Consider the following 72,089-nt stretch of genomic DNA (forward strand, 5'->3'; position numbering starts at 1 on the left):
AGGTGGTTCCTCAAACAGAATACAAGGCAAAGATTTTCTTATGGGTTAGTGTTTGTAGTTTAGATTGTTAATTGGAACCCTAGAAGTTCTATGGGTTTCAATAGATCATGGCTCTTGGGAAAGATCAAGAACCTAAGTGGGGTTTAGAGTTAGAAATGTTTTTAGTTAGTTTTAATGTGTCTTTGCAATGTATTGTACAATGGTACATAGCGTGGCTTTCATTGAAGATCCCTTCTTAGGATGTAAATCAAGCAGCTAATGTGAGTATTTAACTCACTGAGAAAAGATACTAAGTTTTAGCGGTTTTTATGATATTATAAAATACTATATTTGTGATAATTTGAGCCGATAATATTTTGTGATAGTATTTATTGTGAGAATGCTTTTAATATCTTGAATTATGTTTAGATATAAACTTGATGATGTTCTATGAGTTTTAAAGTATGATATGGAAATTGAGAATCGTGATAAGATTTATGTTTTCATGATGTATTTGAAAAGAGATTGAGAAGCATACGATGTTATATGATGCATATGTATATGTTAACATGTATAATTGCCACATCGATAGCACCAATTCGTCCCCAATCTGCATTTCTCAAAATGTATTTTGGCACACCTATGGAACAAACACCTCTACTTCCTTCCAAACCACGACTCTTGAGGCATCATCTTCCTCAAGGTTGGGGAGTACTTCTGGCAAAATTCTTCCTCGAATTGGGTCCACGTAATAGCCTCATCACTTCCTAATTCTAGCGTACCACCATCATCTCGCTTCCCCAAAAAACTTGGAGGTTGTGTACCTGATTCTTTGCTCCTCAATGCAATTCATAGCTTGTAGTAGCTCCTCCAAGTTCATAAGCCAATTCTTCGCTCCTTTGGGGTTCAGTTTCCCTTTAAACACTAGGAAGGGATGCTCATCAAAATCCTTAAATGAGCAACCTTTCCTTACACTTGGATTCCCTTCTCCTCAAACATTGACCAAAGCCTTCACCAAAAGTCTTGCCACCTTCTCCAATGCCTAGGTGGCATCCAATACATTCCTTGTTCTTTCATCGGGATGGGAGGGTCCTTTCCCATAAATCGTTGCCACATCGTCTCTTCTTGTTTGCGTCGACATCTCTACAGTTACCACAATCATTAGTTCTTGATTCAGAATACCACGTCGATCCTTTCTTAAGATGTTGAACCCAATTGTGAACCTTACTATACTTAGCTTCTACCCTAATACCAACTTATCATATATCTTAGCATAGATTTATACCTAATACTTGTATCGAACTATCTCAGTTCAGATTATTCCCAATCCCTATAGTGACATCAACATAGTGATCTCAATCCTGACTTTAATACATCCTATCCTAAGATCCTCAAAATCCTTCTTGTCAAGACTCTACACTCCTTTTACAATTTTTCCATCTTATGATCTGGTAGATCATCTTCTAACACCTAAGAGCATCCTCTATGGGCTCTTTAAACTTTCTCTAAATTTTGGTGAAATAATCTACTTTTTTTATTTTAACTATCACTTTTTAAAAGTGAAAAATTAAATGGACTTCTAATTTTAACAAGTGTGTGTGAACAGTGTGCAACAAAAAATTAAATGCGGAAATTAAAGGAGACAAATATTTTGTTAACGAAGTGGAAACTTAATTAAGAGAAAAACCACTCCGGGACAGCCAAACCCAGGATATCCACTATTCAAAAGACAAGATTAGATACAAAGTAGTAACACTCATATACCCCTGATGCAGTGGTCGTACCTTGCTTTTTAACGTGTAACCCAACACGAACGCCTCCCAATTAGGTCTCCTACCTGAGGGGTTTTCAATGGAATCCTTTACCTTAGGGCCAACCCCTAAGATAGACTTCACAGCTGATCAAATCACACACTGGCAAAAGCTAGAGAGCTAGCAGATCTTCAATATTTCCCTAAACACCCTCTTTAAGCTGTAAAGAATTCACCACCAAATTCTGTATCGAATGCATGCCTTGAGCCTCTTATTTATAGGCTTTAGAAGACCTAAAACATGTCAAAAATGGAGTCTCTAGCATGCGCGTTCGGACGGGAGCCTTGGTCGTCTGGACGGGCAACTTTTTCCTTGTTCGAAATGCAATTCTAGAATTTTCGCAAGGCTGTCCGGACGCTTGATGTTTCCATCCTGACGGGGTCCTTCCGGACGATTATATTGGCCGTCCGGACCATTAATTTATAGTAATTTTCGTTAGCTTTCCAACAACGCTGATTTCGTCCCAATCCGATATTTGAGTAAAAAGTTATGATCAAAATACCAGAGGGTGTTCGGACGGCTTGACCGAGCGTCCAGACGGTTAACTGCAACCGCCTTTCCGAAATAGCACTCAAAGCTTCCATAACAAGGCCGCATCCGGACGGTGTTTCCCTAGCGTCCGAACGGTTGCACTTCGGCTGCATGTAATTACCATAATAAGGCTTTGGAGCGTCCGGACCCTGAAGGCCGATGTCCGGACGGTTGAACTAGTGCAAGCAATTTCCATATATGAAGCTTGATCGTCCGGACCATGAAGACTGACGTCCAGATGGTTGAACTTTGTATGCACGTCTTGCCTTATAGAGAACATCATCCGGACAGGATCACACATCGTCTGGATGGTAGCAACCGTCTTCTCATAACTGTGTCTTGAGGCAGAAACCCTAATGCTTGACAAACACTGAATGGCGTCCGGAAGGTATTGCCACGTCGTCGGGACGGATGCACTTGAATGCTGGATTCTTCTCGAACTCTGAAGAGCGTCAGGATGATTTGCCATTAAGTCCAGACTGATGCAATATCTGTATCACGCATGCTTCTCCACTGATGTAAAAAAATTACCTTTTATCCTCTTCTAAGAATTCCTACCCTTATAAATTGGAGAGGGGAAAGAAGTAGGAGAGTATTCTGCATGAATATGCTTCTTCATTGGGAATATCTCATAGCGGGAAGGCCCAGAGATCATAAAGGATGGGATGGGAATGGAGGCATTCCACAATCTTGAACTTTTCGAAGCTTCTAGACACTGATGGGCGTCCGGACGGAACACCACGTCGTTCGGACGGATGTTGCTGACTGATGAGCGTCTGGACAGTTGACAGGGAACCAAAATAAACTTCCTTGAAAACTTCACAGAATCTTCTTGAAGAACATAGCTGAAGAGTAGACTCTGGATAAAGCAGCATCCTTGTGAAAGTAGCAACATTACATAGAAGTGATTTTGTCCAACAGAATGCAGCCAACACAAAAACTAACAAACTCCTCATTAGTCCATTCTGGGACAAAAATCACTTGACCGGTTAAAAATACAATCCCGGTCCAAATCAACAATTACTCCCATTTTTGTCACAAAGGGACAAAGGGTAAAATAGAGTAATGAAAAAAAAATACTCCCCCTAAATGTCTCTGAACGACAAGGGTAAATAGAGTAATAATATCCACAGACAAAAACGTTCTAAAATCCAAAACAATGGGAAAATAGAGAAGAGTCTGCAAGTGACCCAAACGAGAGGAATATAAATCCTCCAAGTACCAAATCCTGCTGATCCATTAAAATCAAGTAACTGAGAGAAATCCATATAAAAAACTGGATTTGTACTACTTCGGCTTCTAGCTCAGGAAGCCGGGAACCATGGACTGAACAACTTTTAATCTCTTGATTTTGTAAAGCCTGAAACTGGTTATCCGCAGATTGACATCCTCTAAGCAACTGGTCTGCAAGATAAATGAGGAGATTCACCACTGAACCTCTAACTGATGCAGATCTGAGGGAGATGCTACGGAATGCTATGCATGAGCTAGGGGAAAAAGCTCATCTCAAATCCCAAGACCTTTGGAAATTGAACATCCAACTTCAACAACAGTCAGTTTTCCAAATGATCCATCTGTCAGATATTGTGCTGGGAGCTGCTGGACGACATATTCCTGAAAAAAGTTTAAACAGAAATATTTCCAAAAATAACACCACAAAGAAATATTAGATCCTGTTAGTCTAAAAAAGAAAGTGGTATTATGACAGCTGTCAATTGGATTCCCAAGAATTACAAAAGCAAAGATCGCAATCCAAATGATCCAGATATATCAATATCAACCCAACACACATATAGAATAGGATTTTCATGCACACTATCTCAAGAAAATATCCCAACAAATATTTCAATATTCTAAAAGCACAAAAACTTAAAAGAATAATGGAAGACACAATGAAGATCATGGGATGAGAAGAAATGAGCAAAGAATGCCAAAATCTCGGGAGAAATCCATGAGAAAAACACACAACATGCCATGATAAAAATGTAAAGATGTGTGTATGGCAGAGAAAGAGAAGCAAGTCTTAAACCTATAAAGATCCTGTCCAGATGTGTCACTTAACCATCCAGACGGCTACTGCTAGAACAGCGTATGGCAAGACTACGCTCGTCCGGACATAAGAATAGGTCCGTCCGGACACTTCACACTGAAAATCTGAAGCTGGAGAAAAATTTGCAGAAAAACATATTTTTCTAATGTTAGCTTCAGAACACGCATGTATAATCAAATGATAAAACAGTCAAATAGCATTACAAAAATATGAAAAGATATAAATGAGAGTTAAGTATTCAATAAGCACAAATTTCCTTGCAGATAGAAATTTTAAATAGATTACTCAACTCATGCAATGCGTGTGTGTGTGAAGACTTTCTCAATAAGGTATGAAATTCACTGATATGACAAAAAGCAACCAAATTTTCCAAACAAGATAGAAAATCAATGAAAGATCAGCCAAAAGTCAAACTTTATCTTACTAGGGCTTAGCCACCATCATCTAATACACTCCCCCTAAGATGCAGTACCTAATTGTTTTACGTGTACCATGACAAGGTAAAATTTTACTTGCACCATGACAAGGTAAAATTTTAGTTGCACCATGAAGGACAAGACTTATTTTAGCACAGAAGCAGTGAATGTAAGCATATAGCACAGAAAACTGAAGAGTTTCTGCTTGATTTTAGTGGTGCTGCAATCTAGAGAGAATGCCAGAATTTTTAGGTTCTAGGTTCAACTAGCATCTGGTCAATTTGGCCATCTTATCAAAAACCTCTCCCTTTATCCAGAATTTCTGGAAACAAAAAGTCAGAGAAGGAAAGATGTACCTTAGGGGAGTCTTGGATAGTGCACATTTTCATCGCATGAGGAAAGTAACTATCTATCATTAAAATGCAACTGGAAAACTTAGCAGATATCATGCATAAACTCTCAATCATATATAAGCATATTTAATCAATGCACAATAAACTGAGATATCAGGCAAAAACACATGCAATATTTGAAAAGCTATCAAAAGAAACAATAAAAATTCTGCATCTTCTCCCCAATTTTTTTTTTTTTTTTTTGTTGAAAACCAATAAAAAAAAAAAAAAAACAACAACAACAACAAAGACATGCTTATAGAAAAGGAAATAGCATATAATCCCAGCATGTAAGGTAAAACCAAACCTATCCACATGGAGAGAGGTTTAGAAATACCAAGACAGAAAAGCAGCCTTCCGACGTGCTTTAACTGTCATCCCCAAAAAATACCTGCAGATGTTTCTCAAGACAACAAGAGAAAATATGGGAATAGAAAAAATGGTTCCTCAAACAGAATGCAAGGCATGAATAAGATATGGCATGATAAACAATGCAATGCAAACATACCTGACATGCACTAGGATTTAGGAACCAAAATCCTAGGCATGGGAGACTTCACCTTTGCTAGGTGAGCCCACTCCCCCTTAAAGGGTGAATGGTCTCATCCTTCCTTACCCATACCTTCTCTACCTATGAGGCAGGGGTGTGAGTCATGTCCCAATTGATCAGTCTAACTAGGACGTTCTTCATCATGTTGACAAGCCCTTTATTGGTCTGATTCTTCTTGGGCTTGTGAGGCTTCACTTTGAAGCATTCGGCTTTGAAGTGACCATACTTACCACAGTGATGGCATGAGGGAGAATCCCTTTGAGGATAATGCCGTTGTTGCCGAAAAACATGATGGGGCATGGAAGGTTTAGAGCTAGACTTACCTATCTTTTGCTTTGTTTTCCTGATCCGAGGCTGCTAATGTCGGATCTGAGGGCAGTGTGGCCTGATGTGTCCAGAGACACCACATGATAGCAGGTAGGCTGACTTCGTTTGCTGAAATGCTTCTTGATGGGCTCTGCAAATTTAAGATTAGCATTCTCACAAACAACAAAGTCCTTACCTCTTTGAGATATATGCCTCCTATAGGGCGATACATATTTATCTGAAGAAGTTTTCTTAATAACCCCCTTTTTGGAATCCTCCTGCTTCTTCCAAGGTCTGTGGGATTTTGACAGATAACACTTTGGTCTAATATGACCAACCTTCCCACAATAATAACAAATAGGAACAAACTTACCTTGTGTTCCCGAATCCTTGGAGTTAGGCTTCACACAGTTATTTAAGGAAGAATTTTTGGAATAAGCTGCATCTACTATCACAGGCTTAATATCAAAAGAATCTAATTAAGAATCAGAAGCATGTGAAGTAGAAGTACTTAAATCATCAACAGTTAAATCAGGCTTGTTAGAAACATCTGAGTGAATACAAAGCATGCTCTTCAAATTATTACTAAAGAATTTTTCCAATTTATTCTTAAGTGCATCAATAATATTAAGCAGCAAGGTATTCTCAGATTTCAAAGAGTCAATCAAAGCATGTGATTCAGATAACTAAACAATCAAAGACTCTTTTTCTTGCTTCACCTTTTTAAGCTCTTTATGAGAAACTTTAGAATGTTTAGCATTCTTCAATTTATTAAAACTTTAAAGAGCTTAATATCATAATTTTCTTCAGATAACTGAGAGAAATCCATCATAAAAGGTGTAATTAAAAAATAGAAGTCACAAGAGATGAGGATTACACTCAGGAAATAAATCCCTAACAGAGTGTACCTGCTCTGATACCAATTGAAAAATTAAATGGACTTCTAATTTTAACAAGTGTGTGTGAACAATGTGCAACAAAATATTAAATGCACAAATTAAAGTAGACAAATATTTTGTTGACGAAGTGGAAACTCAATTAAGAGAAAAACCACTATGGGGCAGCCAAACCCAGGATATCCACTATTCAGAAGACAAGACTAGATACAAAGTAGTAACACTCATATACCTCTGATGCAGTGGTCGTACCTTGCTCTCTAACGTGTAACCCAACACAAACGCCTCCCAACTAGGTCTCCTACCTGAAGGGGTCTTCAATGGAATCCTTTACCTTAGGGCCAACCCCTAAGATAGACTTCACAGCTGATCAAATCACACACTGGCAAAAGCTAGAGAGCTAGCAGATCTTCAATATCTCCCTAAACACCCTCTCTAAGCTGTAAAGAATTCACCACCGAATTCTGTGTCGAATGCATGCCTCGAGCCTCTTATTTATAGGCTTTAGAAGACCTAAAACATGTCAAAAATGGAGTCTCTGGCACGCGCGTCCGGACGGGAGCCTTGGCCGTCCAGACGGGCAACTTTTTCCTTGTTCGAAAAGCAATTCTAGAATTTTCACAGGGTCGTTCGGACGCTTGATGTTTCCGTCCGGACAGGGTCCGTCTGGATAAGTATATTGGCCATTCAGACCATTAATTTACAACAATTTTTGTTAGCTTTCCAACATCGCTGATTTCGTCCCAATCCGATATTTGAGTAAAAAGGTATGATCAAAATATCGGAAGGTGTACAGACGGCTTGACCGAGCATCCGGACGGTCAACTGCAACCGCCTTTCCGAAATAGCACAAAAAGCTTCCATAACAAGGCCGCGTCTGGACGGTGTATCCCTAGCGTCCAGACGGTTGCACTTCGGCTGCACGTAATTACCATAATAAGGCTTTGAAGCGTCCGGACCCTGAAGGCTGATGTCCGGACGGTTGAAGTGGTGCACACAATTTCCATATATGAAGCTAGATCTTCCGGACCATGAAGACTGACGTCCGAACGGTAGAACTTTGTATGCACGTCTTGCCTTATAGAGAACATCGTCCGGATGGGATCACACATCGTCCAGATGGTAGTAGTCGTCTTCCCATAACTGTGTCTTGAGGCAGAAACCCTAATACTGAATGGCGTCCGGACGGTATTGCCACGTCGTCCCGACGGATGCACTTGAATGCTGGATTCTTCTCGAACTCTGAAGAGCATCCAGACGATTTGCCATTACGTCCGAACGGATGCAATCTTGAACTGTTCAAAGCTTCTAGACACTGATGGGCGTCCGGACGGAACACCACGTCGTCCGGACGGATGTTGCTGACTGATGAGCATCCGGATGGAATACCACGTCGTCCGGACGGCTGACAGGGAACCGAAATAAACTTCCTTCAAAACTTCATAGAATCTTCTTGAAGAACATAGCTGAAGAGTAGACTCTGGATAAAGCAGCATTCCTGTGAAAGTAGCAACATTACATAGAAGTGATTTTGTCCAACAGAATGCAGCCAACACAAAAACTAACAAAAAGGTTCATACATCATTCTCTAAATATTTCTCAATTTTAAACAAATATTATTTTTTATTGATTTTGAGAGCAACCACTTGAACAACTTTAACTACCATGAAAAGTTGCTCCAAAGACCCATTTGTTTGAAGACCCATTTTCTGTAGACCCATTTTTTAAGCAGTAAAATACTTTGTAACTGTAGACCCATTAATGGTGAACTTAATGAATTAATGATGACGTTCCAGACGTTGATGAACTTAGTGGTGAACTATAAGTTGTTTGCAGACATTGTAGAGTTAGCTCAACAACTATGTATGCTGAGCTTAGCTAGAGTTATCGCATGGCTCAAGATTTCTTTAATGCCCATAAGTTGAGTTACCGCATGGCTCAATATTTCCTTAATGCCCATAATTTTTCTATAGCAACTTAACTACTCAGTCTACTCCCAACCGTCAAACTTAATTATGAAGGTAGCCGTTGATCCTAAACTTAAGGTGACTAGGTGCAACAATGTTGTTGTATTAATGATTATGAAGGTGACCGGTGCAACAAACAGATATTAAACTTAAAGAATTCAACTACTCCCAACATAAAATTAAATAACTCTTATTTTTAAACTAAAAGAACAAAGGTAGCCTCCCCTGCTCCTTTGTTAAACTACTCGTAGTGTTGGCTTTGATTGCCAGCTGAAAAATAGAGATGACTTCTAATTTACCAAGTGTGTGCAATAGTGTGTAACAAAATATCACAATGCAGAATTTAAAGAGACAGATATTTTGTTGACGAAGTGAAAAATCAATTAAGAGAAAAACCACTCCGGGGCATCCAAACCCAGGATATCCACTATTCAGAAGACAAAGCTAGTACATAGACAGTAACACTCACATACTCGATGCAGCAATCTTATCTAGCACTTTGACGTGTGACCCAACACGAATGCTTCCCAACCAAGTCACCTACTTGAAGGAGTCTTCAATGGAATTCTTTACCTTAGGGTCAACCCCTAAGATAAACTTCAGTTCAGCACAGTAACAACACTTGGCAACGGCTTCAGAGAGGACGCTTTAGCACAATAGCTCTTACAATGAACTCTCTAAGCTTCTACGGAATTCAATACCGAATTCTTACAATTCACATGCCTAGGGGCCTCTATTTATAGGCTACAGGAGGTCTAAGTCGCATCAAATAGGATTTTCCCTAGGCACGTCCAGACGATAGATAAGGGCGTCCGGACGGACAACTATGCGATCGACTTTCCAAATTCGCTGAAATTCTTTCCTGAATTGAGCTGCGTCCGGACAATGTTGCCCTAGCGTCCGGACGGTTACACTTTAGCTGCACGCAATTTCCATATCAAGGCTTGGTGCGTCCGGACCAAAACAACTATCATCCAGACGATTGATCTGATGCACGCAATTTCCATATATGAACCTTGAGTGTCTGGACCATGAAGACTGTCGTCCGGACGGTTGAGCTTTGAATGCACGAATTGCCTTATGAATGAGAGCGTCCGAACAAGAACACACATCGTCCGAACGGTTGCAGTTGTCTTCCTATATCTGTGTTTTGGAAAGAAATCCAATAGCTAGTAAAACACTGAACGGCTACGGACGTGTTGTTGAGACGTCTGAATGGATGCAACTTGGAACAGTTCGAAGCTTCTTAACATAGGAAGGTCTGGACGGAAAGTTCTCATCGTCCGGACCGATGATGCTTGGACAGTCGAGCGTCCGGGCGGAATATCACGTCATCTAGACGGATGCAAGGGATCCGATCTTGCTGACTTGGAATCTGTGCAGAATCTTCTAGAAGCATAGCTCTAAATATGAAGACTTTGAAAATATTGAACCCCTGATAAAAAGCATCATTACATGAAAGTGATTTTGTCCAACAGAATACAGCCAATTACAAACCAACACCAACACATTTCATTTGTCTTCAACTTATATCTTGTTTGTTACAGAATTCTTAAAAATTCCATGAACAACTCAAGTTCACCTTCAATTATTTCATAAGCAGAAACTCACATTCCCTTTCAATTTTGGTTTTCTTGTTATGGATTGTTCTTTTTTTTACAAAATGCTTCTAATGGAGTCAGACTCTAAGGAAGATTTGGAGATAATTGCAAATCTTGCTATGGAAGAAGAAATATCAACATCACATGGTCGTTCTAAAAAACGTTTCACATTCATCCGGTGTGCTCGCTTGCAAGCTGCAGAAGATCTTTTTCGTGAATATTTTGTTGAACCACCATAATATCCTCACAAATTTTTTCGAAGGAGATTTCGAATGAGTCGTCATCTTTTTTGCCGTATTCAATATGCGATTGAAGCCCACGATCCGTATTTTGTCCAAAGAAAATATGCTTCCAAAAGGCTCGGTTTTACTTCCCTTCAGAAGATTATTGTCGCACTTAGGATGCTTGCATATGGTGTTACAACTGACTTTATGGATGAATACTTGAAGATTGGAGAAACCACTGTAACAGAGAGTCTTAAAAGGTTTGTTCAAGCGGTAATTTCAATTTTTTCTGAAGAATACTTAAGGTCACCCAACAATGAAGACATCTCTAGATTGCTAGCGGAAGGCAAAAAAATGGATTTCCAGGCATGTTGGGGAGTATTGATTGCATGCACTGGAAATGGAACAACTGCCCAGCTTCGTGGCAAGGTATATATTCTGGTCATTTTCACGAATCAACTATTATTTTGGAAGCAGTGGCTTCATATGATCTTTCGATATGGCATGCTTTTTATTGGTTTACTTGGGTCTCATAGTAATATAAACGTGTTGGAAATGTCATTTATATTTTCTGACCTTGCTCAAAGGCGTACTCCTCCTGTTAACTACACCGTTAATGGTCATAACTATAATATGGGATACTACCTCGCTAATGGTATATATCCACAGTGAGCAATATTTGTGAAACAATTTCATCTCCACAAGGAAATAAGAGAAAACACTTTGCAAAAGCCTATGAGTCGGTAAGGAAAGATGTGGAGAGGGCGTTTGGAGTACTTCAAGCACGATTTGCTATAGTACGTAGACTTGCACTATTTTGGAAACTTGAAATGCTCAAAGACGTTATGATGGCATGTGTAATTCTACATAACATGATCGTCGAAGATAAATAGACTAATAATGGAGAAGAAGACCTTGAATATGAACAACTCAATGAACCACTTGAAACAGTGACACTCGGGGCTACAGATGACTTTAGTGAGTTCCTTCGACACCATCATTCCATTAAAGACAAGGAAACTCATTCTCAACTCCAGTTGGACCTCGTTGAGCACTTATGGCAACTACATAGTGAGGCATGGGAACTACCGATTAGTATGAATATTTTATACTAATTAATATTAGCATGTGATGTGTTTTTTTTTTTTTTTTTGGTATTATATGGTGTAATGACTAAATATGTTATAATGTTATTATGGCTGTTAATGTTTAAATGACAAACCCAAATGGCAAACAAAATTGCATGATTCTGACACATTCATACATAAGAATTATAACACATATTCATCGAAGGGCGATGCCTTCAAATAACTACTTAATAATTAAGGAATAAAATGAAAAATTGTTCCCATCCTTACTGCAAGACGGAACCTAAAATCAGCAAAAAACAAAATAGTTCAACAATTAGAGATTTATCAAAAACATGTCCAGATTAGTCATGGACATTCATCTTAAAGCATAATCCTAGTCATGGGCCACCGAAACCTTCAAGGATTGTGAATTTGACCTTCAAGGATTACCTGGGTCTCATAATGATATAAACGTGTTGGAAATGTCATTTATATTTTCTGACCTTGCTCAAAGGCGCACTCCTCCTGTTAACTAAACCGTTAATGGTCATATTCTTGGTCATCTTCTTCCAAGTGACTTATATCCATCAACATAAATTCTTTTATCTCTCTCTCTTCTTCCAACCGAAGCGATTTTTCTCTAAGGCACACTTTCTCATCTCTAAGGTGCACTTCTTATTGCTTAAGAAGAAGCTTATCTTTGTCTTGCTCACGTGTTTCCTCAAACATCTTTATTTTCTTCTTCTTGTCTTCATTCATGTCACTTATTATCACAATAACACTTGGTTCGCATTTTCTTTGCTCTTTCGTTTCTCCTTTTTGGCTTTCCGGCCTATTGGTCGCTCTATCTCTTCAAAAGCTTTGTGAGAGGCTTCCTCGTCACCTATATTTATCACATCGGGTTTTTTCTTCAGTTTTTTTACGTTGTCTATATGAGCCGTCTATTTTGGATGAAACCTCAAAATAAGCCAAGAATGTTCAAAGTGAAATGGTGATTTTTGAACATCTAAATACATTAGTCTTGCCTGTCCAATCTGAAATTCATTAGCAAATACAACATAATTAGAATCTTTTCAATAGGCACACCAAACACAATAATGTGTCAGTATATGTGTCTTAAGTGCACAATCTTTCTACCACTTAACACACCCAAGAGCATAATTAGAACGTACCTTGTCTTGTTCAGTCAAGCCACGTTGTGACCTCTTTTCAATTTGGGCTCAGAAGCCACAAAACTTGCTTACTGCAAGTTGAATGATTGACCACCGATTCATTAGAGAGGTTTGATTACGATTGGCTCCATATATCTTGTGTTTGTGAAAGTAGTCACAAATTCTTTTCCAATAAATCTTATGTTTTTGCTAATTTCCTTGAACAACATCCATGGAAACATAAAACCACACCTCCACAAGCAAATTGTCATCGATGATGGTGAAGTTGCTATCCCGGCACGATTTTTTAATAGTAGGTTCAACCTCATGTTAGGGTGAAGCCTCTTGGTGTTCACTAATTTTGTTGGTGCATTCAAAACCAAGATCATCTTCAGTTATAAGATTGGTGTAGTAACCGGATTGAGGAATGTGTGAATCCATCACTAATTAGCCCCCATAATCCAAACCATACACCAAAATTTAGTTAAAACATTAAACAATAAAACAACAGAACCACAATACATATGTGTATGTATTACATATGTGTAATACATTAAGAAGATGATCAATGGGTCGTGCAGTACATATATGTGCAGTACAATTCATTTTTCTTTCAAGATAAACAAAGAATATAGACACACATATACACATATTGTTATAAACTCTACTTGTTCTGTTTCTCAACATCACACTGAAATGTAATAACTTTCTTAGAAAGTTTGAGTTAAAAGAGCATGGAGTTGGAGGGACATAATTTTTCTTAAATTTAGAAGAATGAATTATGTTATGCAAAACATAACAGAATAGAAAATTGATAAATTGAGCAATCTATATATCATATCATGCATACCTGAATAATGAAATTCACAGAATATGTTTACTACATTAAATTGTTGGTAGACAACTAAAAAAAAAACAAAAAACAAATTTAGAATGTCTAACAAAAACAAAAAACTAATGAGAAAACCAAAGCAGGTTTAATCCCCATCAAACAATAACTATAACTAATTCCATAACAATTTTGATTGAATTTCAAATAAAATTTTCTTAATTAACTATAAATTGATCACAAATTCTGGAGTAAATTGCAAATAGAGCAACAAGACAACATACTCAAATCAAAAAGAAAAAAGGAAAAAAAATATTTGGAAACTGAGATTTAAAACCCAACGAATTCCAAAAAAAAAAAAAAAAAAATACCTGATCTTGTTGGAGGTTCAAATCCAAAAGAGAAAGAAGCCCCAACAATTAATTCAATTACGATGTTTTGTATCTTCAACCCAATCACGCAAATCCAACAGACAATTGACAGACTCTTAATTATTCAAACTTAAATTGATAAAGTGAGCAAATTTAAGCTAAAACTAGAACAACAACATAAACCCAAATCATAGATTAAAAAACCCAATGCAGTAGTTCATCATTTATTCACATCTATGGCAATACAAGAAGTATTAAGTTCCTAGTTGCAAACAATCATCATACCTAGATGAAAAGTATTAGATCTTTGAAGCTAAAATCAATACCCATATGAAAAATGAAAAATTGTAATTGACTTCTAGAATAAATACAAGTGTATGTGTGCACAAAGTGTTAACAAAAATTAACAACGTGGAAAATAAATAACATATGATTTTTGTTAACGAAGTGGAAACTCAAGATGAGAAAAACCACCCCGAGGCAGTCAAACCCAGGATATTCACTATTCAGAAGACAGGACTAGTTACAAGATAGTAGCACTCACATACCCCTGATGCAGTGGTCGTACCTTGCACTCTATCGTGTAGCCTAACACGAATGCCTCCCAACCAGGTCTCCTACCTGAAGGGGTCTTCAATGGAATCCTTTATCTTAGGGCCGACCCCTAAGATAGACTTCAGTTTAAGCGCAGCAACAACGCACATAGCAACGGATTCAGAGAGAACAAATCAGCTCAATAACCTCACAAAATAACTCTCTAAGCTCTAGTGGAATTCAATACCGAATTCTTGCAGTTCTCAATGCCTAGGGGCCTCTATTTATAGGCTAATTGTTCAAACGGGCGACTGCTTTGATAAATACGGGCGCCGTCCGGACGGTGGTCATAGGCCGTCCGGACGAACAACTGTGCGACCGAAATTCCAAAAATTTCGCTGAAGATCTTTCCTATTTGAGGGCTGCGTCCGGACGGTGAGGCACTGTCGTCTGGACGGTCGCACGTCCGCTGCAAGTAATTTCCATATAAAGGCTTCGCGCGTCTGGACCAGGGGGATGGTCATCCGGACGGCTGATCTGATGCACGTAATTTTTATATCTAATGCACGCGCGTCTGGACCATGCTGACTGGCGTCCGGACGATTGGATTTGAATTGCAATATTTGCCTTATGGATGAGCGCGTCCGGACGGTTGATTCAATCTTCCCTTATTTGAACTTGGAAAGAAAATCTGAAGCTTGTTCGAACACTGAGAGTGGTCCGGACGGGCTGCCGAAACGTCCGAACAGATGCAAGCTGGAGCAGTTCGAAGCTTCTCGATACAGAGGAAGGTCTGGACGGAAATCCACGTCGTTCGACCGGATGATGCTTTAGACTAATGTGCGTCCGAACGGTATGACACGTTGTCCGGACGGCTGGAGCTTTCGACAGCTGGGCGTCCGGACGGGATGACACGTCATCCGGACAGCTGGCAAGGAACCGAATTCTTTAACTTGCAAATAGTGCATAATCTTTTGAAACACTTCTGAATAGCGGAATCCCTGTTAAAAATCATCTTTACATATAAGTGATTTTGTCCAATCAGAATGTAGCCAATCACAAACTAACAAAAAAAACTAAATCTTTGTAAAAAAAATTGAGATGGGCCACAAGAAATCGTCACTCAAACGTCTTCAAGTGCAAGAGAGGGAGAGAGAGAGAGAGAGAATCACCCAGACGTCTATGGACTCTCTCACAGTGTTGTGTAGAGAGTGAGAGAGAAGGAGAGACAGAGGGAGAGACAGAGAGAGAGTAGTACCATGAAGAACTTAGCTTTGAGGAGAGAGAGTGAGAGAGAGGGAAATTACCGTTAAGAACTCATCGTGACAATGATGAAGAAATGGCACAAAGAAATTGGGCCACAGAGAGATGACGCGGAAGACGGAAGGCGCGAAGGAAAAGTGAGATGGGCAGGAAGTGAGAGGGAAATAATATTTTACTGAATAGCGTGAGAAAAGTGGGGGTTAAATTTGGTGAGAGTTTATGACAAAAATTGGTTTGGAGAAATTATAGAGAGTCCAATGCATGGTGTTTTTTAAGACCTTTCTCCAAAAGTTGGTGAAATTTTTAAAGTGGAGAGTCCATTGAGGATGCTCTAACAAATCAGTTCCTATAGTTTTCAGAGCATAAGGCTTTGGTACCATCTGTAACACTCCGAAAAATTATGATTTCTATCATCAATAATAATTACAACTAGCTTGACTCAGGCGAGTAGTGGTTGTACAAGCTCAACTCATTTACGTTGCACTAAAGCTCGAGCTCGTGACAACTATTAAAATCCTGGCTCGACTCGGCTTGCTAAGGGGAAAACCTTGTGCTAGCTCGAGCTCCAACTCACTCATTAGCCAAGCTGAGTGCCTTATCGGGTACTCGACTAGGCTCAGAAAAGCTCGAGTAGAAACTTTTCTTAAAAAAAAATTAATTAAAAAAGAAAAAACCAGCCAAGCCTTGCACCGCTAAGAACAATGCCCGCCCAACAACAATACCACCATCTTGAATCCAATATCTAAAGGTAGTCCAACTATAAAACAACACATTTTTCATAGGTGGAAAAGATAACAGCGTAAGTCCACGATTTAGTGAGTAATAATATACATGGTGTACATGTTATCATGTTGTGAACTCAGTTATTAATAAATCACATGCAGCAACACAATATTACAGTTTATCATCGATGCAGTATAGGTATGATATATGCTGTAATAATAGTTTTAGTTTCTAATTGGCTGCATTCTGTTAGACAAAATCACTTCTATGTAGTGTTGCTTTTTAATTAGGGATGCTGTTGTTATTCAGAATCTACATTTCCAGTTATGTGCTTCAAGTAGATTCTGTGTGGAATTCAAGACAGTGAAGTCAGATCCCTTGCATCCGTTCGGACGTCCCTATCAACCATCTGGACGCTCATCAGTCAAGCAACATCCATTCGGACGACGTGGTTATTTCGTCCGGACTCCCATCAGTGTCCAGAAGCTTCAAACTGTTCAAGGTTGCATCTGTTCGGACATCTTAGCAACACGTCTAGACGCCATTCAGTGTTCGACAAGTAAAAGGATTTCCTTCGTAGATACAGATATGGGAAGACAGCTACAACTGTCTGGGCGCTATCCTTGATAAGGTAAGACGTGGAACAGATTTGAAATCGTTCGGACGTCAGGGCAACACCGTTCAGACACCAGTTCTTATTTTGGAAATTGTGTTCAGCAGAAGTGCAACCATCTAGACGCTAGGGCAACACTGTCTGGATGCGGCTCTATTCAGGAAAGAATATCAGCAATTTTGAAAAGCCGGTTGCACAGTTGGTCGTCTGAACACTCTTAGTTACCGTTCGGACGCTGCCTAGAGAAAATATTCCAGACTCAATTTAGGTCTTCTGCAGCCTATAAATAGAGGCATCTAGGCATGCAATTTGTAAGAATTTGGTATTGAATTCCTTAAACATTAGAGAGTATAATTTAGGAGTTATTGTGCTGATCAGTTTGCTCTCAAGCAATTGCTGAAGTATTGTTGATGTGCTCGTGTTAAAGTTTATCTTAGGGAGGAGCCCTAAGGTAAATGATTCCATTGAAGACTCTTTCAAGTAGGTGATTTGGTTGAGAGGCGTTCGCTTTGGGCTACTCGTTAGAGTTCAAGGTACGACCACTGCACCTGGGGTATGTGAGTGCTACTGCTTTGTAACTAGCTTTGTCTTCTGAATAGTAGAAATCTTGGGTGAAAATTGAAATTGACTTCTAAATAAAAGACAAGTGTGTGCGCAAAGTGTCAACAGAAATAAGCACAGCGGAAAGTAAAAGACACAAAGATTTTTGTTGACGAAGTGGAAACTCAATCAAGAGAAAAACTACTCCGGGGCAGCCAAACCCAGGAATTCCATTATTTAGAAGACATAGCTAGATACAAGATAGTAACACTCACATATACCCGATGCAGTGGTGGTACCTTGCTCTCTGACATGTAACCCAACACGAATGCTTCCCAACCAGGTCTCCTACCTAAAGGGGTTTTCAATGGAATCCTTTACCTTAGGGCCAACCCCTAAGATAGACTTCAGATGTAGCGCATCAACAGCACACTTGCAATGGCTTTAGAGGGAATATCACGTCTCTGAGCAGTTGTGGAATTCAATACTGAATTCTTGCAGTTCTCAATGCCCAGGGGCCTCTATTTATAGGCTGGGGGCTCAAATGAGCGTTAGGCAAAATAAAGTTGGGTGTCGTCCGGACAGTGGACATGGGCCGTTCGGACGAACAATTATGCGACAGGAGTTTCCAAAAATTTCGCTGAGAAATCTTTCCTGTTTAAGAGCCGCGTCCGGACAGGATGGCACATCGTCCGGACGGTCGCACGTCCGCTGGAAGTAATTTCCTTATAAGGCTTCGCGCGTCCCGACCATGGGGTATGAGCGTCCGGACGGCTGAACTTCAACATGCAATTTCCATATCTGCTATGCGCGCGTCCGGACCATGAGAGGCAGTCGTCCGGACTGTTGAAGTCGAATCGGCAATTTCCATTTTAGTTGCACGCGCGTCCGGACCAAGGCTGACAGACGTCAGGACGAGGATATTCGAATTGCGATTCTTGCCTTAAGGAGACCCGTGTCCGGACGGGATACCACATCGTCTGGACGATTGATCGATCTTTCCTTTATCGGAACTTGGAAAGAATCTGAGACTGGTCGAGTACCGAGAGGCGTTTGGGCGGGCTGCTGAGACGTCCGGACGGATGCAAGCTGGATAGAACCTTCTCGACACAGTAGAGGGTCCGGACTGAAGTGCACGTCATCCGGACCGATGATGCTTGGTCTGACTGGCGTCCGAACGGTATGGCACGTCGTCCAGACGGATGGAACAGTGGTCAGATGTGCGTCCGGACGGGATGGCTCGATCGTCCAGACGGCTGATAGGGAACCGAAATCTTCGATGCTAAGTCTTCTGAGAGTGCTCTGAAAGTGGAATCCTTGTTTACAACATCTTTACACACACAAGTGATTTTGTCCAAACACAGAATGAGGCCAAAATATTAACATTGGGTTTGGCTACCCCAGAGTGATTTTTCTCTTAATTGAGTTTTCACTTCGTTAACAAAATATCTGTCTCATTTATATTCCGCATTTTGATATTTTGTTACATGTTGCACACACACGGTTAAATTAGAAGTCTCTTTATTTTTCAAATAGAATCATGTCATAGCTCATCACCCATTTACCCGAGATATTAACCCATTCTTGGTAGAGATGGTGGTACGCGAGGGACCTGTAATATAATACTAGTGTCATGCATATTGTATGCTACTTGTCCATCATTAGTAGCTCGACCAACTTTGACCTCGGGTGGCCAACGCCACTAATGACGTCCATCTATAGTGACCACCACTCAAACATGGTTACGTTGATCGCAAGAACAATTGAATCCAAGGCTAAACATAAAAATAAACCTTTGTATGCCCATAGTCGTTATCCTGCATGTATCGATGTACCATGTCATACGATGCATTTTTTCGTCACAATTTTTTATATGAATGCGTTTATAAAATATCATTTTCATTATCTTATTAATTCATCATCACTCATTTTTCACAAAGTAGAGTCTACAATTGTTTAAAAGGTATTTAATGTGAATTGTAACACATGCACGTTGGATATATATAAAATAATCATGCTTATGCAAAAAATATAATAACAAGTATCCGTGTGAGTTTTTACTAACTTGTATTGCATGGCTCCTTCGCAAAGTCCTCATGAGGCTCCATAACCTCAAAATCTGTGAAAAGATCTATCATTAGTCTTAATCCCGAGCTAAAACAAGTCTTAAGCTCTAATATGCTCAGAATAGGCTTTCTGCTTGACCATCGAATGTTCGGACAAAGAGGGTCGAACGTTCGGCCATGACGAACGTTCGTTTAGGGAGGCAGGTTCTAATGCCTTAACATGATCCCTAACAGAGTCTTAAGCCACAATAACATCCTCATGCAACATATGGTTTGTCTAATATCATCAAAATGCTAAAACCATCTTTAAGGTAGTGTTAAGGCCAACAAAACTATCTAAAGACTTAAACCTACGAGCTTATGCTATAAAACCAAACCAATAGCATAACAACAACAAACTAAACGAGTTGGGTTAGGAATATTATCTCATTTGAAGAACAAGAACCAAGAGGGCTCATTCTCTCTCTCCAAATCACTCTCTCACTCTTACTAGGAATGTCAGGCAGTAGAGGGGAGAAATGGAAGTGAAAAGGGCGTGGGGTAGGGCATATTTATAGGCTTTAGAGTAAAGTGGATAAGGCTGATGTGTTATTTTTTAGTATTGTGAGTCATCGAACATTCAGGCTAACTGTTGAATGTTTGTGTACTATTAAGGTTTCTGCAAAAGTTCAGTGTACGAATCGAACGTTCGGTGTACGGTAATGACATACATACCAAACGCGTGGGCTATACTTTATGATATACGGTAATGACAAATGTTCGAATGTTCGGATCTAGGGTTATAGGCGAACATTTGGACTTCCAACCATCGAATGTTTGGTATTAGGGTTCGACTCAAACGTTTGGCTATCCCATTTCGAACGTTTGGCCATGAATAAAAGTAAACATTTTCACTTCCAACTAACTCTAACGAATCTTAACAAACCCATTAATCAGTCCAAAGCTCAATCAAACATAATTAATTATTGGGGTATTAAAATACCTCTTTCAAACTTTTAGATAATTTGTAATATTTCCTCCCAACTATCAATTGAAGCAATGTCTCACCATACTATTAAAAAATTGCTATGTATCCATTTCCTTCTAAAAATGATAAAAATATTCGAAATTAAAAAAATAAAAATAAGCAAATTGGTGGGTCTTTACACAAGACTTATTCGAATTTATAGGAGTACTTTTATATATATATATATTTTAAAAAATTGGGGATATTTTTGTCTTTTTAGAAAATAAAAGACAAACATTACAATTTTTTGGTGGCTTAGCAGACATTTTTTCAATTAAAAGTTCGAAAAGATATTGGGCTTGTTTGATAAGTGATTGGGTTGTGGAATATTTGTGTGTTGTGTAATAAAAAGTGATTGATGTGATATAAAATTTAGAAATGTTTTATAGAAAAGTGAAAAAGTTTTGTTTTGTAGTGAATTTTTTTATTTGAATAATAATAAAAAATGATTGATGTGATATAAAAAATGTAAAAAAGTTAGAATGTTTTTTATTTGATATTTTTGAAAGAAGTGAAAAAAAAAAGAAAGGAATGACAATGGGTTGCCAAACTAGCCCATTGTAAATTACATTGTAGTTTAATAGCGATTTGTGTATTTTTTTCAAAAAAGGAATTGGACTTACTGTCATTTTACAATCTTATCCCTTACTTGCTGACGTAACACTGGTACAGCCACCATATCAATCCTACCCAGGAGAGTCCAATCGTTTTTTCTTTTGGCCGGACGTGACACTGGGGGAATCGAGGATTGTGGCACTGCCACGTCAGGCACGTGGTGATTGGAACGGCGCGGACCAGCGGGAGGAAGATTCCGGTGTTTGGGAGGGTTCTAAACCCTTTTTGCTAAAAACCCTTTTCTTTTATTCACAATGCCCAGCCATGGGTTCACCATAATCGCCGACCTTCAGTGATCGTCCCTACGTCCACCGCCACCATTTTGAGAGCCGTGGTCTCCATGCCGGAACGCTGCCGTTCGCGTCAGCTCTCGTGATAGCCGCCACCACCGCCACTCCGTAGAAAACCGTTTAGGTAACTCTCTCAATCTCTTAAATGTTGCATTTGTCTATTTTTTTTTTGCTTAGATGTGCTGATTTCTGGTTAAAGTTGATGAAAGCATGAACTTTTTATCGACGATAGCTCGATAAGGATGAAGGCTCAAACGTAGCAGAGCGGAAACTTCAGCAACAAACTCATCCAAGAGAAGCAAATAATCCATTAGAGAGATATAATGATGACACCGATAATGAATATTTCAAAATCACAAGGACTTGTATAGTTGATGATAAATGTACACTCAAAATCAAACTCTTTTCATCTTTAAGTGTTATAAATAACAGATAACTCCTCCAGTGGAGGCAGAGAACTGATTGAGTCAATGGTTAGATGGGCTGACAATTTTTGTGGATTTTTTTGGGCTCGGACATTATTTTCCTTTTTCTGTTATCATCTTATTAAGCATTTCAACTGAGGCCTAGTTTGATTGTCGTTTTTTGTTGTTGTTGTTGTTGTTGTTGTTTTTAGTGTTCTAAATGAAATGGTTCTCACTTCTCAGTTATGCCAACCAGAAACATCGTCAAAAAGTTCTGAACGGCATGACATTTTTCTTCCACTACTTCACCCTCAACCATCTCTCAAGGAAACTCTCAAAAAGAAGAAGAAGAAGAAGAAGATCAATGCGACCCTTCTCTCAAACTACCAAAAAACCATCATCATTAGCAGCAGCAGCAGCAGCAGCATGCACAACCATAATGGACCTCCCAGGCCCGATCCTCATCGACATTCTCTCAAGGCTGCCGTTCAAGTCAATCTCGGACTCCAGGTGCGTATGTACAACTTGGCGCAGTTTAGTCTCAGACCCTCTTTTCGCTTCTATGCACCTTGCAAGAGCTCAAACCCTTGAGGTCTTGCTCCACCCCAAAAGCGTCGGTTGTGCTTCTACAACCCTTCACTGGGTTGATCTTGATTGCATTTTCAAAACTGCTCCTCCTGTTGATCGAAATGAGCGGCGCGAAACGAAGCTCAATACCAAATTTTATCTTCCACTTCCAGGTTGTAACATTGAGAGGAAGTGCCTTAAAGAAAACACTAATAGCCGTCGTAGTAGTTTAATGGACCAGTATGGTATTGTGAATTCATGTAATGGTTTGCTCTGTTTAAGCAAGCCCATATATAACAATCCTCGTATTATATGCAATCCGCTTACTGGTGAGTATGTAAGAATTCCCAAGTCTCAAGGGGATGACATGTTTTTGGGTCCTGTTATTCCGGGGTTTGGTTACTCTCAGAGAAGTAACAAGTACAAGGTTGTGAGATCGGTGTGTCAGCCTGAAAATATGTTTCAGACTATGGCTGAGGTGTATACGGTTGGAACAGCCTCATGGAGGAGCATTGGATGTGCTCCGTTTGACCTTGGTTTAGCATTGTTTACAACGTATCTGAATGGAGTGGTTCATTGGGTAAGTGATACTGCAAGTGGTCCGGTTGTTATAGTGGCTTTTGACTTTGAGGAAGAACAATTCAGTGTGATCTCGTTGCCTCCTCACTTTGGGGAGACACACAAAGAAAGAGAAAATTTGCACAATATGAATATGGGAGTATTAGGAGGTTGTCTTTCTGTATGTGATGTCACTTTTTGGGATCATTTTGATATATGGGTGATGAAGGAGTATGGTGACCCAACATCTTGGACTAAAGAGCATGTTATATGCGCGCACTCTGGTTGCCTCCATCGGCCAATAAAGTTCCTGGAGAATGGAGATATATTGATGATATATAACAAGGCGGAGTTGGTTGCATATAGTCCTGTAGAAGGATATTTTAGGTATCTTAAAATTGATGGGATTCTGGCTGTGTTTGAAGCAATTACCCATGTACCAAGTTTCGTCCCACTTGCAGATGCTGTAATGGGAGATCATCTGAATGTGCAAAACATAAAAGCAAGGTACTACAAATTTGAGTTTTTTCAAGCTAATTTAAATGATATCTTACTACTGTATTGGATGGTTCTCCGTACTTAATTTGGTACAAAGCATATTCTCTCAAATTATTAAACATTAAGGGTTTTGGGGTGAATTAGCTTTTCTGCAACAAATCTACTTTGATTCTAATTTTCTGCTTAAAAGGTGATATGAATTTTGTGTGATAAATTTTCACTCAGTGAGTTCATGAAAATATTTGGTGGCAACATGCTTTGGATGTTTTTCTAAAGACTCATTGCTATGCTATTGGGAATTATCTTTTTGTGAGATTGTTGATTGCGATGATTAAACACCGAAAAAAAAAAAAAATTGTTTCATTTTTGTAAATTTATTCTTGCTTTGATAGAGGTTTTCCCATCTTTAGTTTGGTTTTAAATAAATTTTCCATATGCTGAAATAAAACTGCAGGTGATATGTTGTATCATCAATTCCTTGGATTGATGTTAATGAGTCCATCCTTTTGTGTGTATAAATTCCTAATTCACGTCTTCTATTCGCAAAATGCCTTATAATTGGTGTGGTGGATAATACCGATTTATAGTGGATGTTATCAATGAGACTCAGCCTTGTTGTTATTCTAGGAGTAATAAGAAATGAGCTTCAATTTTGAATAAGAAAAAAAGTTTTTATTGCTTGAAGCTGATTGGAGGGAATAGGATTGATTGGCTAGGGCCTTTTTCAGCTCTTCATTTCCCTTCTCCCTTTCCCTTCCCTCTGTGGTTATTGATAGCTAAGATGTTTTATTTGTCAGTCCTCTCTCTATTTTCATTCATTGGAAATTCAAAGGTTACATGCATCCTTCTTGCTTCACCACAGATTCAATAAAAAGGTGAACTTTCATGATCATGAACTAAAACTGAAGGTCTGGAGCAAGAATTTTGCCATAATCAACTATGACATGTTATCTCTTGATTTCATAATGAAGATAAGTGTTGTGGATTCCGGGGAAGTTGGAGGATGCTGGTTGGCTATATGTGTTATGAAAATAAGGGTTTAACTTGATAGCCATGTGATTTTAGTAACAAATTGACAAACCAATAAATTTTCACCCTTGGATACTTGGAATTTACACTTTAGAGCTTTTGTCTTAGTTATGTGATCAAGTACCCAATTCTACCTTGATATGGATATGTACCTTATATGTCATAAGAGTTTATGAAAAAAGATAACCAAGGTCTAATAAAAGTCACTATGCTTGTCATTGACATTTCACTTTTTTTTCCTCCCCTCAAATGCTTGTTTTGGTAACTATAACTCCTCAATTATGGAGTGAGCTTTGGTGATTTTGTGGAATAGTGTTTCGGTAGCTCATTTGTTCTCCAATTGATTCATAGTAAATTTGGGTATTGACTGGTGTAAAATGGGCAGATTGGGAGGCGGGAAGTTTAGCATGATTGGGCTCTTTTGTTAATATTTTCTTTCAAATTATATCTGGAGTTATCATGTAAAATTTAGTTGTTCAAGGGTTGGGATTGAGCCTCTTTTGGTTTCTTTATCATGTGTGGGATTCATCTTGACAAGATCTTAACAGCTCATACATACAAGCTGTACCTTTCCCAAGAACTGTATGTTGAGCAAGACTAGTGAGGAGTTTCCTATTGACGCGTCATTCAATTTTTGTCTTTGAAGTTTTAACTGATTGGTTTATTTGGGAATCCCTTAGGGTTCCCCTGACTGAAAACCCCTGGAAACTCCTCCCACAGATGCTGCCTTTTGGAATCTAGGTTGGGACTATAGACTCTTGAACAGGACCAAATGGATTGGTCCATAACATATTTGAATTTTCAGGAGATAGAGAAATTGTCTACTGCCTGTTCAATGCATTCCACTACCCGTTTATCCCACATTAAAAGAATGCCACTCGAGGCTTCTGAGGCTGGCAGAACAGTCCACCCTATGAAGGACCCACCCCACAAGCCCTGGACAATACTGGAAGAAATCCACTCCATTTTTGTTTCTTGGAAACACGCTGTCAGGCTTCCAATCTTTCAAAAGAGTGCTAATGGTGTGCCCTTTCCCTGCGTCGTTAAGACCTCTAACATTCTAACTAATAATTTTCAGATTCGTAACGGGGTGAAAGCCTCACCACGATACCGAGGAGGATTGGGTTTGGGTGGGTTCCTTTTGGAGTTATAATTCACTGAGCAAGACCTTGAGGAGTAGCTCAATCAGCTGGTGTAGAAACAAATAATATTTGGCTTTTCAAGCTTACTCATCTTGTGAGCATCTATTGATTTATATAGAGTTTGTACATGATACAAGATAACATCAAAGTACTTGCTTCCTAGTCTAATACTATCTCTTAGAGATAAATCTAATCTAAATACAAAACTGTGATCAGTAGCCTAAAGTAAACAAATACAGTTCAAACTCTTCTAGTAAATACAAGTAGGATTCTATGTCTTTAGGAACCGGTTGTCACTAGTAGTTGTGATCAACTGGGTTTCTCCTCAACACACTCACTAGGACTCTTATTAGTTTGAATAGAGTTAGGAGTGCGTTGTGCTTTAATATCCTCCCGCAAGTGCAACGGGAGTGAGCGGACGTTGAGCTTGTAAGACAAATAATGAAATCTTTTAGAAACAAGTGGTTTAGTTAGCACATCTGCAATCTGATCAGCACTTGGAACAAATAGAATCTCTAGGTCCTTGGATGCAACCAACTCTTGAACAAGGAAATCAATAGCAACATGCTTGGTGTGAGCATGAAAAATAGGATTGACCGACAAGTAAGTTGCTCCAATATTGTCACACCATATCTTCGGTGGACCAGACAATGTAAGACGAAGTTCTTTAAGAAGAGACCGAATCCAGAGCAACTCTGCAGCCGTGTTAGCAACAGACTTATACTCAGCCTCTGTTGAAGACCTTGAGACAGTAGGCTGCTTACGAGAGTTCCAAGAAATTAAGTTAGAACCAAGATACACACAATAGACACTGGTGGAACGTCGATCATTAGAGCATCCGGCCCAGTCAGCATCCGAGTAGGCTTGTAGAGAATTGGATGAAGTCTTGTGCGAAAGTAAACCATGAGAGATGGTATGCTTGAGGTACCGAAGAATACGCTTGACAGCTTGCCAATGGAGCTTGGTTGGATGATGCATAAACTGGCATACACGACTTACAGCAAATGCCAAGTCTGGGCATGTAAGAGATAAGTACTGAAGTGAACCAACAACACTTCGATATAATGTGGGGTCTTCCATAGGATCACATGTGTAAGCAGATAATGTCGAAGAAGATGCCATGGGAGATGAGACTGGTTTTGCTTCGGTCATGTTGGTTTTGGAAAGTAAATCTCGAATGTAGCGTTGTTGAGAGAGTAAGAGACCATCCTTCACTGGTATAACTTCAATGCCAAGGAAATAGTGTAATGGGCCGAGATCTTTAACAGCAAAATCACTACTCAAAACCTGTAAGAGTTCATCAATGGCAGTGGGAACAGAAGAGACAATAATAATATCATCAACATAAATCAGTAGGAACATAGTGACAGCTGCTGTATGATAAAGAAACAGAGAGGAATTGGCTTTGGAGCCAATAAACCCAATTTCAATTAGCTTTCCACTAAGTCGAGCAAACCATGCCCGGGGTGCCTGCTTTAGTCCATATAGTGCCTTCTTCAACTTGCATATATGATGAGGGTAAGAAGGATGAATAAAACCCGGAGGTTGCTCCATATAGACATCCTCAGACAATAAACCATGCAGAAAAGCATTTTGGATGTCTATTTGTTTCATAGACCACCCAGTCGAGTAAGTATGTGATAGAACAGTACGTGTAGTAGTTGGCTTTACCACAGGGCTGAAAGTCTCACCATAATCAATTCCAGCATGTTGGTGAAAACCCTTAGCAACTAGTCTTGCCTTGTGACGATTGATAGACCCATCAGCCTTTCTTTTGAGTTTAAAAACCCATTTGCAGCCAACCACATTTTTAGCAACCGAAGCTGGAACAAGAGTCCAAGTGCTATTTTTCATCAAAGTGTTAAATTCAGTTTGCATGGCAGTACGCCATTCACTAACCTTGACAGCATTGGTGAAGCATATAGGTTCTGTAATAGCAGCTTCAGAGAGCAATGCTCGAGGTAGAGGATAGCGCATTGTCCCGTCAGTGAGCTTCCTGATTGTGCTGACATTATTTTGAGATCGAGTTCGCATAGGATGTATACGGGTTGGTTGCTGATCAAGAGCCACATCCGGTTCTGCAGGAGATGAAAAAGAAGAAATAGAAGGGCTAGGAGGACTGGCACGATTAGGTGAAGAAGGTAAGGTGGGGATAATCTCTGTAGGTGGAGTTGAAATTGCCATTGAATGTGGAATGGATAAGGGTAAAGAAACAGAAGAAGGAATGGAAGAGGGAGGAGCCGGATTTGCAGAAGGTGGTGTGTTTGAGAAGGGAAGACATCTTCATGAAAGATAACATCCCTAGATATATAGATACGGCCAGTTTCACTATGATGACATTTATAGCCCTTATGAAGAGTGCTATAGCCTAAGAAGACACAAGGTTTGGACCGAAGGGAGAATTTGTGAGAGTTATACGCACGAAGATTTGGAAAACAAGCGCAGCCAAAGATCTTGAGAAACTTATAATTCTGAACTTGAGAAAAAAGTTTTTCAAAGGGAGAAAGATTTTTGAGTAAGGGAGTTGGCAGCGGTTTATTAAGTAGCAGGAAGTTAAACAAGCTTCATCCCAAAATTTCTTTGGAAGGGAGCTTGTGGCCAGTAAAGCTAAGGTGGTATCAATGAGATGTCGATGCTTTTTTTCCACACAACCTTGTTGTTGGTGAGTGTGAGGGCAGGAAACTCGATGGAGAAAGCCAACGGATTGAAAATATTTGTGAAGGTTGCGATATTAGCCACCCCAATCAGTTTGAACAGATTTTATTTTGGCATTGAGGAGACGTTCAATCATGGATTGAAAATTGAGAAAAACTTGCATGACATTCAATTTGGATTGAATAGGGTAAACCCAAGTAAAACGACTAAAAGCATCCACAAAAGAGACATTAAAACGATTGCCATTTATTGAAATAGTGGGTGAAGGACCCTAAACATCTGAGTAAATTAAATCTAACGGATTACAAATAGAAGTTTGTGAAGCTGAAAAGGGCAATTGGTGAGCCTTTGCCTGAGGACAGACATTGCAGGGAGCCGGTGCCTTATTTGACAAAATAGGAAGCTAAAATTTGGATAGGACAAAGTTGACAGTCCGAAGGGCTGGATGACCCAAACATTGGTGCCAACTTTGCGAAGAAGTCCTCTCACCAACGAGTGCTTGTGATGTGGATGAAGGCACTTGCGGAGGGAAGAGGTGATAAAGGCCATCCTTAAGTGGGCCGTGATGAACTGGCAGTTTGGTCTTGCAATCCTTAATGATAAAAAAAGAGGAGTGAAATTCAAAGAATACATCATCGTCAAAAGCAAACTAATGGACAAAGAGAAGATTTTTGCAGATTTGAGGAACATGAAGTAATTGGTTTAGAAGAAATTTACGAGGAGTAAGGGAAAGAGTTACAGAACCGGAGTGAGATATAGACAAACCTGTACCATTACCTATGCGGATTTGATCTTGCCCAAAGTATTCTTCAGAGGAAATATTAAGGTTTTGCAGGTTGTTGGTGAGGTGGTGGGTTGCACCAGTATCCGGGTACCAATTTTCTTTTGGAGGAAGATTAGGAGAAGAATAATAGGCTTGAGCGAGCTGATATGGAGTAGACGGTGGTCCAACAAGAGCTGGATTGGGGCGCTGATAGCACCTGGGGGCAGTGTGCTCGATTTTCCCACAAAGCTGGCAGATGGGACGTGAAGATTGTGCCGAATCAGATGGGAAATATGTACCTCTGCCACGGCCAGGATAGGCAAATCCCCGACCTCGGTAGTTGTTGGTGTTGCAGCCATGACCGCGATAGCCCCGACCTCGGGATGAAAAATTAGCAGCAGGCGAGACAGGATCCACGGGTGTGAGATGATGTTCAATTCGCATCTCATGAGCAAGAAGGTGTCCATAAATTTCATCTAGTGACAAAGGATCTAGTCGAGTAGTGATGGAGGTAACAAACAGATCGTAATCAGATCCGAGACCAGCCAGAAAATAAGAGGTGTGCTCAAAATCGTTGAGATGTTGGCCGGCAGCAGCAAGGTTGTCACAAAGAGCCTTGAATGATTGAAAATATTCCGTGATCGATGCGCTACCCTTCTTGGAAGTAGCAAGTTGATAATGAATCTGCAGGACCCGGGATCATGCTTGGGAAGTAAACATGGACACCAAGGTAGTCCAAAGTTGGTGAGAGGTGGCACAGCCGACTGTATGAACCACAAGAGGTTCGGAGAGCGTGGAGATTAACACGCTGAGGAGCATCTGATCACGTTGGCACTAAGCTAGAAATTCTGGATTTGCTATGGTGGCAGGAGCACCTTGAGTGGTGCTCGGATTCGGGATTGTCTGGACTGGAGAATGAGTAGAACCATCTAGGAAGCCATATGAATCTTGGGCTTTAACAAAGGCTATGATCTGAGTTCTCCAACTAGGAAAGTTTGCATTGGAGAGTTTGATTTGCAGGGTGTGGTTCATGTTGGGGATAGTAAAAACAATATTAGATGCGGGTGGAACAAGGGTGGAATTTGTTTCTCCTGAAGTAGTTGTAGAATCGGACATGATGAAGAGAAAAAAAAAAAAAAAAGACGCTAGTCTATGGAAGGCTCTGATACCATGTAGAAACAAATAATATTTGGCTTTTCAAGCTTACTCATCTTGTGAGCATCTATTGATTTATATAGAGTTTGTACATGATACAAGATAACATCAAAGTACTTGCTTCCTAGTCTAATACTATCTCTTAGAGATAAACCTAATCTAAATACAAAACTGTGATCAGCAGCCTAAAGTAAACAAATACAGTTCAAACTCTTCTAGTAAATACAAGTAGGATTCTATCTCTTTAGGAACCTGTTGTCACTAGTAGTTGTGATCAACCGGGTTTCTCCTCAACACACTCACTAGGACTCTCATTAGTTTGAATAGAGTTAGGATTGTGTTGTGCTTTAATAGCTGGGAACCACACCTTATAAAGCGGAGATTACTAGTTCGAATCTCTTTCCTCTCGAGGTCAAAAGCCTTGCTTATTTTAAAAAAATTATATTCATTGAGCTAGACAGATTGAAAAGTTCCCGAACTCCTTTAACCTTGCTCCATGGCTCTTTTTTTATTGAATCCGGCATACCTTTGTTACCCTTACGACTTGATTCAATTGTAGAGAACAACTCCAAAACTTCCTGTTCAAAACCTTCATAAGAAATCCCCAAAAAAAATTCTAACCCATACATGCGTCTCTTAACCCAGTCTGAGTTCTCATCTATACTCGCATGGGGGTTGACGATTTAAGAAGTGCATTCACAGGAACAACACCAGTGAATCCATGTGCACCCTCTATACGGGAAGAGAAAACTGTGGTAGCTGGACAGGTGGGCTCAGGCTCAGGTAAGATAATACGCTCAGAAACATTAAGCTCATCCCTACTGGGACTAACGCTAGACCCATCCTGAACCTCTGACTGAGCCAAACTGTTAATTCTCTCGGCTGCATAGAGAGCCCCCTTGAGGATGCAGCCAGAGGGAGAGGAAACAAAACTGAGAAAAGTGACGTGGGGGGTATACGACAACTGGAACAAAACTCTTGGCCTGTCACCGGTGGAGAAGACCCATCCACCGGCGAGGTAGTGGCCATACTTGCCTTTAGGGCATTTATCTCTCTTATATACTTTTCGTGTACAAGGATATTCCCCTTTTCTTTCAATAAAATTATTATTCATCTAAAATGTTTTCATAGAGATGTCATGATGGGTTGGACTTAGCACTGTAACAGAAAAGCGATAAAATTGTGTGAAATGATATGGTGCAGATGCTCTGGTTTCAAAATCTGTTGCAGAGCCATTTTGGTTCAAGTACTGTAAATGGTATCTATGGTTATGGTTTTATGCGAAGGCTAAGGCGCGACACAGCATGGTACGATATTGTAATTGGGGGTTCTATGTCTTACTTTAAATTTAAAAAAGAATCTAACAGCCTAGGCATTAGGCAATCATCACAAATGTACTTCCTATGCAGTGACACTTAGCGACTAGGCAATCACACTGCCTAGCAAAGCTTTGTAACTTTTGGAAATTCTCTGCAATGAGCTATGATAAATTGAGAGATTACTTCTAAGTTGTTGCAACTCTTTATTCTACTAGGACTAGGACTCCCACTTTAGAAATGATTGAAATTTAGAAAGTTTGGCTGGTTGACGGTGCTGTAAACCACTAAAGACTACTCAAAAAGTTTCAATAACATAGCTAAACTGAAAGGAAGAGTCATGGACCCCACTCCTATGTCATGGAAACCCTTTATGATCCACATCTAGCTTTTTTTTTTTTTTTTTTTTTTTTTTTTTTTTTTTTTAATAATTAATCGAGATATCATTAAAAGTGTAAGGCGTCCCCATGTAAACAAGAAGTATACAAGAAAAGCCACCTAGGTAGTAGGGGCAAAAAGAACAAGAAAATCATGATTACTAACCATTAAAAACATAAGCATCTATACAAAGATACAAAGTGTTAAAAAATAAATATTTCAACTCCTCCAAACTTCTATCGCGGTCCTCAAAATATCTATTATTCCTTTTCCTTCATAGACACCATAAAAGGCACAAAGGTATCATCTTCCAAACAGCAGCACTTCGAGTGTTGCCGGTAGTCTACCAACAAGCAAACAAATCGATTACTCGTCTAGGCATAACCCAAGACAACCCGAATAGAGACATTTCAAATGGCGCAAGCAACCTCACAATGAACGACATCTAGTGAATATAAAAGATAGGATAATACCCTTGACTCCTTGTTCCTCTAATGCTCCGTTTGTTTCTGCGTAAAATGATTTCTAGAAAATGATTTCGGCATTTTACGGTGTTTGGTAGGGGCAAAAATAATGGTCAACGAAAATCATTTTCAGTTTGACCGTAAAAGCTTCTTTAATTTTTGGAAAACGATTTACGGTTTTAAAAACTGAAATTGTTTTTCGAAATTAAACTCTTCGTCCTTGCACGCACGTTTGATATCCGATTGTTGGAATTCAACAATTGTCGGTCATCGGAATCCAGCCGGCGCAGAGTCTGGCAACATCCGGCCACCGTCGCCGGATGCCTGCAGATCAGGTTCTGGCCGAAACTGGCCGGAATATTGCCGGATTCCGGCCATGGTCAGATGCTGGTCGAATCTGGCCAAAACGGCTAGGATTCGGCCACTGATCTGGCCAAACTTGCTCGCCGGATTCCGACAGCATTTGCCAAACTCTGATTTTCGCATTTCATAATTTTTTCGTGCGAGCCAAACGCTGAAAAATATTTTCGAGAAAATCATTTTTTCTGAAAATGATTTCGCCGAAAATATTTTACAACAAAAATTATTTTACGTCGAAACAAACGGAGTATAAGTCAAGGGAACCTATTGTTAGTAAATTAGTGGCAAACTAACTTTTTTTGATAAGTAAGTGCAGATTTTATAAATAACAGTGTAAGGCGCCCATAATACACAGAGTATATGAGAAACAATTACCTCAACACCGACTTGCCCTAGACAACATCCTACAAAACAAACCAACCCCTAAACCCCTAAAGCTCTCAACCCACAAGCATATCCTCTTGAAAATGCTCCTCATCAATGGCAGAGAGGAAAGCCATATTCTTATCCTCTTGCCCCTTGGACCTGAACCCCACTGTGGAGCATAACAGAGACCACTCCAAAGGAGAGAAAAACTGGACACCACCCGCAGACTCAACTACGAAGGAGCATCAAGCAACGAGCTAGAGACGTGGGACGATGTAGAATCACCGCGATCTGCCCGGACAGGAGAGGACGAGCTTGACTTGAGAAACCCCCACTTGAGAAAGTCCACATCATCATGTTCTCCTTGACCTACAACCAACTTCGGCTTCCTCGTGACCTTGCATTTGCGGTTGTACTGAATCAAAGTCTTAGGCGTGGAGTCTTCCAAGGATTAAGGAAGAGAAAACCCTGACTCAGCAGAGCCCAACACAGAACCAGCACCCAGAACCAGTTCTACTTCCTTCCTCTTCCACCACCCAGCGTAAACGTTCTCCAGCGTCACAGCCTCCTGAGCTATGGGAGGGGGCATACCCGTAAGTGGCAAACTAACTTAAAACATAAAACTTTGCATGACTTGACCGATTATTGATTATGCAAGGTTTCAAGTGGCCTCTTTTCATACAACATATAATTCTCTAGATTTTTGTTTTTTATCCTCAGATTTTTTTTCCCTTGAGTGCATCAGGAGAGTGATTCTTGGGGTTGGTTTGCTGTCTATTTGGAAGGAGAAGATTTAACTTATATCTATTCTTCAAAGGCTTTTGAGAACTGCAAGTCTATTGTGCTATGTTTAAAATCCTTCTTTTTGGGATCTCTCTTAGATTGGGCTGTAGCTTATGTTCCTAATTTTTCCCCAAATCTTGTAGATTTTGTTTACTCATTTAGGTTTTCGTCACCATTAGAGTGGTTGCATCTCTTGTATATTTTTCGTGTACGAGGGCTTTGTTTCTTCTAATAAATTATTATTCATAAAAAAAGGCTTTTGCATTGACGATGGTATTTTCTAATGTTGCTTCATGTCTGTTTTAGATTGCAAGGTTGCTTTTTAATGTTTGGCTCACAATCGTACTTCGTCTCTTCCGTTTATTTCTAATAATACTGTAGCAAAAGCTACTTGAACTTTACAAGTTTCAAGCAAAGAAACAATTTCATTAGAAGTAATAGAAGTCAAATTACATAACACATCGGTACTAATTTTGTTTTAGCATTTAAAATGAATATTATTAATATTTATTAAATACTGCCATTTTCACCTACAAGTAGAATGAGCAAGCATACTAGCTCTAACTGATCTCTACCTGAACATGCCACAATCACAGGAACAAGAACATGATCTAACCACAACCATCCTTACTGTTATGAATTTTGCCACCAAATGTTGGCTGAGATAATATTGCAGTACCAACACATTACTGACACCCATTAAACCACCATGGCCAACCCACTACTGTCATTATCACCATTGCTGTGCAAACTCTGACCGCCATCATTACCTATATTATAAATGCAACAGCATATGGTGCTTGCTTGTAGTATCTGTGCTTTGCCAATAGTTTTAGACTTCTATAAAAGCTAGAAATAAAAGGCAACCTTACTTTCTTAACAATGTTTCCACCCATTACTATATATCTTAGGAGGAAAATTTACATTCATTTGGTACTAAATGTATTCTCACACCTCCTTGATCTGAAATTTGAAAAGTCTACTTTGTTCGTGGAACCTTTTTTTGTCACTGCCTAGAACTTGCATGGGCCCTTATGCACCAGATCAAGATTATGTTTGTTTCATTTAGTGACACCTTCTATAAGATGAATCCACAAGCAGCAGTTGAGGCAAAACATTATGATGCTTAGATGATCTTGTACCATTCGATTTGAAACTTTCCTGGCATCGTATTTTTTTGTTATTATTTTAGACTTTAAATGTTACCATCTGAAGATAACATGTTAATATCTGATTATTCTTTTATATTTTTGTCCAATCCTTTTCTCCTATTGTGTATGTCTAAAGTAGAGACCTTAAACTTTAGTGTTCGGACTCTTTATTTCCATATTGCATTTCTTTATGTGCTATTGCTACAACAATGTATACTCTCAAGACGAATTTAAATGAAAGAAATTTGAGCACATTGGCATCAGCTTTACAAAGTGAAATGGTTCAATACTTTTGCTAATCTGCTATATATTCCCACTATGTCTGAGCTTGATGAAACAAACAGTTTTGGTGGCATCCTGGTGGTATATAATGTGTAAAAGAGAGACAAAGAAAAGGGAGGGAAAAAAAAGAGAGTAGCCATTCAAGCAAGTAACGGTGTGGCTGGAATGCAGAATTAGCATTTGAGAGTTTCTCATAAGACATTTTGAATCTATTCTTAGCTAGAAGATTAAATTGATATTGTTTGAATGTCTTGTTTTTCTAACATTACGTTGTCTGTTCTCTCAGTTGTTCTGAGCGTGAAGTTTCGGAAGGGACTGAAACTCTTTTTCTAGTTGAACAAGGCAAGCCAAGAAGTACATCAAAATCATCTTTACTTTGGGCAGTCGGTGATGAAGAATAGATAACATGTTTCCATGTTGCAGAGGATGAGGTTTTGAGCCAATATCTGCTCTGATGTGAAGAATCTGTTCATTGAGCTGAAAGCTTGAGAGCTTTTGTGTATATACTCCGTAGCACTGAGGTTTCTGTTTTCTCAGCCTAGCTTCATATATATAGCCTTTGGTGTTTGTTGAAGGAAAGGATAGACTTGGGCTTCAGACGGTTTGTTCTAAAATCTTAGTTTTCTTGCTGTTGTTTCTATAGTTTGTAGGGTTAAAAGACTTTTTTGGTACATGTGGTTTGAAACTTTATGTTTTAGTACCTGAGTTACAATTCGCATCGCAGATAATATCTAAGTTTTGAAAAAAGACGTATTTGGTACCTCTGTCTGTTTTTCATCCAAAATTTAACAGATTGCCACATCAGCGCCACTTAACACCTTTAATACCACGACACCTGTCCCGTTTGCCATGTCACTGTCACATACTATTCTTTTTTCTTTTCTTTTTTTTTTTTTTTTTTAAAAAAAAAAAAAATAAATAAATAAAAGGGCTTAAAAAAATGAATAAAAGCAAGAGGACGCAGGCGTCCATGGCCGGTGTTCTTAGAGGATGCCGGCCAAGATGCGGCTGGCGTTGTTCTCCGAGGATGCTGGCGATAGAGGACGCTGTCAGAGGTGGTTACTAACCTAAACTACTTCCTTCTCTACTTTTTACTTTTTCTGTTTCTTTTTCTCTCTTCTTTTAAAACGAAATATTAAATCGTAAACAATGCGAATTACGAATATATCAATTTTCTACCCATTTTCAAGTTGAACTCCAAGAGCAATGTTGTTTCCTTTTGGTCAGGTTCTTTGCGTTTAATCAATATATATATATATATATATATATGTTTTTCCCTCTGCTAAACTCATGGCAAACAGAAATAAGTATCTTCACTACGTTATAATTGAAAGGCATCGCCTATATTCTTTAACGAGGGTGCTACATTTATTAATTGCAGATTTGCACACTACCCCGTTGTACTAATTAAACTCATGGAAATATAAGTAACACTTGCTAGGGTTTCATGGAAAAAAGTTCATTTAATTATTTAATTAATATTGTAACACTTTACACGTGGGACTAGAACAAACATACTATTTTAATTTAAATGGAAGCTAAATTGTGAGAGTCAGCCCTAATTGTCTTATTTCCTTTGAGAGAGAAAATTAAAGAACCCCTGAACATTGGCAAAACTACCACTATTGTTAACCAAGAAAAATTCCCAACCATTTATGCGTTGGGGAGAGAGAATGTTTCTTATTTCGTGTGGTAGTCAATTTATAAAAATGCAGGCTAAAACAGGTGAAGTCAAACGGGTCAAGGTTTAAACTTATGATGTTTGCTTTGGTACCTTGTTTGACCAGTTATCCAAAAAGTTTAAGCTTTTGAGACAAATGATTTAATATAATTAGAATATAAGAATTTTCTATATTAGATTTGATTTGTTTTCATTATTAAACTATTTAAACTGTGTAATCAAATAACCAATTTTTTATTCTCTCCCCAACCCTAATTCTCCTATAAATAAGAGTCATTTGTATCGTAAACATCATTAAGTAATAAGATTATAATGTAACCTTTAAAGCAATTTTCAGTAAAAGACGTAGACATCTAACACCGAACTACCTCAAAATCATTTGTCCCCCGATTTTCTCTTTCCCTACGCTATCTTCCGCTATTTTCTTCCCTTTCACATTTCTATAACAAAACTTCACATTGTACTACTCGAAACCTTTAATAGAAAGAGCTTTCTTTTATGATAGTAGAGCTCCAAACCCTGCTTTATTACCAACTACCCATTTTAATGATGCTATTGTGTTATTAACTTAATTTGATAGCTTGTCAGGATTACCATCAACGAGAGGTAATGAGACACGTGTCCTCTCGAAAATCGCACTTCGGGAAGATAGCAGATGCTATCCTCCCAAGGGTATAATCCAAACTCCCAAGAATTCAGAACCAATACAAGTAAAATATGTAACACAGAAGGAAGATCTCAAAATGGTGGTCATAACAATCGTTCAACATAATGCTCAAACATCCTTCATAGAAAGGCCTCTCAGTGATCCTGCATAAGCTGGACATAGAACAAAGAAAAGTGATCAAACCGTTGGAATTCCAAGTCTAGAAAAGGACTGAACCTACTAACCACGAAAGCAATCAAATCTGCAGCACTAGTGTTCTCTTTCTTTTTATATTTATCCGAAAATCACCAACCCTTTATGGGCGCTCATTACACAATCTGTACAAGCTGTACAATTCAAAAGATGGGAGGGACCTAAGATATGACTGAAGCATGGATTGCCATCATACAGTTAAGACAATGCACACCAAGTTTGGATTAAGTTCAAGAAAAATGAAGTTTGAACAAGTTCAACTTTCAATCTGCTCCGTAGGCCCAACCATGTTTATCTAGAAATGCTTCTACTGCTTCCTTTATCGCCAAGTTTGGGATCAGCTGCGATTGATCAAGCGGTTCACGAGTGATTGGATCAAAATGACCCACCTAAAAATCGCGCAAAAAGTCAGATAATGCTGCAAATAGACTCAAGAAAAATGAACTCTAAACTGAAACACACCATATCCAAAAGCAAACATCACCTTCTGAAGATGGTCAAGAATCACTGATCTCTCGTATGTAACCCCACTTGGAGTGATGACAGGATCACGGAAAATATCAAGCGTGATTTTACAACAGAGATAGTCTGGCACCTTATATACACAACCAGTGTTCCCACCACATAATAAAGTAAAAACTCATCAAACTATATTAAAATAAATAAATAAATAAAATTGAAGAGAGGTACCAAAGTACTCACCTCCGTTGGCATTTCAGCTTCTGCAGCCTCTCTAAACATTCTTCTTAGAGCCTTTAATTGTTCCAAGTGGGAAGTAGCAGGAATGTCCACGAAACCTTCCACTTCAGAACTGTCGCGTACAAGTTTTTCTTTAAGAGCGGTCTCACAAGCTTCTCTGAGACAGACAGCAAGTTTATGCAAAAATCAATAACATGCAAAAACTACTTATAAAAGGGCAACCGTTTCCAACATCATAGGTGAAACTCACTGGGAAAACATACTTCAAGCTTTGCAATTCATATGTACGTGTGACGTATGCATTCTCCCACTCCAAGTATTTTGCTTTTGCGAGTTCCTGCCAGATCTCCTCCACCATGTAGCTCTTAGGATTGGCACCTCTTCCAAGATCTAAAGCCTATACCAGAAAATTTATCAGATCTCAGTAAACTATGATGCTTTTTTTACGAATAATAATTTATTGAAGAAAAGCTTGCATAAACGAAAAGTATACAAGAAGGTCGAAAATCTAAAAAGTCAACAAAATCTACAAGATTAGAGGAGAAAGTAGGAACAAAAGTAACAGCCCACTCTAAAAGGGAGCTGGAAAGAATCTTTTAATTGCAACACATTAGACTCGCAGTCCTCAAAAAGACGTCAAATTCCTTCTCTCCAAATGCTCCACAAGTAAAGTAGGGATGACTTTCCAAATGCCCTATGTGGATTGTCTCCACCCTTGCATCTTCCAACATTTTAGTAACTCAAGAATATTGCCATGGCATATTGCCCACCATGGTCCACAAAACTCCAAATAAAATGAGAACCAAGTGCCATATCTCGCTACTAAACTTACAATGGATGAGAAGGTTTACAGTCTCCTTCCTCTTATTACAAAGACAGCACCAGTTGACAAGGGTAAGACCCTGCTTCCTAAGGTTGTCAATTGTAAGGATTTTACCCAAAGCTTTTGTCCAAGTGAAAAAAGCAATACGAGGTGGAGCCTTCACATTCCAAAACACTCTTCCAAAGAAAAGGGGAAGACTCTTTGGATTGTAACGTATTGTAACAGCTCTTCACTTCAAACCAGCGATTCCGTATTGGGGACCATAACATTTTATCTGTTTTTCTCGGAGAGGTTTTCAAAGAGTATAAAAGATCAATGAATGCAACAAGAGACTCAAGCTCCTAATCCTGGACCGACCTAAGAAAACTTGGGTTCCAAAATTTTATAAACATTTCCCACTAGGCTAATAGATTTGAAATCACTTACTTCCAACTTACCAATCTCTTTAGGGACTAGGGCGATGAAAGTAGTGTTAAGGCTCTTCTCGAATAGATCGTGCTCATGAAAATTATGGAAAACACGCATAAGATCATCCTTCACTATCACCCAACACGACTGGAAAAAGGCAATAGTGAATCCATCAAGCCTCAATGCTTTATTACAATCCATATTGAGCAATGCCTGATGGACTTCTTCCTCTCGAAACGGCCTCTCCAACTAATCCACTTCTCTAGCATCAAGCAAGGGAAACTCCAAACCATCTAATTTGGGCGGCCAAAGAGTTGTTTCTGTAAAGAGATTCGAATCATATTGAATGATCGAACCATTGATCACCTCTTGATTGGAAGTATCTGAACCATCAATGCTAAGACTGGATATAAAGTTATTCATCCTGTGGGAATTTGCAAGGCGGTGGAAAAAACTCGTATTATGATCCCCTTCTTTCAACCAAGTTTTTTGGCCTCCAACTGACCTCTTGCATTAGAACAACTTTCTCCACATCTGCTTTCAGCAAATCCCTTTTAACTATCTCCTCCGCAAGAGGCCTATCCTCTTGTAGCAAATCAAGGGTCTGAATCTCCGCCAAAAGGGACTTATTTCTCTCCTCTACATTTCTGGAGTAGTTCCAACGTTTTAAATCCAGCTTGTCATGTTTAAGCTTATAAGCCAAGACAAAACAAGGAGTAACGAAACACTGGTATGAATTTAACTACTGATTCACCAAGTCACCAAAACCTTCTGCTTTCAACTTCATGTTCTCAAATTTAAAGCAACAAAAACCTCTAACCAAACCTCCACTATCGAGCAGAAGAGGGAAATGATCTGATAAGGGTCGAGGAAGACGACATTGAATCAGGTCAGGAAAATGCTCTTCCCAATTTGGAGATGCTGGGAATCTGTCAATTCTGGACATAGAAGGCGGGTCTTGGTAATTGGACCAAGTGTTAGGTCTTAGTAATTGGCTCAATTTGGTGATCAAAACTAGGTTTGTAAATTAGGCTTTTTATTTGAAATTTGTGAAACCGTCACCTAGACTGTTACCAATCGTCCTGAAGTGAATCGTTGACAAAGACTTCAAGAACCAACCCGAGAGGATCGTCACGTTGACGTCCTGATGCTGACGCCAGTAGGGGACTCCTGAGAGCACCGTCACCAAGACTGTTGTGACGTTGGGGACTCTCGAGAGCTTCGTCACCTGGACCATCAGCAAGACCGTCGTGATGCTGTTGAGCTGTCATTGGAGTTAGAGATGAAACCCTAGTGACCGTTCTGACGTTTTCGGACCCGTCCTGACGCCGCAGAATTCCTGCAATACAAATGCTTCCTTTTTACACGTTGCAAAGGGTTCTTGCCCAACCTATAAATAGATAACGTTGCTCATTTTGTAATGTGTGAAGTCTAAGCCTTAGAATCTCTTGAGAGGTTGCCTAACTTCACCCTTGTAAGCCAAGAGAGCATTTGTTGAGAGCCATTAATGCTTTCCCTCTATTGAAGTTTGTTGTTCAAACCACACACCATCATAAACTTTTAACCATTCGAAGTCTACCATTGGGTAAGCAAGGAGGTCATATATAGAAAATTGGCTAGTGAGGAGCTGGAGCCATTAGAGGAGGCAGGGAAGCAAGTGATGAGTTTGTCTGCATACAGAGTTCGAGTATTTTACAAAGGGGTTGTAAGTTTACTTTGTCAATAGTTGAATCTTTTATTGTGATTAACTTCGTGGATTTGGCTACTCCAGAGTGGTTTGGTGCTCAAAGGATTTCCACTTCATAACTAAAATCGTTGTGTTGATTGTTAGGTGTGATTATCTTTGTGGTTTGCTTTTATTTTGTTTATCTTTGTTGGGTGTGTTTTATATATTAGTGTTTTATTGTGCTTGTATGCTGTGGGGTTGGATTTCGGTCCCTTCATAAAGGAACCACCTGCTAACGGAATATCCATCAACCCTTTATCTGAAATAAATTCTGAGAATTCCTTCATAGTAGGAGTTAACCAAGGCCTGTTGCAAACTGATAACTCCAGAAAAGCAGTTTTCTCCCTTATTCATTTAATGTTTAGTTGTTTACCCTTAATGCTCCATTTTTTTCTGCTGAGATGACCAGAAAAAAAATAAATAAATAAAACATAGATTTACAGCAAGTGATACATTATTCCAAACAAAAACAGCTGTAAATTTCAATTTTGTTGTTAATTTTGCAGCAACTGAAAAGAGGAAACAGATAACTAAAGAAATAACAAAGGTAAATTTTTTATACATAAAAAGAACTCATGTATCCATATGGAATCAAACCTCTATCCTCACCCTCCATTCCTTATGTGGAAAGGAGATCCATTTGATCCTAAGAACATTGGCCAAAACAGTAAATTATTGCAGACTACAAAATAATACCAATGAATTGGATAGAAACAGACTGATTCCCATTTTTTGACTGGATATGTCATTAAATTTTTTAATTATCTAGAGCCTTCATACCTCATAATCGCACAACATTTTGCTTAAGAAAACGATAAATTATACCAAATACACCTATATTAAACCTTCTCACTTTAAAGTTTTGCTATCGACACCATCAGTGCTACCACCATTTTCAAAAACACCCCTCCATCACACTTTCTGACTAATTGACACAAGGAAAGCACATTTTATAGGTCCTATTGTTATGTCAGATATATTTTCCCATACTACTAATAATAAAATCAATAAATAAACAAACCATGCAGCCAAACACCATTCACCCATTGTCTGCACCCACCACTACCCCTCGCACCCACACACCCAGACCATCATGGGCTGCCCTCACTGCCACCCAAATCTATCTCCAATGACCCCTCATAGCCTGAAACTGCCATAAACTACTACCCACGACCCAAACACCCAAAATTCACCACCAGCACCTTCAAAACACCCCACGACCTACTTGAAGGTAATAGCAGCCAAACAAAATGTAGAATATAAATTCTTGGCAACCAAACAAAACCCACAAAGCAAAGTATTTGCAACCAACAAAATAACATAGAATATAAATTCTTGGCAACCAAACAAAACACACAAAGCAAAGTATTTGCAACGAACAAAATTTCTGAGACACAAGTTCTTGTGGCTGTTGTGGTGATCAGTTAGGATTTGGGTGTTTTGGGAGGTGCTGGTGGCGGCAGCTTTCTTATGCTCATTTTCTTGTTGACTTTGAACAGAATTAGAAATCCACCATGGCAGCCACCAAAGTAAGCCTTTAACGTTTTCACCCTGCCAGTTGGAATTGTCAATAGGCTCTTAAAAAGGCAAGACAAGATAGGCTGCTTGCAAGGCCTCTAAAACAGCATTGAATATTGGAGGTGATACATTCAACCAAAACAAAACAAACACTTCTGTTAAAGCCCAAAGTAGCCATATATGATGCCAAAGTTCCTCTACTCTTGCCCAAAAGTCAGTAATCAACATCCAGGAACCATTGTGTATTCCAGCAGCTGTCACATTTTCAACACTAATGAAAATAGCAAAATTTGCCTTTCATGTGGGGTTTCATCAAAACCCACATTTGGTCTGGGGTTTGGGCGTTTTGTGATTATGGGTGGCCAGCGGTTTAGGTGGTTGGGAGTCATTTTGGACTGTGAGGGGTGCAGTGGCATGCCATGGTGGTTGACAACAATGATAGATGAATGATATTTGGAACACCAGTGTTTTTTTTTTTTTTTAATTATCATTTTTTTTTTCTGGCAGGAACGTGTATCCAATGTGGCAATGAGACTACAAAATGTACAATCCGTTTGCCAATAGGGCAGAAAAAGTGACATTATGGTCGATTTAGAAAGGATGATTGCACAAAAATGTCAATAGAAAGTTTAACAATAGAAAGGATGTTAATAGAAACAGGCATAAGCACAGGGGCTCAGAAAAAGAAAGGATCTAACCACAAGGGTGTTTTATCAGAGAATAATTAAGTTAAAGCATGCTGGTCTGAATGCTTTTCTTTTTCTTTTTCTTTTTTTTAAAAAAAAGGTTATTGAAATTCATTAAAAAGTGCAAAGGCATATCTCAAGTACACAAGAAGTATACAAGAGAAACACTTCTCCAGTAAAATAAAAAAAGAAAAAAAAATCACAAAAGCTAGAAAAATGAAGACAATCCAGGATAGTCGTCCATTGGTAAGGGTATTGAAGAAGAAAGCTTTTAACTCCACCATCGTCCTTCCGCGGTTTTTCTCTCCAGATACAACACAACAGACAGGACGGAACCAACTTCCACACTGCTACACTTTTAGGACTAACATATTGCCTTCTCCAACGGACAAAGGTCTACCACTTGTCTGGCCATGACCCAGTGTAACCCAAACAAATTGAAAATATAATTTCATAATGCACTAGCAATCACACAGTGGAGTAAGAGGTGATCGACGGATTTCCCACTCATTTTACACATGCAACACTGGTTTACCACTATAATATGCCACTTCTTTTAGGTTATCCGTCGTTAGAATCTTCTCTAACGTGGCAAACCAACCAAAGAAGGCCACTCTCAAAGGAACATTACTCCACCAAATACTCCTCTAAGGAAAGGATTACTTTCACGGGAAATCAAGACATTATAGAATGATCTAACATCAAACAACCCTCTCTTGAAAGGAGACCAGGAAAGCTTATCTTCACTCTCTCGTCTCAAACTGCCACTATGTTGTATTGGTCTAAATACTTCATATATAATTTTGATAAGTACATAGAAATCCAATACAAATAATGAAATAGAAGAAAGATCAAGGAAAACATTTGAGTTATGCCTTGGTAAAACCATTCTAGAAGCAACTCATCAGGAAGAGCCACCCTATATATGAATTTAGAATTAGCCTAGAAGGGGGAATCTATAAAAGATTATAAAAGGTAAAACACAGTTTTACTTAATTGCACAATTAATATGTGTAAGATGTTTTGATAGCTGACAAACATTTTTTTTCTTCTAGCAAGTACAGGAAATGGCATGGCAAAATCCCTTCTGGATTCAGTAGGTGATCCTCTTACAAAACCTAACACTTTTCTTACAATAATCCAATATGCATATGACCATGTATGTTTGTACGCACAAGTGGTAGTGGTAGTATACAACCTTCCCCGTAAAAGTGTGAGAGCGCGTCTAGCTAGGGTTTCATTTCTTTTCCGCATCTTCTTGCCTTCTCTCTCTTTCCTAGCCACTTCCTTGTTATTTGGGGTTCGAGTTTCGGTTTGCTGGTTCTTTGGGGAGTGCTTCTCGTAGGGGAGTCAGCCGGTGTGTTCTCTGGTTGTTTTCTTTTTCAGCGATGTGATCCTTCTGGTTTGGCCATCTGTAATCCGGGTGTGTAGCGAGATGCATAAGAGATTTACTGTGGAGTCGAAGTCTTTTGCTTTCTCGGTTTTGGATGGGGCATCGGTGCTGAGGGTCGAGGAGAAGAGAAATTTTTTTTGGGGTGAGGTCGTCTTGAGTACTCGGTGCTCCAAATTGCTTGTGTCGACGTTGGAAGTGCTACTGGGTATTCCGGAAGAACAAGAATTTGTCAAGTCCTTCCGAGAAGGTTCGAAAGTTCTAATTGCTCGGAGAGGTAGGAACAAAGCTGGGCGTTTCTTAGAGGCTACGAATTTCGGGTTGGGCAGTCGGAAAGGGTCCATTATAATCCCTGAAGGCCGTGGGGGGTGGGACGGCACAAATTCTCTGACGAGCTGAGAAAGGCTGTAGACTCTCTCTGCCACGGTGGGTAGCGGGCTTGGTTCCTCGTCTTCATTGATTAAGGATGGGAAGGTAGAAGGGCTGAGTTTGGCTCTGGCTCCAAAGTGGACGGGGCCGTCTTTTGCAGAGGTGTTGAGCTCGGATTCACTTACTGTTGTGAAGGTGTTGCCCATCGTGGGGGGTCGTCGTTCAAGGTTGAGGGCTTCGTCGGTAGAGCCGGGTGCTCTTGATCTTCTTCCGACAATGAGACACACAGAGGAAGACCCGAGTTCGGCGGTGGGCTGCTTCGCTTTGGAGTCTCCTACGCTTGATCTGTTGGACAAAGACCAGCCTCTTGGTCCGCTAGGTAAGAAGCTTCTCCCACGTTCGAATTTGAAATTTGAATTTTTGATTTTGCGCACGTGGAGCAAGCTGGTTATCGGCTTAAAAGTGGCCTTGGGCCGAGCTGTTAGGAAACTTCTAGGCCGGTTTGTCAGCTTTGGCCTTGGTCGAAAACATTCAGGTTTTTGCTTGGCCCAACTCCTACCGAAACCTAAAGTCTCCTGTCCGTTGAGAATCTTGCTGGAGTTGACGCCGAAGTTTTCTTCTGGGTTGTCTCTGGTTCGACATCATACTAGGGGCTTGGAGGTTGCTTCGTCGGAACCCAAACCTAAAGTTTCTATCCAAGTGGCTGTTTCCGAGGGTGCGAGTCCGGCGTTGACGACCTTTTTGGGAGTTCTTCTCGGCCGGAGCTCATGTCGCCGACAGTTTCTGGGGTGGTTTCGAGGTTGCCTCTGGTGGCTCTGGCTGATTTTCCGGCTCTGGCCCTTGCTGTTTTGGGTGCTCAGGCGGCCCCTGTCAAGCCGTCCGTTCCATTCTCTTTCCCCCCCTTGCCGGTTCCGGAGATGCTGCCTCCGACGTCGTAGGTTCCCCCTTCGACTCCAACGAATTCTCTGTTTGGGTCTAGATCCTCCGGTGGTCTAGGGTTTGATACTGCCCCCTTGCCTAGCAGCTTTGGGTCCGCTCCTACTCTCTCACGGGCGGCCGATTTGGGTGAGAAGATCCACTCTTCCCTCCCCTTGATTCATAATTCCAAACCTTTTCAGCATTACTACTGGAGGGCTATGGAGCTTAGGGAAGGTCATTCTGTGAAGTGGAATGAAGAGTTACTCTCAGATTCCCTAGAAGCCTCGAAGACGGCTGCCGGCTTTGTTATTAAGAATACGGTTGCAGAGCATTCCATTGAAGAAGGTTGTAGAGCCTCCAGTGAAGAAGGGCCTTCTTAGGAAGGGGTTTCTCAACCCTCACCGGAGTGCTTTGTCTCGTGAGGTCGAATATGGCTTCTCCCAAACCCAGGCTTCGCCTGTCATTTTTTATCTCAATAGGGAGATAGTTGCTCGGGAGAAGGTCGCTGAGTTTTGGGAGAGGTTGTCCATGGAGTGGACGGTGGAAAGGGGTCACAGCGAGGAGTTCATGACTATCATGGACGAGATGATAGAGCGCTAGAATACAAAAGGCAAGAGGGATCTAGGTGAGGGAAAGGCAAGGCCCACATGATGTAGGATTGTGCGCCTTGTTGGGTCTTGTGGTTTGTTTTTTCGGGTCTTAGGGTTTTTTTTTTCTTATTTTTTCTTTCCTTGTGTATTAGAGGGTTTCCTTGTGGGTTAAGGGTGTTTGTTCAGGTTTTAAGGTTTTGGTTCTATGGGTTTGTTGGGTCTGCACGGGTTAATAAAATTTTGCTTACTTATAAAATAATAATAATAATAATAGTGAATAGTTCTCAGTATTTTAAATTTTGTTTGCTATTTTTGTTGATCCCTTCTTGTTGATGAGTTTTGTGGCGTTTGCTTTTGTTATTTCAGGTTACAAGTGCACCCTGGATTGAGCTAGCATGGCGGACGGAGAAACCTTGTTTATAACATTACAAATTGCCTCAAATCTGGTGGAATTTTGCTAAGCAATGTAATCACAGTGTACTCCACCATATAGTAATTTCTCCAAATTGATGGGTTTAAATTACAGGCATTATTTTTATTTATCAACATTCAGTTATCCCACCCAAGAACATCTGCATTAAAGTCAAACATGCTAAAATAAGATTCAAAAGAACTGTCTTCTAGTACTATACAAGAATCCAAAAGAAAAAGTAACAACCATAAAGAGGTACAAAAACATAAAATACAATGCAAAAGAAATAAAAAAAGTAAGATCACATTACTAGCATTAACAACCTCAAATGCAAAAGGCTTCAACAGAAATAGCAAAAAAAATAGAATTTATGGATGGGATGTTGTATCTGTCCCATCAGTCCACAGTTAAACCACATGTAAAAAGGTTGAACAAAACTTAATCCAAAAGGTTCACTACAATCCCAATGATTACCAACAGAGATAAATCATAATGTCAACAGCACCTGAGAAACAAAAATTCAAATAACAATCCAGGATGAAAATACTTCATACCCTCTGCAGTTGTTTGACTCCTTCAACATATTCCAGCCTCTGCAGTAATGCAAGTCCCAACATATAATGAGCCTGTTTCATATTCAATACCCTCTTTGAGATCATAATGACTCAATACAGAAAAACTAGCATAATGCTAGATTAAACCAAAAAAAAAAAAAAAGACCCAACAGCAAATACTCTTATACAAGCTAAATAAACATATAGCAATGTTACTATGAATATGGTTTGTCCAACCAATGCTTGTAGTGAGATGTTTACAATCTTCTCAGTAGTCATTACAAAGCCAGTAACATCCAAAAAGGAGTGGATACAGTAAGAACACAGTGCTTCTAAGGGCAAACTCCCAACAAAGAGATATAAACACAAAGCATCGGAAATGGAGCCGTGCTCTAAATTGCCATTTAGTAGGAAGTTCTCAATTAAGTGGTTTCCTATATGTTTTGCCATCAAACCATTATTCTTCTCTTTACCCACCTAGAAAAAGAAAAGGCCTTGTCTCACTCGTGCGATTCTTTTTGCAAGGATCATGAACTTCATAGTTAGTGTAAGGCATTTATTCTAAGACTGCTTTTCGACTGGAAGAACAATTGCTTTCCCTTTACTTCGCTGCTTAATTTCTTAAATTGTTTAATTAGAAATTAGGCTTTGTATTTTTCTCAATGTTTCTATTGGATACTATATGTGATTGTGCCTCTTTTTGCACTTTTCTAACAGTTTACAGCCCTATCAAAAAGCACTCCCTTCATCTCTTATGAAAATCAAAAAGTGAAAGAAGAAGAAAAGCTGCCTAGATTCTTGAGCATTGGCAACTTTTAGCCTTCACTCTTTCCCACCTCAATTTCATAATACAAGAACTTCCCCTTCTTCTTTCTTATAAGAACTATCATCAAAAGAAGATAAAGAGTTGCAATCTTTACCACTCAATCTTTCCCAACCTTAATGCAACAAGAAGAGTTGCAGATATCCTACATAATCAAAAAGTTTTCAGTTCACACTCTCTCCCCAACTCAGAACTTTCATGCTATAAGGGGAGTCCTTTCTTCTCTTACGAGAGTCTTTTTTTTTTTTTTAATAAGTAATAAACCAATCTCATTGAAAGCGTAAGGTGCCCCTAAGTAGACATGAAGTATACAAAAAAAACTATTTAACTAGAAAGAGCAAAACGAACAAAGAAGTCACATACTTGACAGATGAGACACATATGCCGACATCCATAGATACAATGTTTCGTAGAATAAGGATAAAATTTCTCCTAGAGTACTTTCTTTGTCCTCAAAGTTTCTATCATTCATTTCCCTCTACAAACACCAAAAAACGCAAGTAGACAACATTTTTCACACCACATCACTCCTTGGCTTGCTAGAGGACCCCCACTAGTCATACAGATCCACAACACGTCTAGGCATAACCCAGGACATCCCAAAACGACTTAAATAAACCACTCCAAATGGCGAAAGTCACATCGTAATGAAGAAGAAGAAGATGGTTCACAGACTCCTCATTTCTCTTGCATATGCAACATCAATCCATCACGATGATCTGCTGCCTCCCGAGATTATCCAAGGTGAGGATCTTGCCTAGAGCTACCAAACACGCAAAAAAGACCGCCCTCGAAGGAACCTGAATCAGTCATACACTCTTCCAAGGGAATCGGCTACCTTCATGAGAAAGCCAGAGAGCTATAAAAGGATTTGACCTTGAACAATCCTCTTATGGTTGGAGCCCACCACAACTGATCTTCCCATCCTCTTCTCACTCTAACTGAATGCAACACCTGGAGAAAAGAAGCAAAGACATCAGCCTCTCAATCATGCGCCACTCTAGCAAAGCTCACATTCCACTGGTTGGAGCCCCCAAAAACTCCAAACTAGCCACAATAGAGGCGTCTTTCGCACAAGCAAGACCATATAAAACTAGAAAAGCTACCTTTAGAGCCACTTCCCCATACCACTGGTCATGCCAAAAGCTGATCCTGGAACCATCCCCCACCTCAAATCTAATAAAGCTAGAAACTTTTTCCCACCTAGTCCTAATATTCTTCCAACCCCACCCAAAAGGCTCCTACAGGCTCAAGAGAACACCGTCCTCCCCTTCAACTGCCATATTTAGAGTCCACAACTATTCTCCACCAAGCCTCTCTCTCAAGCCCATAGCCCAACAACAATTTACCTAAAAGAGCGTGATTAAACACCATCAAATTCTTGATACCCAACCCTCCCTCAGAGATCAGTGAACAAACCTTGGACCAACTTGCAAGGTAATGTTTGAACTCTTCACCTAACCCAACCCACAAGAAATCACACTGGATTTTCTCCATGTGGTTAGCAACACTCGCCGAAAGAGGGAAGAGAGACACGTAATACGTAGGCAAATTAGTGAGAGTACTCTTAATGAGGGTAACCCTGCTACCTTTGGACAAATACATCCTTCTCCAACTAGCCAACCGATATTCTAGCTTCTCAATAACATTAACACCATCAAATTCTTGATACCCAACCCTCCCTCAGAGATCAGTGAACAAACCTTGGACCAACTTGCAAGGTAATGTTTGAACTCTTCACCTAACCCAACCCACAATAAATCACACTGGATTTTCTCCATGTGGTTAGCAACACTCGCCGAAAGAGGGAAGAGAGACACGTAATACGTAGGCAAATTAGTGAGAGTACTCTTAATGAGGGTAACCCTGCTACCTTTGGACAAATACATCCTTCTCCAACTAGCCAACCGATATTCTAGCTTCTCAATAACATTAACACCATCAAATTCTTGATACCCAACCTTCCCTCAGAGATCAGTGAACAAACCTTGGACCAACTTGCAAGGTAATGTTTGAACTCTTCACCTAACCCAACCCACAATAAATCACACTGGATTTTCTCCATGTGGTTAGCAACACTCGCCGAAAGAGGGAAGAGAGACACGTAATACGTAGGCAAATTAGTGAGAGTACTCTTAATGAGGGTAACCCTGCTACCTTTGGACAAATACATCCCTCTCCAACTAGCCAACCGATATTCTAGCTTCTCAATAACATTGTCACAGTTGTGCTTAGCCTTGTAAGAGGCCCCCAACTATAAACTAATATGCTTAACTGGCAGAGTGGAGACCCCACACCCTAAAATTCAGGCCAACCTTCCCACCTGTGTAACATGTCCCACAAGAACCAATTCTGACTTGGCCAAATTTACCTTTAAGCCTAACGCAACTTCAAAGCACAGGAATAAGCTCTACAAATGAGCAGGAAGAGCATCACAAGAGATCAGAGTATCATCAGCAGAAGATGAGAGAAAGTAGCATTGCCAACTAAGAAACCATCTAGCAACCCTTCACTAACCGCAGCAGATAACATTCTACCTAGAGCCTCCATCACAAAAACAAACAACTGGGGTGATAAAGGATCCCCTTGTCTCAACCAGCGGGAGCTACCAAAGAAACCTAAAGGAGTGCCGTTAACAAAGATCGAGAAACGCATTGAGAAAATACAATGGGCTATCCACGAGCACCATTTTTCTCCAAAGCCACACTACCTCAGCATATACAACAGAAACCATAGATGTCACAATCTTTCTCACATCCTCCTCTCCAAAATCTCACTCCAACCAACAAGCCTCAAACTCCACAATAGAGTCAAAGGAAAGACCATCCACCAACGGCCTCCAACTACATTGCTCAAAATTAATTTTTGATAGAACTAACCAATGTGGTTGTTGATCTCTGCCTCATTGGTAGAAAGTCTACCGCCAATCAATAAGAAGTCCATAGAGTTATTCCTTCTATTTGAGTTTGCAATGGTGTGAAAAAATTTAGTGCACTTATCCCCTCTTTTAACCACAACACCCTAGCTTTCTATCTCCAACTCACCTCCTCCATAAGAGTAGAACTTTCTAGCTCGCTGACAACTTCTGCATTCTTAATTTTGTCCTCCACACCTAAGGCCCTTCCTTCTTCAATAACATCAAGAACCCATAATTCTTCTAGAAGATTCCTCTTTTTCCTTGCTACATTGCCAAACACCTACTCATTCCATTTCTTCAAATCAATTTTCAAAGCCTTGAGCTTGCGAGCTAAAACAAAACTTGCCGTACCTTGGAAAAGATAAAGACTCCCACCACTATTTCACCAAGCCCACAAAACTTTCCACCTTTAGCCACATGTTTTCAAATTTGAAGGGCCTAGTCCCCCTTAGAACATCTCCACAGTTAAGAAAGATACGAAAATGATCCGAGCACAAGCGGGAGAGCCTCTTTTGGGAAACACCCGAAAACAAGGCCTCCCATTCCGAAGAGACAAGAAATCTATCAATCCTATACCACACAGGGGGATCATGTGAAGTCGACCATGTAAAGGCACCACCAACAAGACATTAGGCCCTGATCAGAAATAAAATCAAAGAACTCCATAATGATAAGGGTTTCAAATTTTCGTCTTTTTGGTGTAGAATGGGTCATGCCTAGAAGAAGGGAATAGAGATGTTGGCAAGTTGGAGAAGTCATTTGAGAAACAGTAACATTTAAAATGTTTGGAGGATAACACCTTTGTGCTTAACATGGTGCCTTTGAGGAGAAATGCGAGTTTTTCCATAAACTAACATTGTAGGCGCATCCACTAGGCGTGGGAAAGGCAAGGCTCACGTTCTGTAGAGTTGAGTGCTTGTGTGGGTTTCGAGCCAGAGGGTTTTTGGTGTTTTGTGGGTTTCGGGGTTTAGCACGTTATGTTCAAATCGCTTTATACATGGATAGCGGCGTACAATAGTCCGCATTTTTCTAAGTTTTCTTATTTTTGGGACTTTTGTTCTTTTTCTCCCTATTAGGGAGTCTATGTGGTTGCATCCCCTGTGTATACTGATTGTGTACTTGGGGGCACCTTAAGCTTTTTATAAATTTTCCATTACTTATCCCAAAAAAAAAAAAAAAAAAGATCGTGAGATTTCAATGGTAAAGCTAAAGAACGTTACGTTCAAATCGCTTTGTACATGGATAGCGGCGTACAATAGTCCGCATTTTTCTGAGTTGTCTTATTTTTGGGACTTTCGTTCTTCTTTTACTCCCTATTAGGGAGTCTCTGTGGTTGCATCCCTTTGCACTTTCTAATGATATCACATTAATTATCCAAAAAATCAAGCCACTAAACCAAAACTGCTAAAGTACAGTACATGTTGTCCAAAATACCAAGCATCCTACTAGAGCTAATAGAAACCCCTTAGAGAAAGCTCCATCCCAAAAGTTTGAACACATCAATGCATCCACTCAAAAGTAAAAATTCTAGACTTTATCAGCACCCATTGCAGTTAGTAGATTGAGCCTAGAGAAATCCCAGAAAAGAACTTAATGAGCAATACGGACTCTTACCTCAAAATTAAGGCCTGGAAATCAGTAAACTAGAAGTAAAATAATGCATAGGAAGCTAAGCTATACATTTGGTGGACTACCGGCAGTATGCGGAGTGCAGTTGTGTGGAAGATGGTGCATACGTGCATTTTATGGTGTTTATGAAGAAAAATGAATGACAAAAATTTTGAGAACTGTGAGAGGACTTTGAAGGAGATTAAAGTCTTTTTTCTTCAAAACTTTGTATCTTTGGATAGCTGTTTATGTTTCTCCTTTGTATATTAGTTATAGCGATTTCCTTATCATTTTTGCTCTTTCTAGATAGATTCTTCCTTTTGTATACTTTCGGTGTACTTAAGGATGCCTTTATGCTCACTTATCAAAAAAAAAAAATGGATGCCTTTAAGCTTTTAATGATAATTATCAATTACTTAACAAAAAAAGTTTAACCTAAATTCGGAATAAATTTTTAACATTACTCAAACAAGTGCTAATATGTGCCTACAAAGACGGCACATTTAATTAGAATAGAATACTTATAAAAAAAAATTAATTAGAACAGAATAGTAATGCATATGTATATCGAAATCAACTTCCAACCATTAGCAAATATAATCAAAGAGCCTATAGAGAAAATATGATGAATGGGGTCTATTAGCAATACATTTTTTACTAGAATTTGATTTTTCATTGCGCACAATCAATTATGATTGACATTTATCAAAAAGGAAGAAACAACTGTGATTGACAAGTTAAATTAGAGAAAATTTGGAAAGTTGTTAAATGAACAAATTCCAGACCTTGACAGAATTGTTGTTAAGCTCAATAGCTCTCCGACAGTCCTCCTCGACTTTTGGCCAGTCACTACAAAGATAATAGGAACAACCCAGTGAAAGCGTGAAATTAAAACACAAAGAGATTAGAAGTTCTAACGCAATAGGGGAAAAAAGAAAAGTTAGCAAGAGAAAGAGGGGTGAAACCGAAAAGGGTCAGTGACCGTACATACTTCCGCTTGCGATGACACAAAGCACGATTCGTCCAATACACAGGAACATTAGGGCATAGCGTAATTGCCTTCAAATCAAACCCAACCACCCAAAAAATCAATAAACAAATTGAAAAGCAAAACGAAAGCAAGAGCAAAGATTGAAAACAAAAATGCATAAAAACCCACAAATAGATTAACCATCCAAGACCAAGAACAAGATCAAGAACAGAATCAGCCAAACCAAACCAAACTCCTTAATAATAAGCACACAATATTAGAAATATACCTCCGTATAAGCATCAATGGCGGCTCCGAAACGGTCTTTTTTGAAGTAAAAGTTGCCGTCTTGCCTAAGTTGCTCCGCTTGTTTGTTCGCCGTACTCATTTTCTTCTCCCTAGAACTTTGCCTTCACTGTATAGGACTGTATATATATGTGTAAAGATAAATATATGGGCAGGAAGAGAGAGAGAGGGAGAGAGAGAGAGACTCGCTTTTGAAGGTTACAGACAAATGAGGAAAGGTGACACGCTTTTGAAAGTTACGGAGAATTGAGGAAAGGTGACACCCCATGGAGAATAACGTTTCGAGAAGTGACCCGGAAAAATACATTGGATAAAACACCATTCATATTTCATGTGTCCATATTGACCCGGAAAAATACATTGGAGAACACCATTCATGTGTCCATATTGACCCGGAAAAATACAATTGACCGGGACAAATACTTTGGAGAACACCATTCATGTGTCCATATTGACCCGGAAAAATGTATAAAAATACATGATAATATATATAGAGAGAAATGCTACATGTAAAGTTCTTATTTTCATCTTATCCCTAAATGTGATATGGATTTTAAAATTATAATTAAATCAAAATTTAATAATAATTCATCATAAGTTCAATAGAGATTTTAAAAGTCACGTCACATTTTGAAGAAAAAGAAGGGGATAAGAATCTTTACTCTAGGGGCCTAGATGTTGGGAGAGACCTAGATGGTGGAAAATCGCACGAGCTTCCTCAAGTCTGGTTAAGACATAGTCTAACTCAGCTCTACCAAAGCATCAGTGAAACTAAGACGACTAATGCTAATCAGGCTTGTTTATAGATTCTTATTACGATATTCAAATCTACAGAAAAAATTATTATTCAAATAAAAAAATTCATTACAATATAAAATTTTTTCATTTTTTCATACAAATTCTTTTTACTTTATATCACATCATCTCTTTTTACTAATTTTAAAATTAACAATCCACTACTATATTATGTACATGTATATGCCAAACAATCCCTTTATTGTGCACACGTGGCTTTGTACAAAACGGTGTGTTTCGTTTGCTCTTTAACTCCACGTTTCACCTTAACCACTTGACTGTCACGCTATCACGTCCCTTTAATGCTCACGCTCTCGCATTCTGAATACACTGCCCAAAGCCTCTGGTTACACGTTTAGTCAAGACTAGCTTGTTTGTTGTTCTCTACATTTCAAAGCCCCATGTTCAACGTCTCTGTCATTATCCTCTTATAGATCTTTCTTCACAATTCTCTTCTTTACAATACCCACCCATTCAGAGCACCTTGTCCACAAGGTGGGGATATTTGCTCCTCAAAACCCAGAAGTCTTCCCATGCTGCATCATCGATTTATGTGCCCTTCCAATGGATCAAAGCTTCTAGAACGGCCTGATAATGGACTTTTCGAACCCTTCATTGACGGATCTGCTCCGGTTCTGGTTGTATCTGGCCATGGTTATCCGTCGGTGGTAAGGTGGGTAAGGGAATCGTCTGTTGGCCTAGACTCCGTTTGAGACAAGAAACATGGAAGACTTGGTATATACAGGACTCTGGTGGAAGATCAAGGTGGTATGCACCTCACCAATCCGCTTTGTCACCTGAAATGGTCCATAGAAACAAGGCAATAGCTTTAAACACTTTCACAAAGCCAAAGTTTTCTGGAGATATGGTTGTAACCTCAAGTAAACCCAATCCCCTTGATTAAAAGTTCTCTTTGTATGGCGTTTATCATACTCACACTTTTGTCGTTCCTTTGCAGCCATCAGATTATGTTTAAGCTGAGAGATAATCTGGTCAATGAGATATTAGGTTCTCTCATCCACTGCCTGGTATATATTCCACCAATTTTGATGGAGGGTAGCCATATAATCCGTATACATAGAAAATAAACAAAGCAAATGACAAAACATCACTTTCAAGATCGTTACCTAAGAATCTAGAGCATTTTAAAGGGGGCTTTCAATTTAATAAATTGTGACATCCGTAAGTGACCACATCAAATGAGTGCCAAATCTACAACGAAACCAACCAACCTAGTTTCTAAATGGGACCAAATAAACATGATTTTAGACAAAGCCTACCACAAAACATTACAATCCGTATGCATAGAAAGCAAACAAAGCAATTGACAAAACATCATTATTGGGATCGTTACCTAAGAATCTAGGGCATTTTGAAGGGGGCTTTCAATTTAAATAAAACCCTAAACAAACAAGATTCCAAAAAGCATATGGTCCTACCCCCAAAATCTAGGCATTATAAAAGGAGTTTCGACTTTCTCATAACAACCAACTACATAAAAGCACGACTTTTAGGTAATGAGTACTCCAAAATTTAGCTTCAAATTACGCATATTTTGTTTGATATTAAAAAAAATCCAAAACAAAAAGAGGATTTGTAATGGATGCACGAAAATTCTTATCTTTAGTGGAACTTTAGTAGCCAAAAACACGAATGATGGGTAAACTTTTAGCTCCTTTAAACCTTTAGCTTCTCCAAACCCACACAGACCAACGCAGTGGGCAGTTTTTGTTTTTTCCATGAAGGTTCGAGAGTCTGCTCCTTCACACCGATTTTAGGTCATTCATCTTATCCACTTAAAACGCCATCTGTCTTACCCGAATGGCTGAATGGTAATATAAATGATATTTGGTGTTAGTTCGGGGAGACCTTATTTCCAAGGGCTATTTAGGAATTTCATGGTGTCAAATAAGGGTATTATGGGAAGTTTAGGTCAGCAATTGTCACGCGCACAGCATGTGGTGCATTTTTCATCCAATTTGATGAGGAGACCTAACGGAGTGGCCATTTTGTAACATATTGGTAGTTTGGGGAGGTCATATTAGTACACTTGGTACTTCGTGGGACTACATTAAAAACGACTTGTAGTTTGGGAGTAGATCTTTTTTTTTCTTTTTTCTTTTTTCTTTTTTCTTTTTTGTAGTTTTCCCCAATAGCAAATTGCATTTAACATGAGAGTTTCACTTACATGAATTATATGACTCGTGTGTGTTTGTCAAGCACCTAATGATGTCGTCAAGAAATTTATTTTATTAAGAAATAAGCATAGCTCATCTTTTGGCAAAATATGAATGCTCTACCGAAACTAGGGTGTAGAACAATTCATCATTCTTAGGCATGGGCTATCAAATCTCCTAATTAGTTTATACATAATCAAAGGATAAATATAACTCATCTTTCAGCAAGCATAAATTGATTTACCTAAATTAAACTAATTAGGTGTAAAGCAGTTTATTCTTCCTAGGCATGGCATGTCAAACCCTTTTGAAAAATAGATGACTACTAATTAACCGTGTGTATGTGAACAGTGTGCAACAAAATATTAAATGCAGAATTTAAAAGAGACGAATATTTTATTGACAAAGTGGAAACTCAGTTAAGAGAAAAATCACTCTGGGGCAGCCAAACCCAAGATTTTCACTATTCAGAAGACAAAGCTAGTTATAAAGCAGTAGCACTCACATACCCCTGATGCAATGGTTGTACCTTGAACTCTGACGTGTACCTATACACGAATGCCTCCCAACCATGTCTCCTACCTAAGAGGTCTTCAATAGAATCATTTACCTTAGGGCTCCTCCCTAAGATAGACTTCATAGCTGATCAAATCACACACTGGCAACAATCAAAGAGCTAGCAAATCTTCAAATCTCCTTAAATACCCTCTTTAAGCTATAGAGAATTCAATACCGAATTCTGTAAATAATACATGTCTAGAGGCCTCTATTTATAGGCTACAGAAGACCTAAATCGAGTCTATTACAATTTTCTCTACGTGGCGACCAGACACAAGCTGAGGCCGTCCGGATGGTTAGCTATGCAATCGGCTTACCAAAAAGCGCTAATTTTCTTTCCTGAATAAGGCTACCTCCGGATGGTGTTGCCCTAGCATCCAGACGGTTGCACTTTAGCTGCACGCAATTTTCATAGTAAGGACTGGCGTCCGAACGGTGTTGCCCTGACATTAGGACGGTTGCAATTCTTCTCCATGTCTTACCTTATCAAGGATAGCGTCTAGACGGCATAGACCTGACATCCAGACGATTGCAGCTGTCTTTCCATATTTATGTCTGTGAAGGAAATCCCTTTACTTGTTAAACACTGAAAGGCATCCGGACGGTATAACCACGTCGTCCGGACGGATGCGCTTGAATGCTAGATTCTTCTCGAACTCTGAAGAGCGTTCGGACATGTTGGCATGACGTCCAGATGAATGCAACCTTAAACTGTTCAAAGTTTCTAAACACTTGACCTCCGGACAGATGTTGCTGACTAATGAGCGTCTGGACTCTAGATAGGGCCGTTCGGATGGAATCTTAGGATCCGACTTCTCTGAGTTGGAATCTGCACAGAGTCTTCTTGGAACTTCTGAAATAACATTCTTCATGCTTGTGACACTGAAACTTGTCATAATAAAGCTCTTTCTATTTTAGAGAAATAAATTCTAAAAACTTTGAAGACTCTGAAATACACGGCATCCCTGTGAAAATAATAATATTACATGATAGTGATTTTGTCAACAGAATGCAGCCAATAAAAAACTAACAAACTCCCTTTTAGCCATTCTGGGACAAAAATCACTTGATCAGTTTAAAATTATAATCCCGATCTAAAAACTAACATACTCCCCCTTTTTGTCTCAAAATGACAATTGATAAAATAGAGTATGAAAACTACAGTTGTAAAATACTCCCCATTGATTTCGCAACAGGACAAAGGTAAACAGAGTATATAAAATCCCATATAGAAAGTTCTAATAATCCAAAAATAACAAGGATAAAGAGAAGTGTCTGCAAGTAGCCCAAATAATCAAAAGTTTGTAGGACAACTGATAGAGGAAGTAACAAAAATCCTCCAAGTACCAAATTCTGTTGATCCACTGAAAGCAAGTGACAGAGAGAGATCTGTACAATAAGCCGGATTTGTGCTACTTTAGCTACTAGCTCTTGAAGTAGGGAACAATATACTAAAAAACTTCAGTCACTTTAGTTTGCAAAGCCTGAACCTGATTATCTGCAAATTGAAATCCCCTAGTTAACTGGTCTGCAAGATAAATAAGAAGATTCGACATTGATCCTCTAACTGGTGTATATCCGAAGAAGGATGCTGCGGAAGGCTCTACATGAGCTATGAGGGAACAAACTCATCTAAATCTTGAGACCTTTGGAAATTTTGAACATATGACCTCAAAAATAATTTTCCAAAGGATCCATCTACCAGATATTATGCTGGGAGCTATTGGACAACATATTCCTGAAAAGTTTTAACATAAATCTATCCAAAAATAACACCACAAAGAAATATTAGCTCATGTTAGTTCCATAACGAATGTGGTATTATAACAGCTGTCAATTGGATGCCCAAGAATTACAAAAGCAAATATCGCAATCCAAATGACTCAGATATATCAATATCAACCTAACACACAAATAGAAAAGGATTTTCATCCACAATATCTCAAGAAAATATTTCAATAAACAAATATTTCAATATTCTAAAAAGCACAAAAACTTTAAAAGAACAAAGGAAGACACAACAAATACCATGGAATGAGAAGAGATATGCAAAGAATGCCAAAATATCGAGAGAAATCCAAGAAACACACACAACATGATATGATAAATCAATAAAAATGCATAGATGTGCATTTGGCAGAGAAAGCAAAGAGACGGATAAAAACCTATAAGGATCGCATCCGAACGTGATACAATGCGTCCGTACAGTCCACTTGTCAGACTAGCAATTGACAGGACCGCATGCGTCCGAATTGTAAGCCAAGTCCGTCCGGATGCTTCACACTGAAAAGCTGAAAACAGAGAAAAATTTGCAAAAATAATAATTTTTCCTAAAGTTAGCTTCAGAACACACATGTATAAATAACTAATAAGACAGTCAAATAGCAAATCAAAAATATGCAAAGATATAATTGAGAGTTAAGTATTCAATAAGTACAAATTTCCTTGCAGATAGAAATTTTAAATAGATTACTCAACTCATGCAATGCGTGTGTGTGTGTGAAAGCTTTATCAATAAGATATGATGTTCGCTAATATGATTTAAAGCAACTGAATTTTCTAAACAAGAGAGAAATTCAATGTTGGATCAGTCAAAAATTAAACCTTATTTTACTAGGGCCTAGCCACTCTCATCTGATACACTCCCCCTAAGAAGCAGTACTTTTCTTTTACTTAGTCCTTTAGTAACCGTCTATTTTCGCAATGATTTGATCACTGATTGTTTCTATAGGGACAAGTTTAAGAACAGATTTATAATACAAAAGTAGTGGATCTTTTTATTTATCCATATTTTTTGAAGTTTAAATACTTTTTATCACTTGGTGTTGCAACTTAGAGAGAATGCCAGAATTTTTAGGTTCAAGGTTCAACTAGCGAGTTGGTCAATTTGACCATTTTAGCAAAAAAAATCTATCTCTCATCAAAATTTCCAGAAGCTAAAAGTCAGAGAGAAAAAAAAATGTACCTTAGAGGAGCTTTGGATAGTGTACAAATTTTCATCGCATGAGAAAAGCAACTATCTAGTATTAAGATGCAATAGGAAAACTTAGCAAATATCAGACATAAACTCTCAATTATATATAAGCATATTCAATTAATGCTCAATGAACTGAGATATCAACAAAAAACATATGCAATATCTAAAAAGTTATCAAAAAGAAAAATAAAAATTCTGCATCTTATCCCCCTTTTTTATTTTTTATTTTTATATTGAAAAAAAATAGGATAGAAAAACAACAAAAACATGCTAGATGAAAATAACTGCGCAAACACCTCCTAGCATGTATGGTAAGAGCAAACCTGGCCTTATTGAGAGAGGTTTGAAAATACCAAGACAAAAAAGCAGTAGCCTGATAGGCTTTTTCTGTCATCCCCAAATAGTATTTGCAGAAGTTTCTCAAGACAACAAGAGAAAATATAGGGGACAGAATAAATGGTTCCTCAAATAGAATGCAATGCATGAATAAGATATGACATGATGAATTATGCAATGCAAACATACCTGCCATGCACTAGGATTTAGGAACCAAAATCCTAGACATGGTAAGACTTCACCTTTACTAGGTGAGTCCACTCCCCCTCAAGGGGTGAATGGTCTCATCATTCTTGACCCATACCTGCTTGACCAGTGGAGGTGATTTGCGGGTTATGTCCATGTTGGTTATTCTCCTTAGTATACCTTGCATCAGGCTCAGCAACCCTTCATAGGCATGGTTGCTATCAGGCTTCTGTAGCCTTTTCTTGTAATGCCTTGGTGTGTTCTTCCTTGGTTTACACCTTGGGTTAGCCGGAACAAACTGTAGTTGTCACCGCTGATGTCGTGGAGCCCAATGTGCCACCGAAGATAGAGTGTCTGATGTAGCTTTTGTTGTCAGCTTCCTCTGAACCCCTGTCTTGTGAGTCTGGAGCTGTGGACACTTGGGTCAGATGTGACTGGTGATGCTGCAGTGATTACATGTGGGCAGGCTTATTTTATTGGAATGCTTTTTAACAGTCTCTGCAGATTTAAGGTTAGCATTCTTACAAATAATATTGCACTTACCTTTTATTTTCCTATGCGGAGGGACATATTTAGACGGGGAAGAATTGTCAACTTACATTTCCTCGAAGCATCCTACTTAATCCAAGGCCTGTGTGATTTCAACAAATAACAATTTGGTCTAATATGACCAATCTTCCTACAATTATAACAAGTAGGAACAAACTTACCTTGTGTTCCTGATTCTTTGGACTTTGGCATCACATGATTATTTAAGCAAGAATTTTCTAAACAAGTTGTATCTACTATCACAGGCTTAATAACAATAGAATCTGATTTATAATCAGAAGCATGTGAAGTAGAAGCACTCAAATCATCAATAATTAAATCAGGTTTGTTAAAAATATCTATATGAATACAAAGTATGCTTTTCAAATTATTACTAGAGAGTTTTTTTCAATTTATTCGCAAGTGCATCAATAGTATTAAGCAACATAGTATTCTCAGATTTCAACGAGTTAATCAAAACATGTGATTCAGATAATTGAACAATCAAAGACTCTTTTTCTTACTTTACCTTTTTAAACTCTTTATAAGAAACATTAGAATTTTTAGCATTCTTCAATTTATTAAAAACCTTAAAGAACTTAATATCAGAATTCTCTTCAAATAACTAAGAAGAATTCATGATAAAAGGTGTAATAAAAAAATAGAAGTCACAAAAGATAAGGATCACATTCAGGAGATTAGTCCAAAAAGAGTGTACCTCATCTGATACCAATTGAAAAATAGATGACTACTAATTAACCCTGTGTGTGTGAATAGTGTGCAACAAAATATTAAATGCGGAATTTAAATGAGACAAATATTTTGTTGACGAAGTAGAAACTCAATTAAGAGAAAAACCATTCCGGGGTAGCCAAACCCAGGATTTTCACTATTCAAAAGACAAAACTAGTTACAAAGCAGTATCACTCACATACTCCTGATGCAGTGGTCGTTCCTTGAACTTTGACGTGTACATATACACGAATGCCTCCCAACCAGGTCTCCTACCTGAAGGGGTCTTTAATCGAATCCTTTACCTTAGGGCTCATCCCTAAGATAGACTTCACAGCTGATCAAATCACACACTGGCAACAGCTAGAGAGATAGCAGATCTTCAAATCTCCCTAAACACCTTTTCTAAGCTGTAGAGAATTCAATATCGAATTCGGTAAATAATACATGCCTAGAGGCCTTTATTTATAGGCTATAGAAGACCTAAATCAAGTCTACTACGATTTTCTTTAGGCGGCGTCCGAACACAAGCTGAGACCGTCCCGACTGTTAGCTGTGCAACCGACTTTTCAAAAAGCCCTAATTTTCTTTCCTGAATAAGGCCGCATCTGAATGGTGTTGCCCTAGCGTCCGGATTGTTGCACTTTAGCTGCAAGCAATTTCCATAATAAGGACTGGCATCCGAACGGTGTTACCCTGACGTCCGGATGGTTGCAATTCTTCTCCACGTCTTGCCTTATCAAGGATAGTGTCCGGACAGCGTAGATGATAAGTCTTGAATTATTCGATTCAAGACCCCTTAATTTGCATTTGTTAGACCTAGTTCTTGTTGTATATATAATGTGTTGTTGTAGTTTTTGTGTTTTGCCTTATTTTCAGGTCTTAATTGAAATCTAATTCAAAACACTTGAATTAGACTTGGAAATACATCAAGGGTATTTTAGTCATTTCTAGAGTTTGAGATTGTTCCTGGGAGCTGAAGAATTGGTTAAGGCAATTAGATCGATCGACTTTAAATGAGATCAATCGAAATAAAATTAGATCGATCGACTTTTATAATCGATTGATCGAATTTTCCGTCTTCCAAAAGATTAGATATTTCAAGATCTTTTGAATTCTTTATGCAATTCAAATCATGAGTTGGATTTTGTGGACAGAAATAGAAGTCGACCAGCTCTGAATATTTGGCTAGAATTAATTTTTGATGGTCTTTTGTAAATCCAATTCTCTATATATATGAGATTAGGGATTTAGGTTTAGACATGCATCTTTTGGGGGTTTCGGATTTTCTCAAGTGTATCACTTCAATTTCTTGTATTTTCATTTACTTTGATGTACGTTTTTCTGGGCTTAGTTCCAGAGAACAATTTCCTTTGTTAAAATTCATGTTCTTAGTTTAGTTTGTTTTCCTTTTCCTTTCTTTTCTTGTAATCCAAATTTTAGAAGTTTTAATCTACTGTTTTAGTTCATTTTCTTCTTGTTTCTTTACTGTTTTCATTAATTTTCATGCTTAGATTAGTTTATTTCATGTCTAGCTAAATTAGTTCTTAGGGTTTGATCAAAATCATATCCAAAAACCATGAAGTGTTCTTGTGTTCTTGAGTTTTTCTTGATATGTTTGATGATTGTGTAAGGCTATAGAATTTCAAAACTCATGCTAAAATGTTTTGTTTTCAAGATTCCAATCTAATTATTCATGAAAAAGAGTTAAACTTGTCTATGAGTTTTTCTTAGATTTCTTGAGTAAAACCAACGTTCTTGGAAACAATAATGATGTCTTTTGTAATGGTTCTATTTGACATGATGTGTGTTTACTCATTAGAGTTACCTTATAGGGTATGCTAGGGAGCATCGGTCATTTCATACCTTTGGTAGTGTAAAAAGTCTTTCCATTGTAGTTTAATCTTTACATGGAATAGACCGGTGCAAAACTAGATGATTTATCAATGTGGCCTAGTTAGGGTTTGTATGTATTATGTATGCTTATTAGGATGTGTTGTAGAGTAGTAAGCTAGGGAGCATTAATTACTCCACACCTTTCGTAGTGTAAACGTTTTTCAATTATAGACTAATATTTACATGGAGTTGATTAATGTAAAACTAGGTGCTTTATAACTACATCTTAACGAAAGTGTTTTCACGTCGAGGTCATCGTAATGGTTGACGCCCATTACGTGCTCATATCATGCATGTTAGGAAGAACCATATAGACTTTAAGCATTTCATTGGTTGAGGATTGGATAAGATCAACACCCTAAGTTCTTTCAAGTTTGTTTTCATTTTCCGCTTTCATTTCTTCACCTTATTGTTGTAACTTCAATTCTACAACCTTTACTCTTATTTTTACTCTTAAGTTAAGTTAGATACGTTCCTTTAGATATCCTATTACGCAAAACAACCAATAATCTCTGTGGTTCGATCACCCTTACTATAGTACAGTCGATACGCACTATTGCGAGTGGTAAACTTATAAATGTAAAATCCACGTAGCCGGTTAGCCTGCTACCAGTAGACCTGACGTCCGAACGGTTGCAACTGTCTTCCCATATCTATGTTTGCGAAGAAAATCATTTTACTTGTTGAACACTAAAAGACGTCCGGACGGTATAACCACGTCGTCCGGACGGATGTGCTTGAACGCTGGATTCTTCTCGAACTCTAAAGAGCATCCGGACGTGTTGGCATGATGTCCGAATGGATGCAACCTTAAACTGTTCGAAGCTTCTAGACACTTGATGTCCGGATGGTATTTCCACGTCATCCAGACGGATGTTGTTGACTAATGAGCAACCGGACTCTAGATAGGGTCATCCGGACGGAATCTTGGGATTCGACTTATCTGAGTTGGAATCTGCACAGAGTCTTCTTGAAACTATTGAAATAGCATTCTTCATGCTTGTGACACTGAAACTTGTCATAATAAGGCTCTTTCCATTTTAAAGAAATAAACTCTAAAAACTTTGAAGACTCTGAAATATACAACATCCCTGTGAAAACAGCAACATTACATGACAACGATTTTGTCAACAAAATGCAGCTAATAAAAAACTAACACCTCTTGATTCTGTATCCATTAAAATTGTTATAAAACCATCTTTATTTTCTAAGACAAAATAAAAGGTTTATCAAAATCCAATTTAGACATTAAGGCATAATCTCAATATTAAACAACCATCATTTATATTCATTGAATATCCAAAGAAAAACACAATTACACCATCATTACTGGAAATGGCTACATCAATACTCTACGGATAAATAGCCATTCATAGAGTTGATGGAAATCATCTTTGTCAAAGAAAAATCCATCACAAGAAGCTGCTGAAACCTTGAAGTACTTTTCTCCCTAAAACTAGCCACTAATCTTATTGATTTCTATTCTCCATTGTGGCATACCTTTAAAGCATGAATTCGAGGTCTATTTATAGTGTACAAGAGAAATCATAGTCCAATTCGTGTTCTTCTAGGACTTCCAAGTAGGAGAAGAAAAACTTTCATTTTCTGATTTTGCCTTGCTATCAGCTTCTGTCACACGACTGCACTCGATCCCATTTAGATCTGCGCTCAAGCCTATCCTAAAGTGCGCTCAAGCGTAATGTTTTGGGTAATGCACTCGAGCTCAGGTAGGCTGCGCTCGAACGCTTTAAGCTGGGTGTTGCGCTCGAGCCAAGGTATGATGTGTTTGAGCTCTTTGCCGTACAGAATGCTAGATTTTGCTTTTATTGCATTTGAAGCTTAAGAACCAAAGAAGTACTTGTGTTTTTCCTTTAGGTTTTGAGAATGTTGTTAACATAAAAACAATGCAAAGCATCATATCATAGCTAAACCAAAGGCTTAACATATGCAAGTTAAGGGGTTTAAATGTGCAATATTCAATGCTTATCAAGTAGCACTACCAATTTTCTGCTATAGTAGAAACTTCAAGCTTCGATGGTCAGTCTTGACTTTAAAAGTTTTGCCTAACAAACAAGGTTGCCATTTCTTCACAACACACACTAGAGCAAATAAATCTTTCTCATAAGTAGATAGGTGTAGAGCCTTAACCTTCAAGGCTTTATTGAAAAATGCTACCAGTCTTAGTTCTTGCATTAAAACAACTCCCACGCCCACTCTAGATGCATCACATTCAATGATGAAAGACTTATCAAATTTAGGAAGAATCAAAACTGGGCGTTGATAAGCGTTGAATATTGCATATTCAGCCCCTTAACTCGCATATATTAACCTCTTAGTTTCATTGTAATATAATGTTTTGTGTAGTTTTTGTGTTTTTAGCATTTTTAAGTACCTAAGGAAAAACATGATTAAATCCGTTGGTTTAAAGCTTTAAATCAAAATTCTAAAATTTTGCCACGGCATGTTGAGCTCGAGCCCACGACATGCTGAGCTCGAGTGCAAGGGGTCAAACACATACCATCAAGCCACTAGTAGAAACCCACCACATGGTGAGCTCCAGCCCACGACATGCTGAGCTTGAGCAGGTTCGTACGACAAAAATTGACAGCAATGTAGAATCAGAAAAGGAAAGAAGTTTTACTTCTCCCACTTGGACTAGAAGTCCTAGAAGGCCACAAAATCACCTAGAGTTGCTCTTGTACTCTATAAATATACCTTAAATTCTTGCATTAATGGCATGCCACATTATAGAATAGAAATCAATAGGATTAGTGGCTAGGTTTTAGGAGAAAATGGCTTCAAAATTCCAGCAGTTTCTTGGTATGGATTTCTCCTCAACAAAGGCGACTTCAAGCATCTACAGAAGTGGCTAATTCATCCATAGGGTATTGATGTAGCCATTTCCAAGTAATAATGGTGTAATTGTATTTTTCCTTGGGAATTCTATGAACATGAATGTTGGTTGTTTAATCTTGAGATTATGATTTAATGTTTATGTGACGACCCATTTTTTTTTTTTTTTATACAAACATAAATGAGTCACCACAGTGGCACGACTATTGGTCACTCAGCCAACATAACACATCTCATAATATGTACCTGATATTCAGAGTTACATTTATGCAGTGGAACATATAAACATTATCAGGATAGCAGAAAGCACATCTAATAACATAACTGTTAATTACAACAAAGAAAGTCATACATAAGTCTATCTATTTATGGCTTATCAAAAACATTAATTACATGACAAAAGAATGGCTTTACAAATTAATAAGTGATACATACGTCACAAGCCATATACAAAATTCACAAAAGAATGGACAACCTATGGTCCAATACATTACAACTGTCGCGTCGGGTTTCAGTCGTAATATCCTAAATACAGTGCTACGGGGTCGTCATCCACATCAGGTGTACTTGCAGCTGAAGGAATTTCATCTACACGGTTGTGGTGGTAGCCACGTCCGCATAAGTGAAAGTATGAGTTCACTGCCTTAGTACATATTACAGAGGCCTCGGTGGTATAATATTCACTAAGTTTTCGCAAAGAACTGACTTTTTATTTATTTTATTTTATTTTATTTTATTTATGATTCGTTTACAATAATAGATATTGTTTTTTAGTTATGAAAATCCGTCCCTCAAAAACATAACATAGCTGATAAAGTAATCACCGATATTTCAGAATACATGAAAGCATACTATGTAGCTATACACATATATAGAAGTTCTAGATTCCACTTTGAAAGCATCTACATATAGACCCATCTACACTATACTACTTTTAATAATCGGTAGCTCAGTTATACATGCACGTAAGTACTCCAATATAGGGCTCAAGCATACAAGTACCACTAAGTAGGAAAACATGGCATCTCACCTACTATACTTAGACACTAGCGTTCCAAATATAGGTAACACCGTATCAGAGTACATCTAAGCTTAGTGCCTCTGATGCGTCTGGTCAGTTATACATGCACACAAGCAAGTTCTAGTGTACAAGTATAGCTAAATTGGAGACCAAATAGTAGTTCACTTATCAATACAAAGACACATGCATTTCCAAATCTGGTAGCGTAAATATCAAAGTACATTGAAGGTCAATGCTTTTAAATCATGCAATCTAGCCATAAGCATATTCATATGCATTGTTTTAATCAACTTCATAGACACATAGATAGGTCTAGCATGAAAACTAATACATATCATAAAAACAACTTAAACACTTTAGTTAAACAATGATATGCATGTTTGTTGTCGTACTCTCTTTGATTGTGAATGTGATTTGTCCTATTTATTATTTTATTACCTTTTGTACCAACGCAAAAATCCAGAAGTAAAATAATTACTTCCTCATTTGTGAATGTGATTTGTCCTATTTATTATTTTATTACCTTTTGTATCAATGCAAATATCCAGAAGTAAATGAACCAACGCACGGGTATTTGCGTTGTTCAAAACTGCTGTAAGCCATTACTTCCTTCACATGGAGGAAGGATTTATAAACAAACAAATGAATAATGGCTTACAGCTGTAAGCCATTTCGTTGGTTCAAAACAAAAATACCCTTGCGTTTTGCGTTTCTCTTTTCACTTCTTTGGATTGTCTTCTTCCTTAGAGTCTCAAACTGAAACATAACAAAGAGAAGATCAGAAGAGAGGTTGAATGAACTCAATGAAAAGTGAAGAGAAGAGAAGAGAAGAATGAAGAAGACTCTAGAGGCTGCGGTGCAAGGTTAGGGTTTTTTTCCTTTTTTTTTTTTTTTTTTTTTTTTTTCTTCTTCTTATGGGTAGGGGCAAGGTGGGGTGGGTCGTTGGGATTTTTTAAAACCCCAACCCGCAACTTGTCCCACCCCGCACGGATATACCATATTTCAACCCGTACCCGCAAAAAAAAAAAAAAAAACTTAAAACTGTCTTGGGCGGGGCATGGGATGCGGGAGACCAGAAATGAAATTCCACATATTTTCTTCCTTTTAGTTTAGTTTTTCTTTATGTTTAGGTTTTATTTTTCATAACCATGTGTAATTAAATTCTCAACTAAGGTCCATGAAGAAGCCTCACCATTGAAGAACACCAATATTTTCATGTAAGTTTATACTATTCAATTTTATGAGTTTTTGATTTATAATTATTTTACTTCAATTCAATTATTGAGATGATTCTTGGATATCTATTGTGATTTACGGATACATGTGATGATTTGAGATAGTTTCATTTAATTGATTGCTTGGGTTTTTATTTATCAAAACGTTGGATATTCATTGTCTTTCATTCTACGGATACATTTGATGATTTGGTTTAAACTGGATATCTTTTGTAATTTGTGCAAAGAACGAATTCATTTAATGATTTAATTGATTTTTGAAGCATAGCAAAACATACATAAGATTTATATGATGAGAACTTTGAATATGTATTGATGAACATGAGAATATGTTGCTATGATTTGGTGGGTGTGGATTCCAAAACCTTAGTACCTTATCTGCTGATTAGTTTTACTTTATTTAGTTGTTGTTTTCTTTTTATCAAAAACCAAATCTTTTTTAGAACTAGGTTATTATTTATTTAGTTTAGATATAAAATTGTTTTCAAAAACACAATTCTTTGTGGGATTAACTTCGCACTTGCAAAACCCTTTATTGCAAACGATTCGTGCATTTGCGAGTTAATAAAATTTGTACAATAATGAGAGCTTTTTTTTAAAATTGGGATTTAAAAACGTAAAAAAAAAAAAAAAAAAAAAAGTGTGTTTTCAAATCGTAAGCAATAAAGTATTTTTTTTTTTTTTTTTTAAAAAAAAAAAAAACTATATTTTAAAAGCCAAACTACAATTTTAAAGGTAAAACTGTGATTTTACCAAATACTTAATTGTGTTTTTCAAATAGATATTTTTTAACAAAACCTTTTGAAACTATAAGGCCAAATGGATCATACATAAAAAATAATAATAAAAAAAGATTAGCACTTACATAAGCTTTCTTGGGCTGGAATGTGATGTTGGGAGAAAAGCACTTGGGACATAAATGTTATAGATTTCAATGTCGAAAATAATGTCGTTAACTGCGTCAATGGCTGCATTGCACTCTCGGGACATATTGGCGGCGGGTTTGGCTAAGAAACCACAGTATTTTTGTATTTGAGACACAAATCTATCCGAAACGATAGCTTGTGTCACAAGGTAATCGCACTCGCCTCGTTCATTAGTTTCATAATTCATTACTGCATTTCCAATATCTGTACACAATCGATCGTAAATCAATATAATTATAAACACAATACAATTAAAAAAAAATTACTACCTTTTAATAAATGATTTCATAAAAAGAGAGAGAGCATTCCTAGTAGCCTCACCAAAATAATTTTTTAGCTATTTTGGTGAGTCAATTTGATGAAAATCCTGAAAAAACACTCCTAGCAGCCTCACCATTTTAACCAAAAAAATTTGATGACTGAAATTACTAACCAAATTAGATGAAGCATTTTCAGTCAACAACTCACTCACCAAATTTTGTTTCACTTTTCTCTCTCACATGATTAGCACACTTTTTTCATTTTTTTCTCTCATTTTCTTCTCCCATCTCCCATCTCTCACACGATAATGTCCTTATTTCATAGATATGAATGATTTTTTGTAAAAAAAATATAGAGAAAAAATAAATAAATATGAAAAAATTATTATTTAAATGGAAAAGTGAATATTGACTAGTTAAAATGGTGAGGCTGTTGGGGAAATTTTAATAAAGTGGCTCACCAAAATAGAAAAAAGTGATTTTTAGTTATTTTGGTGAGTAAAATTTGGTGAGGCTACTATGAATCCACCCTTTCGAGGTTTTTGATAATGATCTTGTTAGCCTTTTTGTTATTGTAGAGAATTGTTTCTGCAAGCTGAGGAACATAATGCCCAGTATAGCTTCTCCAAAAGTATAAAAAGCTCAGTTTTTGTACTCCCGAGCTTTTTATACTCAGGATATGTCTCC

General features: G+C 38.5%; 2 protein-coding genes and 1 non-coding gene across 6 annotated transcripts; 1 reads left to right on the top strand and 2 right to left on the bottom strand.

The window, feature by feature from the left end:
• Positions 1 to 21,597: 21,597 nt before the first annotated feature.
• LOC133880776 (F-box protein At3g07870-like) lies at positions 21,598 to 36,211 on the top strand. 3 transcript variants are annotated; one of them, XM_062319776.1, is made up of 3 exons: positions 21,598 to 21,918; positions 22,411 to 23,830; positions 35,952 to 36,211. In XM_062319776.1, the coding sequence occupies exons 2-3, from the start codon at positions 22,419 to 22,421 to the stop codon at positions 36,064 to 36,066; spliced, it is 1,527 nt and encodes a 508-aa protein (XP_062175760.1). In that variant the 5' UTR covers positions 21,598 to 21,918; positions 22,411 to 22,418; the 3' UTR covers positions 36,067 to 36,211. The 3 variants fall into 3 exon arrangements, with proteins under 3 accessions (XP_062175760.1, XP_062175761.1, XP_062175762.1); XM_062319777.1 differs by having other exon boundaries at positions 22,442 to 23,830; XM_062319778.1 differs by having other exon boundaries at positions 22,455 to 23,830.
• LOC133880791 (small nucleolar RNA Z247) lies at positions 29,854 to 29,992 on the bottom strand. The gene has a single exon (XR_009902408.1). It is a non-coding gene; the product is annotated as a small nucleolar RNA Z247 (small nucleolar RNA).
• A 1,855-nt stretch (positions 36,212 to 38,066) lies between the features above and the next one.
• Positions 38,067 to 55,108, bottom strand: LOC133880018 (E3 ubiquitin-protein ligase CHIP). Of its 2 annotated transcripts, none has more exons than XM_062318872.1 (8): positions 54,906 to 55,108; positions 54,638 to 54,705; positions 54,432 to 54,495; positions 48,299 to 48,370; positions 39,168 to 39,301; positions 38,908 to 39,061; positions 38,690 to 38,800; positions 38,067 to 38,594 (listed from the first exon to the last, which is right to left on the bottom strand). In XM_062318872.1, the coding sequence occupies exons 1-8, from the start codon at positions 55,002 to 55,004 to the stop codon at positions 38,469 to 38,471; spliced, it is 828 nt and encodes a 275-aa protein (XP_062174856.1). In that variant the 5' UTR covers positions 55,005 to 55,108; the 3' UTR covers positions 38,067 to 38,468. The 2 variants fall into 2 exon arrangements, with proteins under 2 accessions (XP_062174856.1, XP_062174857.1); XM_062318873.1 differs by having other exon boundaries at positions 54,634 to 54,705; positions 54,906 to 55,080.
• Between the last annotated feature and the right edge of the window lie 16,981 nt (positions 55,109 to 72,089).

Source organism: Alnus glutinosa, chromosome 10 (genome assembly GCF_958979055.1).
Source record: "Alnus glutinosa chromosome 10, dhAlnGlut1.1, whole genome shotgun sequence".
NCBI lineage: Eukaryota > Viridiplantae > Streptophyta > Magnoliopsida > Fagales > Betulaceae > Alnus > Alnus glutinosa.

What these genes read in the sequence shown, in the direction of transcription:
- LOC133880776 (XM_062319776.1), top strand. Translation starts at nt 22,419, where the DNA reads ATGAAATGGTTCTCACTTCTCAGTTATGCCAACCAGAAACATCGTCAA. An exon ending in GTGCAAAACATAAAAGCAAG is followed by an intron (nt 23,831 to 35,951) that starts GTACTACAAATT and finishes CTGTTCTCTCAG; the next exon opens with TTGTTCTGAGCGTGAAGTTT.
- LOC133880018 (XM_062318872.1), bottom strand. Translation starts at nt 55,004, where the DNA reads ATGAGTACGGCGAACAAACAAGCGGAGCAACTTAGGCAAGACGGCAAC. An exon ending in TTGTGTCATCGCAAGCGGAA is followed by an intron (nt 54,496 to 54,637) that starts GTATGTACGGTC and finishes TTATCTTTGTAG; the next exon opens with TGACTGGCCAAAAGTCGAGG. An exon ending in GAGTCAAACAACTGCAGAGG is followed by an intron (nt 39,302 to 48,298) that starts GTATGAAGTATT and finishes TTTCTGGTATAG; the next exon opens with GCTTTAGATCTTGGAAGAGG.